The sequence below is a fragment of the Tiliqua scincoides genome, chromosome 5 (genome assembly GCF_035046505.1).
Source record: "Tiliqua scincoides isolate rTilSci1 chromosome 5, rTilSci1.hap2, whole genome shotgun sequence".
Classification (NCBI taxonomy): Eukaryota; Metazoa; Chordata; class Lepidosauria; order Squamata; family Scincidae; genus Tiliqua; species Tiliqua scincoides.
In genome coordinates this window covers 114,123,815-114,186,474 of record NC_089825.1, presented here as the reverse complement: position 1 = coordinate 114,186,474, position 62,660 = coordinate 114,123,815, and the positions used below count along the sequence as shown (strand labels likewise).

At 44.8% G+C, this 62,660-nt stretch overlaps 3 protein-coding genes across 3 annotated transcripts; all 3 read right to left on the bottom strand.

Moving 5' to 3' along the window:
• Positions 1–13,668: 13,668 nt before the first annotated feature.
• Positions 13,669–21,893, bottom strand: LOC136653254 (vomeronasal type-2 receptor 26-like). Its single transcript, XM_066630163.1, has 5 exons — positions 21,742–21,893; positions 18,934–19,225; positions 15,919–16,146; positions 15,144–15,270; positions 13,669–14,567 (listed from the first exon to the last, which is right to left on the bottom strand). Exons 1-5 carry the CDS (start codon positions 21,891–21,893, stop codon positions 13,669–13,671), a joined length of 1,698 nt encoding a protein of 565 aa, XP_066486260.1.
• Positions 21,894–24,307: 2,414 nt separating this feature from the next.
• On the bottom strand, positions 24,308–32,423 carry LOC136653253 (vomeronasal type-2 receptor 26-like). Its single transcript, XM_066630162.1, has 5 exons — positions 32,164–32,423; positions 29,831–30,122; positions 26,593–26,820; positions 25,812–25,938; positions 24,308–25,206 (listed from the first exon to the last, which is right to left on the bottom strand). Exons 1-5 carry the CDS (start codon positions 32,421–32,423, stop codon positions 24,308–24,310), a joined length of 1,806 nt encoding a protein of 601 aa, XP_066486259.1.
• Positions 32,424–48,059: 15,636 nt separating this feature from the next.
• LOC136653252 (vomeronasal type-2 receptor 26-like) lies at positions 48,060–56,576 on the bottom strand. The gene is made up of 5 exons (XM_066630161.1): positions 56,557–56,576; positions 55,282–55,573; positions 53,013–53,240; positions 49,468–49,594; positions 48,060–48,964 (listed from the first exon to the last, which is right to left on the bottom strand). Exons 1-5 carry the CDS (start codon positions 56,574–56,576, stop codon positions 48,060–48,062), a joined length of 1,572 nt encoding a protein of 523 aa, XP_066486258.1.
• Positions 56,577–62,660: the final 6,084 nt, after the last annotated feature.

The following is a 62,660-nucleotide window of genomic DNA, read 5'->3' as shown; positions in this document are numbered from 1 at the left end:
CTTTTTTCTGCATACTGAAGATATATGGAATGCAGCTTTTGAACACTTTATCTATTGACCAACATATGCCATTCACAATATTGTATCTATCCCCTCCTTTCTTTTCTTTCAAAAGAATCCCAATTCTATCCTAGACCATGCCAGCCCAGGCCAACTGAAGAAGATGCTTCAGGCCCGATCCAGACCCATGCATGCCAACTGATCGTCGGTATGCACTGTCTCAAATGTTCCATAAGGCATGTTTGCGAGTCCTTCCTATGGGCCCAGTGCCAGAGCTAGCCTGGACCAGCCCCTTACAAGGGCCCAGTGCCGGACCACCTGGTGGCGGAGAGCTGAGTGAGAGAGTGGGGGAGGCGGGGGAACGCAGATGGAGGGCGGGGAGTTGGTGTGGTGGGGGAGGGAGTGAGGTGGGACTGATGGAGCTCGACTCCACTGGATCCTGAGCCCTGTATGGAACCACATGGTCCAACATGGGACTCTCTGATTCTGTGCTGGCTCAAGAGCTGCTATAGAATTGAGTAGCCCCATTGTGGGGCTGCTTCCCTTACTCGGGGGAAGAGAACCAAAGTCCTCTTTCCCCAAGAAGCTGCCACAGGCTTCCCTGTTGTGTGCTGGATGCCGCTGCACCCATTTTGGCGCCGCAGCTGCCCCAAGCTCCGGGCAGATCAGAATTGGGCTGTCAGGTGGCCGATAGAGGGGGTGCCAGTCTCTCTCCACCAATTCGCTCCACTAATCTTTCTTCTCTCATTACTCCCTCTGTTGGAAAAGAAAGTGTGGCACAGAGAGGAGGAGGAAATATGGAGGGAAGAGGTGTGCTGGGCTATAGTTTTGGGGAGTGAGCTGGCACCTAATCAAGTAAGGGGATGGGTGAGCATTTGGCCTGCCTTCTCAGGCATTAGGTGGTTCTGGGACAGCCCTGACCCTAGGTTTTTTTTAATGTGTTTAAGGATTTCTGTTGAAAAGGACCAAATATTTAATTTTGGTTGATGGTTACTGCTGCAATTCTTCCACGAGAAGACTAATTTATATTCCTAGTTCCTGAAGTGGAGGTTCAGCCTTTAGAATAACAGCTCATATTTATGCCAATGGAACACTTAGTATTAGCAATTGAGGTTGCAATCCTAACCACACTTTCCTGAGAGTAAGCACCATTGAACAAAATGGTTCTTACTGCTGAGTAGACCTGGTTAGGCTTGTGCCCTGACTGCAACTATCACAGACAAATATTCATACCATTCTAGACAGGATTGCCAATGTACATGCTTGGGAATATAAAGAGGAAGGATTGGGGTTTTCTATCTGCTTCTTGGGAGCAATTTGCCTGATTTGTTTCCCAAATTGAGATAAGATTTGCTTACGTTGAAAAGGGAAAACAGGCATTGAGCAAAATGTTCCTCACGCTCCATAGATATGTGGCTTTTCTAAAATAATAAATATAATGCACAAATTTAAGATAGGAATATAACCCTGAAGAAGGCTACTAGCCTGCCAGTACTATAAATACTGCCAGTGCAATATAACTAGATTGGTTATAAGACTTCTCAGTATGTGTGTGTGTATGGCCAACATCACCATTTAGACAGAGTTGGTATTTCAAATGTATACACAGTGCCATAGATAGTATACGCTGTGTACTATACATAGTATACAATGAATATGTTTATTCAGAACAAAATTCCAATATTTTCATTGGCACTTTTCCTCAGAAATGGACCTTTAAGCCAGGATCACTTTCTCTTAATTAGTTGGTCCTTGCTGTTCAGCTCTGGCCTCAATATAAGTATGTAGCACTTGGGGAAAAAGATAAAAACTAGCAGTCCAGCACTAGAGGACAAAATGGAGAAGATCTCCACAGCCACTACATATTTTCCCTTTGTACTTAGGTAAGAGGGAACAAAAGACAACCAAACACTGCAAAAGACCAACATGCTGAAAGTGATGAACTTGGCTTCATTGAAACTGTCTGGCAGCTTCCTGGAGAGGAAAGCCACAGTGAAGCTGACAGCAGCAAGAAATCCCAGATAACCCAGAACACAATAGAACATGTTGAGCGACCCTTCATTGCATTCCACTATGATTGCTTCATCCAGAGAATGCATGTCCAAATCTGGGAATGGGGGAGCTGTAGCTAGCCACACAGCACACAGACCGGCTTGAATCATGGAGCAGGTAAGGACAATGGAGCTGGTCAGTCGTCTCCCCACCCACTTCCTCATCCTGGATCCTGGCTTGGTGGCCATGAAAGCCAGAACCACAGTGATGGTCTTGGCCAAGACACAAGAAACAGCCACCGCAAAGATGACACCAAAAGAAGTTTGTCTGAAATAACACACAGCTGTCTGAGGCTGGCCAATAAATAGCAAGGAGCAGAGGAAACAAAGCAATAGGGAAATGAGGAGAGAATATGTGAGGTCCCGATTGTTGGCTTTGACAATGGGAGTATTCTGACTCTTAATGAAAAGAGCCAGCACCAAAGCTGTGAGCAAAGAGAAAGAGAGAGCTAAGGAAGTCATAAACATTCCCAGGTTCTCTGAGAAGGAGAGGAAGGTGAACTGCTTGGGAAGGCATTGGTCTTTGTGCTTGTTTGGAAATTGATCATCTGCACATTTGAAACAGTCATCCATATCTGAAAAAGAAAGCACATGGTATGTTAGTGTCTTAGGGCACAGTCTTAACCAGGTCTACTCAGAAGTAAGTTATATTTTGTTCAATATGGCTTACTCTCAGGAAAGTGTGGTTAGGATTGCAGCCTTAGTTTTCCTTCATCTCTCATCTTGTACCCAAAGGAATCACAGTATCTATTTTAGCTCTTGGTGTTATCTCCGGAAAGTAGTTCTCATAGATGTGGCACTCTAATTTACTAAATCAAATCTAAGGTCCCAACCCTATTCAACTTTCCAGCACTGATATAGCTGCAATGCAGCCTGCAGATAAGGGAAAAGACATTCCTTTATCATGACTGCCTCTCCCCCATCACAGGATGCTGTGTGTATCCTATTGACATGGCTGCGTCAGTGCTGGAATGGTGGATAGGATTGGGCCCTAAGTCATTATATAGTAGGAATAAAATTTTCAGGTAGCTGAAAAATGATCTCGGGGGCGCCGGAACTGTTTTACATGACTTATGAGCCATGGTCTATTTATGACAGTGGATTTTGTGATCCACTGTCATAAATGCTATAGGGGCATCATAAAACCTGTGGCACTCTCATGCACTTTGGGGTTACCAGTACAGATTTCTGGAGGCCCCACACATGTGGCAGTGGCTGCAGGACATGATGCTGGAACAGGTAAGGTGGAAGAGGGGTTGATTCTTTAGAGGATTGAGATGGTACTATACCAGTGGGCAGGTTTAATGTGGGTTGGAGTGGATCTCAGCAACTATCACACACTCTGGATCATATCATGTTTTCCTGGTCTGGACCCTCCCCCTTCCTCTCCGCAAATGTACACCAGCAAAATAGCTGGTGTAGGTCCAAGGAGATCCCTTGGCAAACAATTCAACTTTTGCCTGGAGCAGTTGGAATATTGGGGTCAAGTGAAGTAATCTCTCTCTCTCTCTCTCTCTCTCTCTCTCTCTCTCTCTCTCTCTCTCTCTCTCTCTCTCTCTTTCTCTTTCTCTGGCCAACATTAAAGAAAACTTGTCCATGGCCATGAGAATCTGCAGCAGATTCAGTTGTCATGGACACAGTGTTTTGAGTTCTAGCTGCTAAGAGGATCTCTTGTTGGCCTGTCAGCATTAATCATGGTACCTCCTTTAAGAATGCCTCAAAAGGACTTGTGTCTCCTACCCTTCAGATCTGAAATCTTCCCATGTGCACATGGAACACAATCATAGCAACAGAATGGTTGCCCCTCCTTGGCTTTCCTGATGTAACCTGGATGGCAGTAGTCATTGCACACAGCAAGAGGCAAGACCTATTCACAGCAAGAAGAAAACAGACGGTTCAATTGTATATGGTTTGATTATAACCTACCAACAATTCTGTGATGGCTTAATAACAAAGTTCACACCACATTCCTTCTGATATACAAGATGGTAGGGTGATGGTTATAACTAGAGGTGTTTGTTTCTGGTAAGATAGGTTTACAGTCTAAGCTCCGAGGTAAAGGGAACAAACTGCAGGATGCAGCACATGCCCCATTGGCACAGCTATGTCAGTGCTGGAAAGTCGGTTAGGATTTGGGCCTAAGTCTTACTTAACACAATGGGCTTACTTCTGAGTAAAATAATTAACACAATTTTCAAACACCGGTAGTTATGACTGTATGGAGGGTCCAGTGGATATTCAGTACAGGACAGCAGAACCTAGCTTCTGAAAGTGTGAACAGGGATTCATGTAGAAATTTGAAATAGTAATTAACAAAATTCAAAATAAATACTCAGAACACATTTTAGCTTCAGTGAAACGCTCTACTCATCGGTGGACTCACTAGGAAGTGCGAAGTGTGTGGACTGTGCTAAGGGACACCATCAGGGGGGTGACAACACTAGATGTCAAAAATCTGGAAACTTTTTGGAAAATTTGTATTTATGAATTATAGCATCATATTATGTGCCATTGGAAAGGTAATTTCATGCAGAATGTAATGAAACAAACCATACTGAATTATCTGCATTCTGTCAAAAGGTATGGCTAATTAACCAGAAAAAAGAAACACAATTGCTTTATGTAACAAAAAGTGGATTTTCTTGACTCAAAACTGACCAGTGAGACTGATTGTTCCAAGATCCAATGAGGTGTTATTATGACACAGCAGGGAACCAATAAGGCGTTAGCAGCAGTGAGCTCTCATTCCCATGTCTCCAAGCTAATACTAGGACTCTTTTTCAGTTTTGTGTGTGTCAGCAAGTTGGCCTGTGGTTTTTTGTTGGTTAATGATTTGTTGACGGACCTGTTCTGTTATGTATTGGAATAAGTAAAGTTAATGGGGATGACAGCCACCCTAGTGATGCCGCTGCATTTAGGCAGTGTGTATGATATTGAATTTATTCTTTATGGTCTGGTATGGGAGGAGGTCCATAATGGGAGTGACACAATGATCTCTCGCACCAGGTGACACTAACCCAGTGATGCCTCTGTTGCGCATTGTGATTCCTGCATATCAAAGTGAGCAATGGTGGATCCATTCTGATATCACTGTCCTGAGGATAGATTTTCCTTTGCTTCCTGAAATGTAATGGCATTTAATGCAAAATGTTGGCTGGTAAATCACTCTGAAAGTCTATGTTCCTTTAAAGCGAACACCCTTAAATGTTCACAGCCCAATCCCAACTGAATACCCCCTGGAACAATGCAGTCCTGCCCCTGGAGTACATACTGCATCCCGAAGGGGGAGGTAATCACGGAGGTCTCCTTGAGATCAAGGAACATTTGTTCTCTTGCCACAGGGTAGGTCGCCACTGCCATGATGGGTCTACTCTGATCTACACTAGCAATTTTGCTGGTGCAAAACTGAATGGACCTGGGAAGGAACATGAAGGCTGGCAAGAGGGGTAGGATACAGCTCTGACACCAATACTGCTCCCTTCCCAGCCTTGATTCACCCCTCCTCACTCCAGTCTCCACACCGTTTGTCCCCTTTCCACCCTGTTTTAAGGATCACATTACTAGACCCCCCCCCCCAAAAAAAAAAAACCCACTAAGCTTTGGCAGTATCTCTAAAACAAATTCTGCATGCAGAGTGGCAGGGATGGTCAAGGGTCACTATTCAAGCACTTTCCTACTGAAGTTTGTATCTCACACTTCCAGTTGAATCCCACCTGATTGAACATGCTGTGCCATGTGATGGCCTCCTCATTGATGAACAACTCTTTGCCTGGAAGAGCCTGAGGATCCATCCATCCTATTTTCACTTTTACTAAGCTTTGGTTTGGGAAAGTCACCCAGTTGATGACATCAAACCCAGCAACCAATTCACCATTCTCATTAAAGAGGACAGTGTCCCCAGCGCTGTTGTTAAATGAGATGCTCCTCAGGAAAGGATGAAGCTAGATTGCAAGAAGCAAGGGCACATTTTAGAAAGCATTAAAGTCTGAGCTATGAAGCAGGGCAAGCCCAGTTAAAGACTTCCCTCTGCCGTGAATTCCATCAGGATCCAACCGTATCTAACTTTCCAGCACCAATGCAGCTGCAGTGCAGTCCCATGTCAAGAGAACAAAAGTTCCCTCATCTTGAGGAGGCCTCCTTGGCTGTTCCGACCAACACAGGATGCAGGGCATGACCAATAGGCATGGCTACATCAGTGCTGGAAAACCAGATTGGATTGGGACCTAAATGATACTAGGAAACCTGTACTCACCCCCCAGCTGCGAAATGGGGATAATAACACTGAATGTAGAAGATTCTTATATGGATTACCTCAGGATAATACATATAATTACTGAGGAATGAAGGTATCTCTGCAAGGAAGTTTATGAAGAGAAGGATTACTATGTGCACATCTAGTGCAATTCTAGTCTACTAGACACTTCCGGTTTTCAGGAGGAGCCCCACGCCCATTTTTCTATGCCTCTGGGAGCCCTGAGGAGGGCTGTACAGGGCTCCCCACACCTCCTGCAGCCTCCAGCATCCCCACTTAGTTACAAGTAAGTTGAAAGTGCTCCCTCTTGCCCCCTTTACTGACGCGATCCTGGGAATCACATTGTTGCCTCTCCCCTTCTCCCGTCCCTTAAAGGGACGAGGGAAGCATTACATCAACTGGTGGGTTACGACCCACCTGTTTGAGAATCACTGCGCTAATGCAATTCAGTCATCACGCCCAAGAAACAGTATCCATGAGAAGATCACTGTTCCAGGTGTGAAATTTTACCTGCCATGCTTGTACGTTCAATTGACCATGTCTTCCTCTACCAATCTTTGCAGTGAGTTTTGTCTTCGACGTGTACGTCTTATGCAAAGCATGTGCTATGGCATAGATAGCATTGTAGATGCTGTAGCTCTGACCCAACATGCACATTTCAAAAAGAGTTGGCGGGATACTTTCCAGCTTCTCTTGCCCAGTGCAGATATTCATGCCCTCTTTGTCTTCACTGGAATAAGGAAATAAGCAATTGAAAGCCTGTTTCCAGAAGATCCTGAGGAAGCCGTCTCCATCAGGAGAGTCAGGATGTAAAGCCTGGAGGAACTGTGCAAAACCCAGAACCTTGTTTGAGTGAATAGCAAAAGACAAGGCACCATCAAAGATCTGTATATCATAAGTCCTGTACAGTGTGTGCGCAGCAAAATTCCAGTGGGCTGTCATTATCCACACGATACCAACTGAAAACTGTGTAATATCCTCTAATAGAGAATACATATATATCAAACATGTCAAAAATATTATAGTCTGATGACTTGCATTCACAATATGCACTCTGACATTGGAACTCATTATTGAAGTAGCCTTGACCTTGAAGGACCCAAATGAACCAAATGCATCTATCGCTCGAGAGATAACTGGTATCCTTTCACTGAAGGCTGCACAGATGCCATTCTGGGCAAGCATGGACATCAGGGTCTGCACAAACTTTTCTCCATTCTCATCATCTGCTGTTATGAGCCCAACCCATGTCCATTGGAAATGCAGAAGTAAATGCACTATCCCTCTGTACTGATGTTCTTCACTGGGGACCATCCGGTAGAAGGAAGGGAACTGGGTTTTAACATTGAGTACTGGAGCTGTTACACAATAAGCAATCTAAGGAAAACAAAACCACAATTACAGCACAATCCCAAGCAGTCTATCAGCTGATGCAAGTTCCTTGCACTGGTGGAGGAGTGTCGCAAATGTGCTGGAAGGCACGTCTGCCATGAGCAGTTGGGAGGCCGTTGCAAGGCTGCACACTGACCTCCCTGCGCTCGGAGGGAGGTTGGACCTCTTTTTCTCCCTGGAGCAAGTCCCGAACCCAGTGAGTTCTTGCTGGCTGATTCAGGTCAGCATGGGGGTCTGTGGCAGGTTGGGGAGGACAAAACTGGGGTGTTCTGGGGCAGGGGATGGCAGGTGGTGGATGGTGGGCCTGTAAGTGGGCCGGGGCCGGGAGGGGGATGGTGCCAGGTTCCAGCACTTAGGCTAGATCCTAACCTCATTCCCTAGAGGCCCAACCTCGTGCCAGGCTGCTTGGATCTGTGCCACCTCTGCATTACCCAGAGTAAGGGAAATAGATTCCCCTTGCCCCAGATTGCATCACAGCCAGCCCCAACACCACACTGGATACAGGGCAGGCCAACTGGCCTGCCTGATCCAGCGCAGGTTAGGATTGGGTTGTCAGAAACATACTTAGGGCCCAATCCTATGTATGCCTACTCAGAAGTAAGCCCCATTATATTCAATAAGACTTGCTCCCAGATAACTGTGGATAAGATTGCAGCCTTAGCAGTAAGTTACAATGATTCCTTTCCAATATCTGCTGCTTTGAGGCACTAGAGAAAATCCTGAGGTTTCTTAAATATGAATTTGAAATAATGTTTCCTGCATAATCCTATACATGTTTATTCAGAAGTAAGGCCTGCTATACTTCCTCCTCCATATACAGTAAGAAAAATATTCTCCTCACTTAGCATATCATTCTTTTCACTGCTACTTGTACATAACTCTTTTTTGCTTATCCTCTTTTCAAGAAAAAAAAAAGATATTAAGGGCCCAATCCTAACCAATTTTCCAGTACCGGTGCAGCTGTGCCAATGGGGCACGCACTGCATCCTGTGATGGGGAGGCAGTAACAGAGGCTTCCTCAAGAGAAGGGAATGTTTGTTCCCTTACCTTGGGGCTGCATTGTGGCTGCACTGGTGCTGGAAAGTTGGATAGGATTGGGCCCTAAGACAGCAATGAAAGTAGTATAAAAGTTCAAATGGAAAAGCTTCACGGCTCACACAGTCATCCTACCTGTGGTATCTTGAAGTTCTCTAAGACAGTAGCCATGTGACGGGAGATTTCAGAGTCGTGCCCCCCAACGACAGCTATCAAATTCTTACGCTTGTCACATCTGAAGTTAGGAATGATCTTATTCCAGGTGGAAAGAAGTTTTAGGGTGTTCTGATAAGTCATTCTTTCACTTGCATAACTGTTGTAAATTTGGAACCCCAGGCTGACATTGGGTAAGATCTCGGGGTTGGCATTGATCTCTTTCACAGCAAATACCAGGGACACAACATGCTGGTAGAACTTTGGTATTCCACTGGAAAAAAAATTAAATTATTTTTCAGGCAGATATTGAGTCAGATATGAAAGAGCTATTTGTAAGCATGGCATTGTGTTTGCTGGATTGAAATGGATGTAATTTCAACAAGATAGAAAACAGAAAATTCATAATTATCATTGTAGTAGTTCAGTGTTCTAAATGTCTAAATACAAGAACATATTTAGTGAAATGTCTAATATAAGAACACGACTCAGGCTGCAATCCTATACACACTATCCTGGGAGTAGACCTCGCTGAGTATAAAGGAACTTACTTAAGATGAGACATACAAAGGATGCCCAGTCAGTCTAAACTACGTGTAAGTCATTACCCCATCCCCAGAAAAAAGGGAAGTAAGACCCAGGCTTGGATATTAGGGCCACTTTATTACAATATAACAATCAAACTGCAGCAGGGATTAAACTCAACCTGGGAAAGAGCTCTCAGTTATCCCAATGGAATGAAGGGCGTAGCCATCTAAGGTCAAGCCACGCTCAGGCTATGCCCGAGTGACTTGTCACCGTCAATCCCAATGGGTCAAAATGGCAGGATATCATCAATGCCCCTCAGGTAAACCCTAAGGGCAGGGTGACCAGATGTCCTCTTTCTCCAGGACATGTCCTCTCTTTTGGCCTTGTACGCTAGAAAAGAACTTAAATGTCTTCCATTTCCCTGTGAGCGGGCCACTGCCCTGCAGGCAGTGCATAGGCTTCTTATAATTAATAAATCAAATGTAATAAATTCTATGTAAAATAGTTTTAAATTTATCATCAAGTAATATAGTATTTAAACTAGCCACATGAAATCAATATACACATGTTTTTAGCTTTTATTTTGTCATGTCCTACATTTTTCTTGGATGTCCTACATTTTGGGGTTCCTTGTTCTCTTTTGTGGTGATGACATCTGGTCACCCTGCCCAAGTGAATAGAGCTGATTCAGTCCAAGGAACTTCTAGCCAGCCTCACCAACCTGCTGGGAATCATGTATGAGCGGTCCTGGCACTTCCCCTGACTTTGTTCATCTTAGCATGGACACCACTGAGATAAATCTACCTACACAGCATGCATGTTACCTGCCAAAGTGACCAAGAACAAGCATTGCAACTGGAATTAAATCAGGATCCCCACCCAACCCACAGCAAGTCTGGGGCAGGCAAAAAAGATGCTAACACAATGCCATCCTGCTAACAGTAAAAAAATTCCTGCCTGGCCCCTAAGAGAAATAGTTATTTTGTACAAATGCACAAACATATAAAAGAAACACAAGAGACATTATCTTCTATTTGAAACTGACATTTATACTCCATAGGTAGAAGCAGTCTAAAGCGATTTTATTTTGGGGGGACCATAGGATTTCTAAATCAGTATTTTCTCTATTGCTGATTGGGTAAAATGACAGGGAGTTGAACCTTGGTTGGAAACGTGTCCCCGTAGTATGGAGAAGAAGTGCATTGAAGGCTGCAGAAAGAGAAGAAAGTAGGATGGAAATGATAAAAACAAAACATGGACTTCTGTGATGTGATAGGGAAACAAATAGGAATACAGAATGGGCAAGAGAAGGTAAACCAAATGATGCAATTGCTCTACAATCATGCAATAGGTGATTCATATACAATATTTAACAAACTTGGATGATTTCTATTAAAACAAGACATCTGCACAAAGTTTTCTGAAAATGCCACTGCTTCTGGCCCAAATCCTAACCAATTTCCAGCACTGACACAGCTGTGCCAATGGGGCATGTGCTGCATCCTGCAGTTGGGTGGCAGTCATGGAGGCCACCTCAAGCTAAAGGGAATGTTGGTTCCCATACTTTGGAGCTGCATTGCCGTTATCTCAGTGCTGGAAAGCTGGTTAGGATTGTGCCCTCTGTCATATACCTATAGAATCACCTCCTTCTGTCCCTATTTGAGCATAGTGAATGTCAAGGAAGAAAGAATTCTATTTCCTTACATAAATTCATTCACAGTCACGTTGTCTGGGTTGGCAGTAAAAGGTACTTCATCAAATAAGCAGCCAAACAGAGTAATAATTGCTCCAATGATTAGGTCTCCTGCTTTGTAATACTCATCGTGCAGCTGGAAGGGATCGATCCTGGTGCACATATCACTGTGTGGCTTGCCTTCAGTTTGAGGTAGCCACAGAAAGAGCAACAGAAGCATCACTGACATTTTGGGGCTAATCTTGATTTAGATAACCCAAACATCAGCTGTGCCATCCATCTCTGGGAACGATGTGGATGAAGGGAACATGACTCATCAGAGTCATCTTATGCATGTCACTGGGTAAAGCTGGGCTCTTTTTTCTTTTGCCTCAGAAATGTTGTGTTGGGTTTGGCCAAACGAAGGACGAATCCTAACATTTAGAGGTGATTATGGGTATCAAGTCAAGTCCCTGGAGTACTGCGCTGTTCATGGCCACACTTGAAGCAGAATGGAAATGAAAACAAGTTCATCAGACCTCATCAAAACATACTGGAGAAGCAGATGTGACATGTCTAATCAAGACAACCCATAGAGAAAATGGCAAGAGTATAGTAAGATGATAGAACTGAGATAAGGAAGATAAGGAAATAACCTAAATATTTGGGTTAAAAGTGGCCCTTATGTCATTTCTCCCCTCCCCCCTTATTGTAGGCCAAAAGACCCAAGTAGTCCTCAATGGGGCAAAGCAACAATAACAATCAAACCAAGATTTATTATGGCATCATAAAATATAGCCTATATTTTGGAATGCAATGTTTGTGCCTTGAGTGTGCTTGGTCAGGTTTATAAAATATTATTCCTTGCTGGCGCACTCTCTCATGCGCACACATGCCAAAATATGTCTGTGGTATCTTCTTGGTCCTTAATAGAAATCCTGACTCCTAACTGCAACACAGTGGCATACCTAGGGAGACTGGGGAGCAAATGTCCCAGGGCACCACCTCGGGGCAGTGTCATGACCCCCCCACTGCCCCCCTTTTGAAAAAGCCAGGGCCTTCTGGAGGACCTAAAAATCAGTTCTGACTCCTGGTGGGGAGTGGGGCAGGATGGGGGCAGCATTTTGTGGTCATGGCCCCAGGCATCAGAGGGGCCAGGATTGCAACTGCAGAAAATATGAACATTATGAAATTCATATGGGCTTACAAAGATGGAGATATATTTCATGAGGAATGAGGGGGGATTCACATGAAACCAGGCCCTCTCCCTCTACCTCCCCCATTTCCTTTTTTTGCTTTAACAAAAGATAGAGTGCCATTAAAATTACTTCTTTATTCATTTGCTTTACTTCTTAAATTTACTTCTTTGTTAGTTTTGGGACGAATATTCACCCGTTTAGGAAGGAAGGAAGGAAGGAGCCATGAACTATTTGAAACTGGGGCTGTCACTTGTGTATGCAGTCTGTATGTGTGCAGGTCCCAGAATGTATGTCTGAGAACTAGACATCGGCATGAGCTGATCTCTGGTTGGTGCCAGGGTGCTAAAGCCCAATGAGAGGACAGTTGCTTCTGTCTCCCTCGGGGTAGGTCGACTAAAATGAGGAGGAGCTCCATAGTCAGGATCTGCTGCAAGATGTAAGTGAAATGAATGATAAAGTCAAGAAAGGGTGCAATCCTAAAAGCACTCTAGGCTGACACAAGTCCCTTGTGCCTGCCCAGGAAGGTTGCAAAAGTGCCATGAAGCACGAGAAGGGGGCAGTAGGGAGGCATTATGGGGTGGGGGAGGGTGGGCGGAGAGCGGTCCTGAGGCAGGAAAGTGGGGAGCGGGAGGCGGGGCTGGGACCCAGCTGTTATGCTGGAGCCAATCCCGTCCCTAGAGCAGTGCGGAACAGCTTGAAGCCATTCTGTTCTCCTCTGACTTGTGCCACGTCTAAAGTGGTGCAATTTTGAGGAGACCCATTGGGGCTATGGTGGTTTACCCATGGGTAAGGGGAAGAGTTTCTTCTTATCTCCAGCTGAGCCACTTCTGGCCCCAACCTTGCTTTGGATACAGCACAGGCATCCTAGTCTGCCAGTTCCAGCACAATTGCTGAAAGTGACCCAATTTATACCAGCAATATTGTCTCGTATGATATGTGGTGGGTGCGAGACCAATATAGATTTCTACTTGGATTATAATTAAATTAAGAATCAATTTAATGTTACTTTTCGAAAGAGTTCAGCAATTTATTTGTACATAAGAACATAAGAACATAAATGAAATGTACAGTAGACTACAGATAATATGACACCTTTGGGAACAAGATGATCAGATACCTGGGCTATCAGGAGTCCTATTCCACACTGAAGTGCCATTGCTCTAGCTCAGGCAGCTGTAGCTCAAAGCAATCATCCCTCACACTTCCCACAGCCCTCCCATGCCCAGCCTCTGTGGGCACCTCATCTGAGCTGGTGAACTATTGGTGTGTGTCTAGCATTCATGCAGCTCCATTACACATGACAGTGTGTGGCTTTCACACAGCACAATGGGGCCTATGGCAGTGGATCATCAGATGTGCTGTCATAGGTCCTTCATATATTATTTATCACTTTCTCCTAATCAGCTGCTCCTTGCTGTTCAGTTCTGGCCTCAAAATAATTATGTAGCATTTGGGAAGAAAGATAAAACCCAATAACCCCGCACTGGAGGCCAAGATGGAGAAGATCTCCACGACCACAACAGATTTGCCCTTGGTGCTTAGGTAAGAGGGAACAAAAGACAACCAAACACTGCAAAAGACCAACATGCTGAAAGTGATGAACTTGGCTTCATTGAAACTGTCTGGCAGCTTCCTGGCTAGGAAAGCCACTGTGAAGCTGATAGTAGCCAGAAATCCCAGGTAGCCCAGAACACAACAGAACATGGTGAGTGACCCTTCATTGCATTCCACAATGATTTCTTCAGCCAGAGAATGCATGTCCAAATCTGGGAATGGGGGAGCGGTAGCTAGCCACACAGCACACAGACCGGCTTGAATCAGGGCGCAGGTAAGAACTATGGAGCTGGTCAGTCGTCTCCCCACCCATTTCCTCATCCTGGACCCTGGCTTGGTGGCCATGAAAGCCAGAACCACAGTGATGGTTTTGGCCAAGACACAAGAAACAGCTACTGAGAAGATGATGCCAAAAGATGTTTGGCGAAAATAGCAGGTCATTGTCTGTGGTCGACCAACAAATAGCAAGGAGCAGAGGAAACAAAGCATTAAGGAGAGAAGGAGAAAGTAGGTGAGGTCCCGATTGTTGGCTTTGACAATCGGAGTATTCTTGTTCTTGATGAAGATAATCAGCACCAAAGATGTAACCAGAGAAAAAGAGAGAGCCAAGGAAACCAATATTATTCCCAACATTTCTGAGAAGGAGAGGAAGTTGATTCTCTTGGGCAGGCATTGATCTTTGTTCTTGTTTGGGAATTGATCTGCTGAGCATTTGACACAATCGTCCATGTCTGAAAAATACAACAGATTGTATGTTGATTTCAGTGTTCTTGCGTCTACCACCCTGTATTCCATGAAATTATAATACCCATGTCCAATCTTGGAAATATTTAAATACTCAAACCATTGTATTTTATAAAGGAAATACTAAAGATAAGTCAAAACAATTGAAATCTTCAACATTAAAACAGTGTTGTAGTCACCGATTAACCTATCAATGACCATCTTTTAATCTTGCTAATGATAGCCTCTCTCCACCAACCAAGTTCTCAGTCAGAGTAAGAGAAGAGACACCTGCTTAAAATGAGGAGCTCAGTTCTCCCTTCATAGCAATGGGAAAATCTGATTGGCCATTTCAATAGAACTGGATAGAGTAGTGTCTCTTTGACCTCACTGCCCTGTCCTGAGATCTCCTCATTGGCCAGAGTGAAACAGAACATACCCAGCTTGATGGGAGGCTGCAGTTCTCTCCTGTTGCCATTGGCTCATTGCATTAAATGCTGCCTCCATAGGAGGACAATTCGCCTTATGACCTGTCCCGCAGTCTCCCCCTCATAAAATACCTCAATAGGACTTATGTCTCCTACCCTTCTGGTGTGAAATCTTCCCATCTGCACATGGAACACAATCGTAGCAACAAAATGGCTGACCTTCCTTGGTTTTTTTGCAGAAGCCTGGGTGGCAGTTGTCATTGCACTTAGCAAGGGGCATCACCTAATTGAGAAGAGAGGAGAAATTATGTCCTTCATACCCCAAGAACAAAGTTCTTTGGAGAGTAAATACTAAATTTCCTTCTCATGGACAAGACGGTAGGGTGATTCATGTAAATGATGGAGAGATCAGAACTTGGATGGTTTTGGACTGTCAACACTGGGAAGGGGTGACTCTGTCTTCCCACAGACCACTATGTTGTTATGCAGTTCAGAAATGAAAGCAATACGGGAATATGGTGGTGGAGAGGTAAAAGTTTATGCTTCTACCTTAGTTATGGTGACAAAATAACTTGAGCATGTTCTGAGCGATAACACAGACCAAGATATATTGTGCTGTCTTAAGTTATACATATTCCTAGGAATTTTGGGGGTATATTTGGAGTACTGATTCAAAAATGGGCATCAGTTTTCCCCTGTCATGTTTAGTTTTGGAGATATGGCATAGCCTCACTAGTGAATGGTTCAAGCATCGTACTCATGAGGAAATCATGGCACCCAAAATCCATATAAAACCACAGTAAATTTTGGGGAAAAAATGTTTTTCTGACCCTCAAACTCACAGGCCTATGTAATGGTTCTCCATCAACAGGACAAGATCTCCAAATGAGAGTTTGGGCCCAATCCTGTCCATATCATAGTTGAAACCTACCTGGTTGAACATGTTGTGCCATTTGATGGCCTCAGCATTAATGCTGAACTCCTTGCCTTCTAGAGCCTGTGGGTCCATCCATCCTAATTTCACTTTTAAGAAGCTTTGGTTGGGGAAAGTAATCCAGTTGATGATATCGAACCCAGCAGCCAATTCACCCTTCTCATTAAAGTAGACCATGTCCCCAGCAGTATTGTTAAATATGATGCTTCTCAGGTAAGAGTGAAGCTAGATTGGAAAATGAAAGCACAATAAAAAGGAGATAGGGAGTTCAGCATCAATTAATTCTCAATTCTAATATTTACACTGTTGTTTTATCTGGTTTTCTGTCCCAAGAGAAAAAAAACAAAAAACAAATTCTGTCCTAAGAGGGGGAAAAAAAAACCAGGCAGAGGCAGACCTCCCCACGCCCAGGGCAAAGGTTTGCGATGGCACCCCTCCTGCGGGCTGTGGCCACCCCCCCATATACTAAACGTTCCTCCCCCCACTCACCTGAGGCTCATGGAGTCTTGCGCGACCTCTGCCCATGTCAGGGAACCTCAGAGAGGCTTCCTTGATGCTATAAACTCTGCTTCCGGGAAACCAGAAGCACAGTTTCCGCTCCCATCGGGAGCCTCAGAGAAGCTTCTGCAGGGTCCTAGTGGCTTGTGCCCCATTGGACCAAATGGCAGGTCCACAACTCAAAGCATAGTATGCAAGAGTTCATAAAATAGATGCCTGTCAAAAAGTTAATACTCCTAGAAGATCTCCATTCCTTAAGCAAGCCCATGGGGCTTTTCAAACAGCAGTGTGAGTTCTTTGACCAGTGATGGTTCAAAGATTGCACCACAGCTGGGGTAGTCTGAACTGTTGCCACAGGGCAGCAGCAGTTCCAATCTCATGTTGCCGTGGACCTTGGGCTCCAATGCTCACAGTACATTGGCAGTGGGGGTTGTGTGTGGCATGTGTGGGAATGGGGAAGGAAGGGAGAGTTCAGGGCAGAGAGGGGGGAGGCAGGGATGGATCTTGGAAGGGATCCTGGAACCTGGTGGTAGCAACTTGCACTTGGATCCTATTCTCTTTTTCATGCCCAGTCCCCAGTTTCTTACGAAGTATGCCACCAACTATGTAGCTGGCATATGTAGGCCCATATGTCATCAGTAGGCATATGGAGAGTTCCTCTCCCAGGCCTTCTGAACACCCTCTCACCACAGAATAAAGCAAACACCTCCTTGGCACGACTGTGTACCATAAAACAGCAGAGGATAGAACTGGGCTGTTATTTACATATCATACTTTGTCATGCCACTTAAATCACTGGTCTTTCATGTTCTCATTTATGTCTCAGCCAACAGAAACCAACATAACCTAGAATTAAAACCAACTTGCTCCAATTGTATTAGCTACCAACTGAACTCAATTTAAGGTTCTCAGGTTGAGCATTATCACGGACACAGGTCCAAATTGACCATTGTGGCTGCTGGAACTTACCCAGAGGCACGGAGAAAAATCTTTCCTTACCTTGTGGAGACTTCCAGCAGCCAAAACTCACCCGAATTATGTGGCATTGCTGCACAGGAGTTTAGTTAGGATTGGCCTGCCCATTAAGACTGAGCTGTGAATAGTTGGTATAATCCTCTCGTCAAATGCTAACATTCAATAGATGAGAAGATGATTGTTCTTGATGTGAAATAGTACCTGCCAAGGTTGCACATTCAGATGATCTGGTCTTCCTCTCTCAGTCCTGCCACTGAGTTTTAGCTTGGATGGGTGCATCTTGTGAACAGCATGAACTATGGCATAGATGGCATTGTAGATGCTGTAACTTTGCCCCATTATGCTTGCCTCAAAAAGAGTGGTGGGAAGGTTCTCTAGTCTCTCTTGCCCTGTACATAGATCAGTGGTGTCTTCAGGTTTGTCAGAATCAGAAAATATACAGTTGAATGCCTGTTCCCAGAAGACCTTGAGGAAGCCATCTCCTTTTGGAGACTGAGGATGTAAGCTCTGAAGGAACTGTGCAAACCCCAGAACCTCATTGGAGTGAACAGCAAAAGACAAGGCACCATCAAATATTTGTATATCATTATTCCTGTACAGAGAATCTGTTGCAAGAAACCACTGAGCAGTCATGATCCACACTTTACCAGTCAAAACCTTGGTATCTTCAAATAAGGAATGCAGATATATCAAATTCATCAGAAACACTGTGGTCTGATGACTTGCATTTACAATATTTACTTTGACATTGGAGCTCATGATTTTAATAGCCTGTGCACGGAGGGAGTCAATTGAACTCAATGTGTCTATAGCTTGGGATACAGTGGATGTTTTTTCACTGAAGGCTGAACAGATGCCATTCTGGGCAAGCATGGAAGTCAACGTCTGCAAGAAATTTTCCCCGTTATCGTCATCTGCTGTTATGAGGCCAACCCAGGTCCATAGGAAATAGAGAAGTAAATGCACAATCCCCCTGTATTGATGTTCTTCGTTGGGGACCATCCGGTAGAAGGAAGGGAACTGGGTTTTAACATCCATCACTGGAGCTAATATACAATATGCAATCTAAACAAACAAAATAATGTAATAATAAGACAGATCACATTAATGATGAATGAGACCATTCTCTTCCAAATATCTGCTGCTGTGAAATTCATGAGGTTTAAGGGAAATAAAAGAACTGGAGATAAGGTTCACAATGCTTTTTGTACATACGTAGAAAACCTTTTTGTAGAATTGTACCACTTATAACAAAATCTTACACTTTTTTTTGACCCAGTCAGATATTTTATTCAATCAAATCAGAGTGATTATGCTTCACATACCCACAAAGTAGAAGGAAATACAAAAATATTTTTCTTATTTGAACATATCTTTCACTTTAGTGTTCTTTGCATATTTCTCCTTTCTGCTTACACTCCTTACCAGAAAAAAACAGAAGTGATAAAAAAAAAGAAAGAAAGGGAGGCAGGAGGATATTCTGAAAGGATAAGCATTAGTTCAAGTGGGAAAGCTTCATAGTCCACACTGTCATACTACCTGTGGGAACTTGTAGATTCCTAAGACAGTAGCCATGTGACGGGAGATCTCAGAATCTAGTCCTCCAATGACAGCTACTATATTCTTCTGCTGGTCACATTTGAAGTTGGGGACTGTGTGTTTCCGGGTGGAAAGAAGATTCAGGGTGTTCTGATAAGTCATTCTTTCATTGAGGTAACTGTTATAAATTTGGAAACCCAGGCTGACATTGGGCAAGATCTCAGGGTTGTCATTGATCTCCTTGACAGCATATACCAAGGACAGGACATGCTGGTAGCTTTTTGGCTTTCCACTAAAAGAAGAATTGAACAATGTGTAAGACAAATATTGAATTCTGCATGGAGGAGTTGATTGAGAGCACGACATAGTGTTCTGAAGGCGTACCTATCTTCACACTTATAGAAAATGGTAAACACAGAATGACATACATAATTTATGGCTGTGCCATGTTTCCTCTCAGTTTTTTTAGACAGATCTACATAGTAAGGAACATGGAGTTTGAGTGTCCAGGCGATCAGAAAATTCATGGACACAAGTCAGTCCAAACTATTGGCCCAATACTATTCCTCTTTAACACCAGTGTACTGTGAGGTTCACCAGCACAATGAGAGCTTTGCTGGCATGTCGGACACACTATCTGTGTGCGCCATGCTGCTGTTGGTGCAGCAGTCAAAAGCAGTGCAGGAGCACAGACTGGGTTATGCTGGCAGAGGAGAAGATCAGGGTGGGTATCAGATTGGGCTGTGGTGGGTGTTGGGGCAAATTGGGGAGGGATGGAGTGGGTGGTAGAGCTGGTGGCCACCGTATCATGAATCCCCATCCCAGAGCTGACATAGATTTGAGGCGTTCTATGGGATTCCTTGCAGCTTATTTTAAGATAAGGTGGGTATTTCACCTCATCTCTTTATCAACTGGCCTGGCCCACAAAAATCCCATAGGATGCAGTAGCCAGTGTTCAGGCTGACGTGCATGCTCTGTGTCAGCTGGACTGGCTTGTAAGTGTAAGTCACTCCCATTAATATTCATAACAGCCCATTCATGTCCAACTTTCCAGTGCTGATGCAGCCATGCCAACAGGGCTGTGCTTCGTTCTCAGGGGAGGCAGACATGGAGGCCTCCTCAAGGTAAGGCAACATTTGTATCACCAGTTTGTGTTCCTTTTCTGGCCTAGTGAATGTCAAGTAGGAAAGAAAACAGTTTCCTTACATAAATTCATTCACAGTCATCATGTTTGGGTTTTGGGTGAAAGAGAGCTCATCGAATATGCAGCCAAACAGAGTCACAATCGCTCCAATGGATAAGTCTCCTGCCTTATAATACTCATGAGGCATTTGGAAGGGATCGATCCTGGCACACAGAGTGTTCTTGCCTTCAGTTTGAGGAAGCCACAGAAAGAGCAACAGGAGTGGGAACATCCCTGAAAACCTGTAGCTAATTTGGATTCAGATGACACAAACTCTCTCTCCTTCAGCATCAGTCGTTCCTTCAATCTCTGAATTATCTGGATGCAGGGAAAAGGACTTGGTTCAGACTGTTGCAGTTCCACCTGCCTGGAGTTCCTCAACTCATATCTGAATGTTGCAGGGACACCTTATATCATTTGTCAGGTTCCGCTATTCATCCTGACTGTTGCCTCAAACACTCCAAGTGTAGAAGGAAGGGAACTGAGTTTTAACATCCATCACTGGAGCTAAAACACAATATGCAATCTAAACAAGCAAAAAATAGTAGAAATGGATCACATTAATGCTGAATGAGCATGTTCCCTTACAAATATTGACAGTTGTGAAATTCTTGAGGTTAAAGAACAAAAGAATTTGAAAAAAAGTGTTCACAATGTTTTGATATTCAGAAAACTACTTTGTAGCTTTACACTATCAATTGATAAAAATTTTACCTACCCAGCATGCATGATACCTGCCAAAGTGACCAAGAACAAGCATTGCAACTGGAATTAAATCAGGATCCCCACCCAACCCACAGCAAGTCTGGGGCAGGCAAAAAAGATGCTAACACAATGCCATCCTGCTAACAGTAAAAAAATTCCTGCCTGGCCCCTAAGAGAAATAGTTATTTTGTACAAATGCACAAACATATAAAAGAAACACAAGAGACATTATCTTCTATTTGAAACTGACATTTATACTCCATAGGTAGAAGCAGTCTAAAGTGATTTTATTCTGGGGGGACCATAGGATTTCTAAATCAGTATTTTCTCTATTGCTGATTGGGTAAAATGACAGGGAGTTGAACCTTGGTTGGAAAGGTGTCCCCATAGTATGGAGAAGAAGTGCATGGAAGGCTACAGAAAGAGAAGAAAGTAGGATGGAAATGATAAAAACAAAACAAAAGAAAACGTGGACTTATGTGATGTGATAGGAAATTAAGTAGGAATACAGAATGGGCAAGAGAAGGTAAACCAAATGGTGCAATTGTTCTACAATCATGCAATAGGTGATTCATACACAATATTTAACAAACTTGGATGATTGCTATTAAAACAAGACATCTGCACAATGTTTTCTGAAAATGCCACTGCTTCCGGCCCAAATCCTAACCAACTTTCCAGCACTGACACAGCTGTGCCAATGGGGCATGTGCTGCATCCTGCAGTTGGGTGGCAGTCATGGAGGCCACCTCAAGCTAAAGGGAATGTTTGTTCCCCTACTCTGGAGCTGCATTGCCCTTATCTCAGTGCTGGAAAGCTGGTTAGGACTGTGCCCTCTGTCACATACCTATAGAATCACCTCCTTCTGTCTCTATTTGAGCATACTGAATGTCAGGAAAGAAAGAAAACTATTTCCTTACATAAATTCATTCACAGTCACGTTGTCTGGGTTGGCAGTGAAAGGTGCTTCATCAAATAAGCAGCCAAACAGAGTAATAATTGCTCCAATGATTAGGTCTCCTGCTTTGTAATACTCATCGTGCAGCTGGAAGGGATCGATCCTGGTGCACATATCACTGTATGGCTTGCCTTCAGTTTGAGGTAGCCACAGAGAGAGCAACAGAAGCATCACTGACATTTTGGGGCTAATCTTGATTTAGAGAACCCAAACATCAGCTGTGCCATCTATCTCTGGGAACGATGTGGATGAAGGGAAAATGACTCAACAGAGTCACCTTATGCATGTCACTGAGTAAAGCTGGGCTCTTTTTACTATCGCCTCAGAAATGTTGTGTTGGGTTTGGCCAAACGAAGGACAAATCCTAACATTTAGAGGTGATTATGGGTATCAAGTCAAGTCCCTGGAGTACTGCGCTGTTCAAGGCCACACTTGAAGCAGAATGGAAATGAAAACAAGTTCATCAGACCTCATCAAAACATACTGGAGAAGCAGATGAGACATGTCTAATCAAGACAACCCATAGAGAAAATGGCAAGAGTATAGTAAGATGATAGAATTGAGATAAGGAAGATAAGGAAATAACCTAAATATTTGGGTTAAAAGTGGCCCTTATGTCATTTCTCCCCTCCCCCCTTATTGTAGGCCAAAAGACCCAAGTAGTCCTCAATGGGGCAAAGCAACAATAACAATCAAACCAAGATTTATTATGACATCATAGCCTATATTTTGGAATGCAATGTTTGTGCCTTGAGTGTGCTTGGTCAGGTTTATAAAATATTATTCCTTGCTGGCGCACACTCTCATGTGCACACATGCTAAAATATGTTAGTGGTGTCTTCTTGGTCCTTAATAGAAATCCTGACTCCTAACTGCAACACAGTGGCATACCTAGGGAGACTGGGGAGCAAATGTCCCAGGGCACCACCTCAGGGCAGTGTCATGACCCCCCCACTGCCCCCCTTTTGAAAAAGCCAGGGCCTTCTGGAGGACCTAAAAATCACTTCTGACTCCTGGTGGGGGGTGGGGCAGGATGGGGGCAGCGTTTTGTGGTCACGGCCCCAGGCATCAGAGGGGCCAGGATTGCAACTGCAGAAAATATGAACATTATGAAATTCATATGGGCTTACATAGAAGGAGATATATTTCATAAGGAATGGGGGGGGGGATTCACATGAAACCAGGCCCTCTCCCTCTACCTCCCCCATTTCCTTTTTTTGCTTAACAAAAGATGGAGTGCCATTAAAATTACTTCTTAGTTAGTTAGTTAGTTAGTTAGTTAGTTAGTTAGTTAGTTAGTTAGTTAGTTAGTTAGTTAGGAAGGAAGGAAGGAAGGAAGGAAGGAAGGAAGGAAGGAAGGAGCCATGAACTAGTTGAAACTGGGGCTGTCACTTGTGTATGCACTCTGTATGAGTGCAGGTCCCAGAATGTATGTCTGAGAACTAGACATCGGCATGAGCTGATCTCTGATTGGTGCCAGGGTGCTAAAGCCCAATGAGAGGACAGTTGCTTCTGTCTCCCTCGGGGTAGGTCGACTAAAATGAGGAGGAGCTCCATAGTCAGGATCTGCTGCAAGATGTAAGTGAAACGAATGATAAAGTCAAGAAAGGGTGCAATCCTAAAAGCACTCTAGGCTGACACAAGTCCCTTGCGCCTGCCCAGGAAGGTTGCAAAAGTGCCATGAAGCACGAGAAGGGGGCAGTAGGGAGGCATTATGGGGTGGGGGAGGGTGGGCGGAGAGCGGTCCTGAGGCAGGAAAGTGGGGAGCGGGAGGCGGGGCTGGGACCCAGCTGTTATGCTGGAGCCAATCCCGTCCCTAGAGCAGTGCGGAACAGCTTGAAGCCATTCTGTTCTCCTCTGACTTGTGCCATGTCTAAAGTGGTGCAATTTTGAGGAGACCCATTGGGGCTATGGTGGTTTACCCATGGGTAAGGGGAAAAGTTTCTTCTTATCTCCAGCTGAGCCACTTCTGGCCCCAACCTTGCTTTGGATACAGCACAGGCATCCTAGTCTGCCAGTTCCAGCACAATTGCTGAAAGTGACCCAATTTATACCAGCAATATTGTCTCGTATGATATGTGGTGGGTGTGAGACCAATATAGATTTCTAGTTGGATTATAATTAAATTAAGAATCAATTTAATGTTACTTTTCGAAAGAGTTCAGCAATTTATTTGTACATAAGAACATAAGAACATAAATGAAATGTACAGTAGACTACAGATAATATGACACCTTTGGGAACAAGATGATCAGATACCTGGGCTATCAGGAGTCCTATTCCACACTGAAGTGCCATTGCTCTAGCTCAGGCAGCTGTAGCTCAAAGCAATCATCCCTCACACTTCCCACAGCCCTCCCATGCCCAGCCTCTGTGGGCACCTCATCTGAGCTGGTGAACTATTGGTGTGTGTCTAGCATTCATGCAGCTCCATTACACATGACAGTGTGTGGCTTTCACACAGCACAATGGGGCCTATGGCAGTGGATCATCAGATGTGCTGTCATAGGTCCTTCATATATTATTTATCACTTTCTCCTAATCAGCTGCTCCTTGCTGTTCAGTTCTGGCCTCAAAATAATTATGTAGCATTTGGGAAGAAAGATAAAACCCAATAACCCCGCACTGGAGGCCAAGATGGAGAAGATCTCCACGACCACAACAGATTTGCCCTTGGTGCTTAGGTAAGAGGGAACAAAAGACAACCAAACACTGCAAAAGACCAGCATGCTGAAAGTGATGAACTTGGCTTCATTGAAACTGTCTGGCAGCTTCCTGGCTAGGAAAGCCACTGTGAAGCTGATAGTAGCCAGAAATCCCAGGTAGCCCAGAACACAACAGAACATGGTGAGTGACCCTTCATTGCATTCCACAATGATTTCTTCAGCCAGAGAATGCATGTCCAAATCTGGGAATGGGGGAGCGGTAGCTAGCCACACAGCACACAGACCGGCTTGAATCAGGGCGCAGGTAAGAACTATGGAGCTGGTCAGTCGTCTCCCCACCCATTTCCGCATCCTGGACCCTGGCTTGGTGGCCATGAAAGCCAGAACCACAGTGATGGTTTTGGCCAAGACACAAGAAACAGCCACTGAGAAGATGATGCCAAAAGATGTTTGGCGAAAATAGCAGGTCATTGTCTGTGGTCGTCCAACAAATAGCAAGGAGCAGAGGAAACAAAGCATTAAAGAGAGAAGGAGAAAGTAGGTGAGGTCCCGATTGTTGGCTTTGACAATCGGAGTATTCTTGTTCTTGATGAAGATAATCAGCACCAAAGATGTAACCAGAGAAAAAGAGAGAGCCAAGGAAACCAATATTATTCCCAACATTTCTGAGAAGGAGAGGAAGTTGATTCTCTTGGGCAGGCATTGATCTTTGTTCTTGTTTGGGAATTGATCTGCTGAGCATTTGACACAATCGTCCATGTCTGAAAAATACAACAGATTGTATGTTGATTTCAGTGTTCTTGCGTCTACCACCCTGTATTCCATGAAATTATAATACCCATCTCCAATCCTCGATATTCTCCACAGAAACTACTAATCTTGGAAATATTTAAATACTCAAACCATTGTATTTTATAAAGGAAATACTAAAGATAAGTCAAAACAATTGAAATCTTCAACATTAAAACAGTGTTGTAGTCACCGATTAACCGATCAATGACCATCTTTTAATCTTTCTAATGATAGCCTCTCTCCACCAACCATGTTTTCATCAGAGTATGAGAAGAGACACCTGCTTAAAATGAGGAGCTCAGTTCTCCCTTCATAGCAATGGGAAAATCTGATTGGCCATTTCAATAGAACTGGATAGTGTAGTGTCTCTTTGATCTCACTGCCCTGTCCTGAGATCTCCTCATTGGCCGGAGTGAAACAGAACATACCCAGTTTGATGGGAGGCTGCAGTTCTCTCCTGTCGCCATTGCCTCATAGTATCAAATGCTGCCTCCATAGGAGGACAATTCACCTTATGACCTGTCCCGCAGTCGCCCCCCTCGTAAAATACCTCAATAGGACTTATGTCTCCTACCATTCTGGTGTGAAATCTTCCCATCCGCACATGGAACACAATCATAGCAACAAAATGGCTGACCTTCCTTGGTTTTTTTGCAGAAGCCTGGATGGCAGTTGTCATTGCACTTAGCAAGGGGTATCACCTAATTGAGAAGAGAGGAGAAATTATGTCCTTCAGACCCCAAGAACAAAGCTCTTTGGAGAGTAAATACTAAATTTCCTTCTCATGGACAAGACGGTAGGGTGATTCATGTAAATGATGGAGAGATCAGAACATGGATGGTTTTGGACTGTCAACTCTGGGAAGGGGTGACTCTGTCTTCCCACAGACCACTATGTTGTTATGCAGTTCAGAAATGAAAGCAATACGGGAATATGTTGGTGGAGAGGTAAAAGTTTACCCTTCTACCTTAGTTATGGTGACAAAATAACTTGAGCATGTTCTGAGTGATAACACAGGCCAAGATATATTTTGTTGTCTTAAGTTATACATATTCCTAGGTATATTTGGGGTATATTTGGAGTGCTGATTCCAAAAAGGGCATCAGTTTTACCCTGTCATGTTTAGTTTTGGAGATATGGCATAGCCTCACTAGTGAATGGTTCAAGTATTGTACTCATGAGGAAATCTTAGCAATGGCACCCAAAATCCATATAAAACCACAATAAATTTTGGGGAAAAAATGTTTTTCTGACCCTCAAACTCACAGGCCTATGTAATGGTTCTCCATCAACAGGAAAAGACCTCCAAATGAGAGTTTGGGCCCAATCCTATCCATATCGTAGTTGAATCCTACCTGGTTGAACATGTTGTGCCATTTGATGACCTCAGCATTAATGCTGAACTCCTTGCCTTGTAGAGCCTGTGAGTCCATCCATCCTAATTTCACTTTTACAAAGCTTTGGTTGGGGAAAGTAATCCAGTTGATGATATCAAACCCAGCAGCCAATTCACCCTTTTCATTAAAATAGACCGTGTCCCCAGCAGTATTGTTAAATATGATGCTTTTCAGGAAAGTGTGAAGCTAGATTGGAAGATGAAAGCACAATATAAAGGAGATAGGGAGTTCAGCATCAATTAATCCTCAGTTCTAATATTTACACTGTGGTTTTATCTGTTTTTCTATCCCAACAGGAAAAAAAAAGAACAAATTCTGTCCCAAGAGGGAAAAAAAAGCAAACAGAGGCAGACCTCCCCACACCCAGGGCAAAGGTTTGGGATGGCGCCCCTCCTGCGGGCTGTTGCCGCCCCCCCCCACAAAAAGCTGCCCCCCCACACTCACCTGAGGCTTATGGAGTCTTGCACGACCTCTGCCCATGTCAGGGAACCTCAGAGAGGCTTCCTTGAGGCTATAAAATGTGCTTCCGGGAAACCAGAAGCACAGTTTCCGCTCCTATCGGGAGCCTCAGAGAGGCTTCTGCGGGGTCCTAGCGGCTTGTGCCCAGGCCTTTTGCCCCATAGGACCAAATGGCAGGTCCACAACTAAAAGCATAGTATGCAAGAGTTCATACAATGGATGCCTGTCAAAAAGTTAATACTCCTAGAAGATCTCCATTCCTTAAGCAAGCCCGTGGGGCTTTTCAAACAGCAGTATGAGTTCTTTCACCAGTGATGGTTCAAAGACTGCACCACAGCTGGGGTAGTCTGAACTGTTGCCACAGGGCAGCAGCAGTTCCAAACTCATGTTGCCGTGGACCTTGGGCTCCAATGCTCACAGCAAGTTGGCAGTGGGGGGTGTGGCATGTGTGGGAATGAGGAAGGAAGGGAGAGTTCAGGGCAGAGAGGGGGAAGGCAGGGATGGATCTTGGAAGGGATCTTGGAAGAGATCCTGGAACTTGGTGGTAGCAACTTGCACCAGGATCCTATTCTCTTTTTCATGCCCAGTCCCCACTTTCTTACCAAGTATTAACACCAGCTATGCAGATGGCATATCTAGATCCCTACGTCATCAGTAGGCATATGGAGAGTTCCTCTCCCAGGCCTTCTGAACACCCTCTCGCCACAGAATAAAGCAAACACCTCCTTGGCACGACTATGTACCATAAAACAGCAGATGATAGAACTGGGCTGTTATTTACATATCATACTTTGTCATGCCACTTAAATCACTGGTCTTTCATTTTCTCCTTATTTATTTCTCAGCCAATAGAAACCAGCATAACCTAGAATTAAAACCAACTTGCTCCAATGATATTAGCTACCAATTGAACTCAATTTAAGGTTCTCAGATTGAGCATTATCACTGACACAGGTCCAAATTGACCATTGTGGCTGCTGGAGCTTACCCAGAGGCAAGGAGAAAAATCTTTCCTTACCTTGTGGAGACTTCCAGCAGCCAAAACTCACCTGAATTATGTAGCATTGCTGCACAGGAGTGTAGTTAGGATTGGCCTGCCCATTAATACTGAGCTATGAATCAATTGGTATAATCCAGGGCCACTTCCGACGGTGGGGAGAGATCATTGCATCTCATTGGGCAGCTACCGACTGCACTTGCTCCCAGTGAGGAAGGGATTTTTACTCCCAAAACGGCCTTTTCAGCCACACTAGAAGTTGTTCCAGAACCACCATTCAGAGCGCAATACCATAGTCTTTTGAGACTGAAGGTTGCCATAGTCTATAGTCTAATCCCCTCATCAAATGCTAACATTCAATAGAGGAGATAGGAGAAGATGATTGTTCTTGATGTGAAATAGTACCTGCCAAGGTTGCACATTCAGATGATCTGGTCTTCCTCTCTTAGCTCTTCCACTGAGTTTTAGCTTGGATGGGTGCATCTTGTGAACAGCATGAACTATGGCATAGATGGCATTGTAGATGCTGTAACTTTGCCCCATTATGCTTGCCTCAAAAAGAGTGGTGGGAAGGTTCTCTAGTTTATCTTGCCCTGTACATAGATCAGTGGTGTCTTCAGGTTTCTCAGAATTGGAAAATAAAGAGTTGAATGCCTGTTCCCAGAAGACCTTGAGGAAGCCATCTCCTTTTGGAGACTGAGGATGTAAGCTCTGGAGGAACTGTGCAATCCCCAGAAGCTCATTGGAGTGAACAGCAAAAGACAAGGCACCATCAAATATTTGTATATCATTATTCCTGTACAGCAAATCTGTTGCAAGAAACCACTGAGCAGTCATGATCCACACTTTACTAGTCAAAATCTTGGTAACATCTTCAAATAAGGAATGCAGATATATCAAATTCATCAGAAATATTGTGGTCTGATGACCTGCATTTGCAATATTTACTTTGACATTGGAGCTCATGATTGAAATAGCCTGTGCAGGGAGGGAGTCAATTGAACTCAATGTGTCTATAGATTGGGATACAGTGGATGTTTTTTTCACTGAAGGCTGAACAGATGCCATTCTGGGCAAGCATGGAAGTCAACGTCTGCAAGAAATTTTCCTCGTTATCGTCATCTGCTGTTATGAGGCCAGCCCAGGTCCATAGGAAATGGAGAAGTAAATGCACAATCCCCCTGTATTGATGTTCTTCGTTGGGGACCATCCGGTAGAAGGAAGGGAACTGGGTTTTAACATCCCTCACTGGAGCTAATATATAATATGCAATCTAAACAAACAAAATAATGTAAGAATAAAACAGATCACATTAATGATGAATGAGACCATTCTCTTCCAAATATCTGCTGCTGTGAAATTCATGAGGTTTAAGGGAAATAAAAGAACTGGAGATAAGGTTCACAATGCTTTTTGTGCATACGTAGAAAACCTTTTTGTAGAATTGTACCACTTATAACAAAATCTTACACCTTTTTTTTGACTCAGTCAGATATTTTATTCAATCAAATCAGAGTGATCATGCTTCATGTACCCACAAAGAAGAAGAATGCAAAAACATTTTTCTTGTTTGAAAATATCTTTCACTTTAGTGTTCTTTGTATATTTCTCCATTCTGGTTACTCTCCTTACTAGAAAAAACAGAAATGACAAAAAAAAGAAAGGGAGGCAGGAGGATATTCTGAATGGATAAGCATTAGTTCAAGTGGGAAAGCTTCATAGTCCACACCGTCATACTACCTGTGGGTACTTGTAGATTCCTAAGACAGTGGCCATGTGACGGGAGACCTCAGAATCAAGTCCTCCAATGACAGCTACCATATTCTTCTGCTTGTCACATTTGAAGTTGGGGACTGTGTGTTTCCAGGTGGAAAGAAGATTCAGGGTGTTCTGATAAGTCATTCTTTCATTGAGGTAACTGTTATAAATTTGGAAACCCAGGCTGACATTGGGCAAGATCTCAGGGTTGTCATTGATCTCCTTGACAGCATATACCAAGGACAGGACGTGTTGGTAGAATTTTGGCTTTCCACTAAAAGAAGAATTGAACAATGTGTAAGACAAATATTGAATTCTGCATGGAGGAGTTGATTGAGAGCACAACATAGTGTTCTGAAGGCGTACCTATCTTCACACTTATAGAAAATGGTAAACACAGAATGACATAAATAATTTGTGGCTGTGCCATGTTTCCTCTCAGTTTTTTTAGACAGATCTACATAGTAAGGAACATGGAGTTTGAGTGTCCAGGCGATCAGAAAATTCATGGACACAAGTCAGTCCAAACTATTGGCCCAATACTATTCCTCTTTAAGACCAGTGTACTGTGAGGTTCACCAGCACAATGAGAGCTTTGCTGGCATGTCGGACACACTATCAGCGTGTGTCATGCTGCTGTTGGTGCAGCAGTCAAAAGCAGTGCAGGAGCACAGACTGGGTTATGCTGGCAGAGGAGAAGATCAGGGTGGGTATCAGATTGGGCTGTGGTGGGTGTTGGGGCAAATTGGGGAGGGGTGGGGTGGGTGGTAGAGCTGATGGCCACCGTATCATGAATCCCCATCCCAGAGCTGACGTAGATTTGAGGAGTTCTATGGGATACCTTGCAGCTTACTTTAAGATAAGGTGGGTATTTCACCTCATCTCTTTATCAACTGGCCTGGCCCACAAAAGTCCCATAGGATGCAGCAGCCAGTCTTCAGGCAGACGTGCATGCTCTGTGTCAGCTGGACTGGCTTGTAAGTGTAAGTTACTCCCATTACTTTTAATAAGAGCCCATTCATGTCCAACTTTCCAGTGCTGATGCAGCCATGCCAACAGGGCTGTGCTTCGTTCCCAGGGGAGGCAGACATGGAGGCCTCCTCAAGGTAAGGCAACATTTGTATCACCAGTTTGTGTTCCTTTTCTGGCCTAGTGAATGTCATGTAGGAAAGAAAAGAGTTTCTTTACATAAATTCATTCACAGTCATCGTGTTTGGGTTTTGGGTGAAAGAGAGCTCATCGAATATGCAGCCAAACAGAGTCACAATCGCTCCAATGGACAAGTCTCCTGCCTTATAATACTCATGAGGCATTTGGAAGGGATCAATCCTGGCACACAGAGCGCTCTTGCCTTCAGTTTGAGGCAGCCACAGAAAGAGCAACAGGAGTGGAAACATTCCTGTAATCCTGTAGCTAATTTGGATTCAGATGACACAAACTTTCTCTCATCCAGCTACAGTCATTCCTTCAATCTCTGACTTATCTGGATGAAGGGAAAAGGACTTGGTTCAGACTGTTGCAGTTCCACCTGCCTCGAGTCCCTCAACTCATATCTGAATGTTGCAGGGACACCTTATATCTTTTGTCAGGTTCCGCTATTCATCCTGACTGTTGCCTCAAACTCTCCAAGTGTATTTGGCAAAGTGAAAGATGAATTCGAGGAACTGGAGTTAATTACATGTTCCCTGTAACACCTAATCATGTCCCTGGAGTATTGTGATGCTCGAGGCACCGCTTGAAGTGGAATGGAGATGAAAACATGTTTGTTCAGTCTCAACATGGTCCAGCAGCAGTGATATCTCTGGCAGAAGCCAGAACTGACTTCTGATCCATGAAGTTGAATTAGGCACAAGAAAGGGGAGAGGATTTTTCAGGTTCCATTGCTGGTGCTGATGAACCTGTCCCCTTGCCAGACCCAATCTGCCTTCTTCCCCATTCCATCTCCTCCCGTTTCTGCCCCTCCCCACCTTACTGCATCCTCTGCACTGTCTTAACTGTGGCAGTGGTCGTCCCTGCTCTGTTGTGACAGCTTCAGGCAGTGGTCATGCCACATCCGAGTCACTTTTGTTTACGCCTCAGAAACAGCTATTCCAGTCACATAAAGACCCTTTAGGATGGGTGCAATGTCCATGGCGGGTGGAGACCACGCCCCTCGGTGTGCGACCGAGCGCAGGGGGCTTACCCTGTCGATGAGAGTTGGTCGTTGGCGGAAAAACGGATGGGAGGCAGACACAGCTGTTTTGCACAGATGGTTTACTTGCGTCAACCGCTTGACATTCATGGGGCCTGTTACGGCACAGGCCCCTTTGCTTTACACAGACTTGTGCCTTCGGCACACAATAAGCTTGTTCCCTGTTCCTCCCTGATGCCTTGAGGATTCGGGCAGAGCTCTCCGGCTGCTGCCTGTTGGCCAGGGATATTGGTTCTCGATGTCCACCGTGCTGTTGTTCAGGGTCAGCTTAGCTGTCCTCAGGAGGACCCCAGGTACCTCCGGGCTTGCCCCCCGATCAGCTGGCCTCCAGTGGAGGTAGTTGGCTCCAAGTCCTCGGGTCTGTACCTTCGCTTCTCCTGACATCACACCCGGGGCCCGGGCGAGTCTAGGATCAGGGAGCTCCCATCCCCCAGCCCCTCTCTCCAGGGCTGAGGTAAGCGAAGTTCCCTTCGGGGCCTGGATCGTCCGAATAAGGCTGGGAATGCTTCCCCCTCTGGCCTTCCCATGGACCCTGCTCCCACCTGGAGAGGAGTGACCTCTCCCTAGGCTGCCCAGCCTCCTTATGAGGCCAGTCTCTGGCTGGGCCAGCCCCACCCCTTCTGGCCACATGGCTGCTTGCTGCTCCCAGGAGACACTAGGCCCTACTTGCAGGGAGGCGTCCTGCCTGGGACCCCAGTCCTGACAGTGCTTAGGTCTTACTCCCGAGGAGGCCCCTACTCCTGAGGAGTTCCTGGCCACCTGGGCTGAGCCCGGGTGACAATGAGCCAAAAGTTATCAACAGCATATTGAGGGTTAAGCCTAAAGCAGGAGATAGGTCTTTCACAAAGTCCACCTTATGTTATGAACATTTATCAGAAAGCAGCAGAACAGGGAACAGAAGCAGGACTCCCTCTGAGCTTGAGAACTGCTACAGCAGACTAAAGATGAGACTTTCGCCTCCCCCATGCCCCCACCTACTTCTCTGCTGACTGGCAGTCTGCATGACCACTGAGCAGCAGAACTCCGGTGTCCAATGCTGGCCAGCGATGGGTTAGCACCAGTGCTCCACCAGCCCTGGGGCCCGCAAACTTGCTTTATGGCATGTTTGCAACAGTGCTCGCCGGCAGTGAAGTGTATTGGATTGGGCCTGGCATCATTGATCATTGTATTAGAAAGTCATCAATAAAATAGTGGAGGAAGAAAACCCTAAACTGGGAAACATGGGTGTGTTTTTGGATACAATTTCAAAACTTTGATTCTAGGTCAGAATCCCAATGTGAAAAGGTTAGAGTAGGAGTCAACTGAAGCTGCAAAATTCTGTACATTGATTAATAATAAATCATTTTTTCCTTAGATAAAAAAGAACTCTAACAACCCAATCATATAAACACTACACTATAGCATGCAGCCATATCAAGGGAGTGTGCACTGCATGCTGTGGTGGGTGACATGACCAGAAGGCCAATGAGAAGCAAGTAAACACCTACTGGATTCTGGTCATTGTGGGCCTCCTCAGACACAACAACTGTATAGCTAGCACAGGTCTCCTGAGAGGAAGGGGTTGGGGCAGCTTAGAAAATGGGGGATAGAATCTGGCAGGCATTTTCCCTGCCAAAATCAATGTCCTTCTGTTTGCCCCCTGCCATCCCTCATACTTCCCACAGCCTACTCATGCCCTGACAATGTGGGCACCTGATCTGGGCTGGTGAACTATCAGGGCATGTCTCGTACTCACACGGCACCATTGCACATGACAGTGGTATGACTTTCATGCTGCCGCATGAAGGCAGTGGGTTGCAAGATCCAATGCTATAGGTCCTCCTTATATTTTTTTATCACTTTCTCCTAATCAGCTGCTCCTTGATGTTCAGCTCAGGCCTCAGAATAATTATATAGCATTTGGGGGAAAAGATAAAAAACAGTAACCCAGCACTAGAGACCAAGATGGAGAAGATCTCCACAGCCGCCACAGATTTGCCCTTGGTGCTCAGGTACGATGGAACAAAAGACAGCCACACAATAGAAAAGACCAACATGCTGAAAGTGATGAACTTGGCTTCATTGAAACTGTCTGGCAACTTCCTGGCTTGGAAAGCCACAGTGAAGCTGACAATGGCCAGAAATCCCAGGTAGCCCAGAACACAATAAAACATGGCGTGTGACCCTTCATTGCATTCCGCTATGATTTCTTCAGTCAGAGAATGCACATCGGAATCAGGGAATGGAGGAGCAGTGCAGAGCCACACTGCACAAATGTTTGCTTGAATCAGGGAGCAGGAAAAAATAATGGAGTTGGCCAAACTTTTCCCCACCCATTTCCGCATCCTGGATCCTGGCTTGGTGGCCATGAAAGCCAGAACCACAGTGATGGTTTTGGCCAATATGCAAGAAACAGCCACTGAGAAGATGATTGCAAAAGATGTTTGGCGTAAATAACATGTCACTGTCTGAGGCCGACCAATGAATAGCAAGGAGCAGAGGAAGCAAAGCAATAGGGAAAAGAGGAGAGAGTAGGTGAGGTCTCGATTGTTGGCTTTGACAATGGGAGTGTTCTGATTTTTAATGAAAATTCCCAGCACCAAAGCTGTGAGCAGAGATAAAGAGAGAGCGAAGCATGACAAAATCATTCCCAAAGTTTCTGAGTAGGAGAGGAAGTTGATTCTCTTGGGAAGGCACTGGTCTTTGTTCTTGTTTGGAAAGCGATCTTCTGAGCATGTGAAACAATCATCCATGTCTGAAAAATAAAACAGATGATTAAAAAAAAAAGATCTAAAACAATTGAAATCTTCAACACTGAAACAGTGCTGCAAGCATTCATTAGCACATTTGTGGGGGGGGAAGGAGGCGGTGACACAGTTGCCATGATCTCACACCACTACCAGGAAGGAAAGGGTTTTTTTTTAACTTACCTGGGTGTCGCTAGTGCTTTCCTGAGGGTCTGGGGAACATGTGATCCACTCGCCAGGCCTTCTCACCCGTGCAAACTACTGTAAAATGCTGTATAAGCTACTTCTGTATACTGTATAAGCTACTTCTGCTTATATAAGATTCCCCCAATAACTTTATCCTTAATATTTCTTTGTGGATTATCTTGTATTCAGTGGTGTTTCCTGGGGAAACTACAAACTATGTTGTTTGGAAACTACTTTTCTCTGGCATATACTTCTAATAATTCACAGAACGGCCATACTGAGTCACTGACGTACTTGTGAAAGTGAAGGATCCCTACAGAGTACATCTTGAGTGAGTAAATTTTTCCATTGTATTTCCCATCTCTCTTTTACCCAAATCTCTGTCAAGAGTAAGTGGATACTGACAGTAGCATCCCTTTGACCCCATTGCACTGTGTTGAGAACTCCCTGGAGATAATGAAACATATCCAGGTTGATGCAGTAGTCTCTTGTTGCCATTGGCACATTGCATCAAATCTGCCCCCATAAGAGGACAACAGCTCAATCCTAAATCGCCTGGTGCCCACAACTCAAAAGGTCCCAAAATGGCGACCACCATATCCACTGTGCATCAGGCTATCGACGGGAGTCTCTTTAGGTAAGGAAACAGTTTCCTCTTTACCCTGGGTAATACAGCCATGGCACCAATGGATCTCCTTGTATCTATACCCGCTTTTGTGCCGGGCTGCCCGGGTTGGGAGAGAGGTTAGGATGCAGTGCAGGTCCTGCTGTCATCTCTACCCAGTGGAGTCGCTAGGGGGTGCAGGGGGTGCGGGCCGCAGCGGGTGATGCACCAGGGGAGGTGACGTGCCCTGGGGGGAGGACTGCTAACATCGCAGCAGTAGGAGCTACCCTGTCATGCCATACACTGTTGGATGTGGAATTCCCAGTGGTGTGCAATGCAAAAAACAGAATTGAAATAACTCCTTTCCATCAAATGTTATGGTCAAAAAACCAGAAAGAAAAAAATGAATGGATCCCTATGGAAAGTGAAAGTGAGCTGTATCGTGCAATTATTCGTGAGTAGGCATACTTACCATAGAGGAATCCAACGACATCAGAATAGTCCCAATCCAATGAATTCAGCCACCACAGACACCCAAGAAGAAGGTCCCTGCCTCCCAGTTGCCCTATTGAGCTCTATGGAAAGCAAGGCAGCCTCACGGTCACGTTTACTCATGAGTAGGAGACGGACCTTGGCTGGTGGTCAGGCCAGGCAAAGGGGAATGTGAGGACACCAGAATGGTCCCGATCTGATGGAGCTGCTCCAGAAGACAGCCTCCCCCCCCAAAAAAAAAAATAAAGGACCAAAAAGAGGCTTCAACTGGTAAGGGGAAGTTTTCTATTTTGCACTTGAAAAGCCAGGTGGGTCTTCGTATTGATATGCCTGAAATAGAAGAACTATAAACTGGGTACTGCAGAGGGCTGGAAATCTCACTAATTCTTTTTGGGGGGTTGTTTTTGCAGGCAAACTATAGAGTAAGCTCCATTGACCACAATGGGACTTACTTCAGAGTAGACATGCATAGGATTGGGCTCACAGGCTGCAATCCTACCCACACTTTCCTGAGAGTAAGCCCCATTGACCACTATGGGACTTACTTCAGAGTAGACATGCATAGGATTGGGCTCACAGGCTGCAATCCTACCCACACTTTCCTGAGAGTAAGCCCCATTGACCACAATAGGACTTACTTCAGAGTAGATTCACTTGGTGGAACAGGACTGGCTCCCCCTTATTTAATTATTTCTTTTATTTTAAAGTAATTATTTATAATTATTTATTTTAATTTGCTTGATAATGTCACTTCTGGCCATGACATCACTTCCAATGGTTCTTGGACAGATTGTCATTCTAAAAAGTGGGTCTCAGTGCTAAAAGTTTGAGAACTGCTGCAATCAGGTGTTAATAAGATTGACATGGGATTGTTTGTCTGCATGTGACTCTACAAGATTTCAAAATCACTAAAATCAGACTTTGGAGGAATAATCCCATCATGTTATATATCAATCAATGCAGAATTTCATGCAGAATGCAATGAAACAAACCACATTGAAATATCAGTGTTCTAACAAAAGGTATAGTCCAAAAACCAATGGGGGCGGGACAATGGTACATCACCACACCCACCACCTGGGACGTTGCCCCGCCCACTGCATGGGGTGATGCGCAGGCCTCCCGCACCGGGTGACGCAAATCCTAGTGACGCCACTGTCTCTACCCGCCTCCTGGGACTGCTCCTCACCTCCCCCACCCTCCATACGCCCTTCTCCGCCCACTCCTTGCTTTCCCCCACCCTGAAAATACTACAGCTGACTGGTACTGCACAAGCGCCATCTATCCACACAGCACTGAGGCTCAGCGCTGACTGACACTGGCCTCCTCTTGAGTGCCAAAAACATGCTTTCCCCCTTTGATAATGCCTCAGGAGGACTTGTGTCTCCTACCTTTCTGGTCTGAAATCTTCCCATCTGCACATGGAACACAATCGTAGCAACAAAACTGCTGTCCCTCCTTTGTTTTTTTGCGGAAGCCTGGATGGCAGTTGTCATTACACACAGCAAGAGGCATCACCTATTCAGAAGAAAGGAGAAATTATGCCCCCTGTACTCTAACAATGTACTTCAGACAGCAAATACAAAATTTCTTTCTCATGGACAATGTGCATTTAAATTCACAAGAAGATTAGAACATGGATGGTTTAGGTCTTTCAACACAGGGCATTTTTTTTAAGTGGTGCTCCTCTTATATTAAGCATGGGAAGAGTAAGAGCCACTATTCACCCCGGCACAGTGACTTTTCTAGAGGCTGCTGGTGTTCTTCTCCATCTTTTTCAGGATGTGAGCTCTTTTGTGACAGGGGGCCATTTATTTGTTAGATTTTCTCTCCAATCCGCACTGTGAAATTATTTATTGAAAAGTAAATATATATAACAATTATTTACAGAATAAAATTATTCCAGTTGTTGTTGGCACTCTAATCCAGGCCAAATTTAGCCATCAACAAGGTTGTGCATATTTTTTCATTGAAGAAAAAAAAATCCCCCCAAAAGTGGAAGATCTTCTTTCTTTCCAAGCTCCATTTCTTTCATCTTGATATCAACTGCCTGCATCCCAATGTTCCTGTCCAACTTCTGTGCATGTTCAGAAAGATGGGTTATTGCCAGGATGATAGAATTTGAGGCATGGCACTTAACTGAAAATCAATATTAAGTCAAAAGCATCTGGCAGCATGCCGGATGCCAGAGTGTGGAGTACAATGAAGCAAAATGGGAAAGGAGTGGCAGAAAAGGAGGATAGGAAGACTAGGCATTTTATGTCCCAGATTAAAATCTGTTTGGGAGAAAAATTACGCTCGTTGTGTGCAGTGGCCCACTTCAAAAAGTGCTTCTTTTGACATGAGACCAGTATTTATTGCATTCTGTGATCATTTTAAAGAGTCATTCGGCATTTTAGCAATATCACTAAAACAAATTATCCTAGGTGGATCAGATCTTTTATCATAGGTCATTATCGAAGCACATTTCTATTGAGCATGGCAAATTATACTCCTAGATGAATCCACCTGGTTAAACATGTTGTGCCATTTGATGGCCTTGTCATTAATGCTGAACTCCTTGCTTCCGGGAGCCCAGGGATCCATCCACCCTAGTTTCACTTTTGTGAAGCTTTGGTTGGGGAAAGTAATCCAGTTGATGATATTGAACCCAGCAGCCAATTCACCCTTTTCATTAAAGTAGACTGTGTCCCCAGCAGTATTGTTAAATATGATGCTTCTCAGGTAAGAGTGAAGCTAGATTGGAAGAAGCAAACATACTCGTAGAAAAGCAATAGTAATTTCAGCATCAATTGATGTTTGATTCTACGAGGGTCACCCAGAAAGTAATGCACCACATTTTTTTTCTCAGCCTACAGTAATGGTACGAATGCGAAACTTTAGATATACATTATTTGAATTTTCAGGAGTGCGCACGCAAATTTTTGGTTTCTTCAGACAGATAGCGTAGCTGCAGCAGTGTTTCGAAATGGCGTCTGTAAGTGATGTACGTTACAAGCAGCGTGTCGTCATTGAATTTCTCACTGCGGAGAAAGAAACTGTTGGGAACATTCACAAACGTTTGTGTACAGTTTATGGAGAATCTGCAGTCGACAGAAGTACGATTAGTCGCTGGGCACAGAGGGTGAGGCCATTAGAAGGCGGTTCGGCAGATCTCCAAGATTTGCAGTGTTCGGGGCGGCCATCCACGGCTGTCACACCTGACAAGACGCAGCTTGCTGATGTGCTCATTTGCGAGGACTGACACATAACGACTAGGCAGTTGGCGCTGAAGCTGTCAATCAGCAAAGGAAGTGTGGATGCAATCATCCGTGCTCTTGATTACTCAAAAGTGTGTGCACGATGGGTTCCGCGCTGTCTTACGGTGGACCACAAATCTCTCAGAAAAAACATTTCTTCTGAGTTGCTGAAACGTTTTGAAGATGAGGGGGAAGCGTTCTTGTCCAGAATTATGACAGGTGATGAAACCTGGGTTCACCATTTTGAGCCTGAAACAAAATGACAGTCGATGGAATGGCGTCATCCTCAATCTCCACAGAAGAAAAAATTCAAAGCAACTGCTTCCGCCGGTAAGGTCATGATCACTGTGTTTTGGGACTGTGAGGGCGTCATACTCATTGATGTGATGCCAAGAGACAGCACCATTAATTCTGAAGCTTATGTGAAGACATTAACCAAACTCAAGAAGCGCTTCCAGCGACTTCGGCGCCATAACAACCCAGGTGAATGTTTGATTCAACATGATAACGCTCGGCCTCACACAAGTTTGAGGACTTCGGAACACATCACTAGACAGGGTTGGACTGTGTTACCCCATCCACCCTACAGCCCTGACCTAGCTCCCTCAGACTTCCACTTGTTTGGGCCATTAAATGATGCCATTCGTGGAAGACATTTTGAGGATGACGAAGAGGTGATTCGCACAGTGCAGAAATGGCTTCGTGACCAGAAAAAGGAGTGGTACCAACATGCCCTTGTGTCTCACGGGAGGAAGGCCATAGAACTGGATGGAGATTACGTGGAAAAATAGGGAGTGTAGAAGAAACATCATTCTTTCTTGAGTGTAAGTTTCATTGTGTTCAATAAATAATTGTTGAAGAAAAAAAATGAGGTGCATTACTTTCTGGGCGACCCTCGTATTATTTATATGTTGTTTAGTTTTGTCTCTCATGAGAAAAAAAGGAAAGAATAAAGGAGAGAAAGAGAAAACATTTTCAAGAGAAAAAATCACACTAAAAACATGGTATACAAGAGGTCATACAATAGGTGCTTGACAAAAAAAAAATACTCTTCGAGAACCGCTCCTTTTCTTTCTCAAACACATGGGCCTTTTTGTGAAGAAAAGACTAGACAGGCATTCCCTGATGTCCACAGTGGACATTTTGCCACCCCCCCCCATGGTTCCCTGAAACTGGGAATACTGGGGACTCACCCACACTCTGGAGGTGAGATATGTTCCCCTTGCCTCCAGAAGGTCTTCTGTGCCTAGAAGAGGCCATGAGCGTCTGCCCGTGGCTTCTGCAGGTCTAAGAATGACTGCTTCAATTAGAAAAATGTTTTTCAGCAAAACTGGAAGTGATTTTTTTACTCCTTTAAAAGGAATTATGAGGGATGGCGAAGCCACAGAGGGCTTCCAGAGAGCGCATAGAAGGAGTGCGGAGAGTCCAGATACATGAAACTGTGAATATAGGATATGCCAATACAGAGCCCTCCCTGTACTATTCCCTGTGGGGCGATGAAGCTGCACAGTTACAGTTTCTGCTGTGCGCTGTGAGATATTTTTAGCTGCTGAAGGTCTCGTCAGGGAAAGGGGACACATTCCCTCTTGCCCCAGATAAACCTGAGGAGCTGCTACAGGGAAACTCAAACCTGTGCCTGCTCAATTCCTGCTCAAGTTCACATTGCTCCATGAAGGTGGATCTGGCCCAGCAAGGGTCTTGGGATTTGACAAGTTCTTCCATTGCTGAACTAACTCATTGCAGGGCCTGATCCATCCAACCCCCACCCCATCATCTCACTGTTCCACCATTCCCTGCCCCATTCCACCCTCTGCGCTGGGGTTACCTGCTCCTGCGGGCCTTCCAATGTTCAACAGCATATGCGGGAAGGTAGGAACCTTCCCTCCAGGAACCTGCTGGAGTGCTGGAGCCTTTCCTCCAGCAGTCCAGCAGCTTGTACCTCTGCAAAACACTTCACAGCTCCTTTTCAGCAGCCTGCAGCAGGGGAACTGACATTCCTCTGGTGCTACCCTGAGATAGAATTGGGCCATGAATCTGTCAGTATAATCCCCTTAAAAATACTAACAGCCAGTAGAGTAGCCATGAGAATGACATTGTTCAGGATGTAAATAGTACCTGCCAAGGTTGCGCATTCAGATGATCCCCTCTTCCCCTCTCAATTCTTCCAATGACTTTTGGCTTGAATGTGTGCATCTTATGGACAGCATGTGCAATGGCATAGATGGCATTGTAGATGCTGTAACTTTGCCCCATTATGCTTGCCTCAAAAAGAGTGGTGGGAAGGTTCTCCAGTTTCTCTTGCCCGGTACATAGATCAGTGGTGTCTTCAGGTTTGTCAGAATTGGAAAATAAACAGTTGAATGCCTGTTCCCAGAAGACCTTGAGAAAGCCATCCCCTTTTGGAGACTGAGGCTGTAAACTCTGGAGGAACTGTGCAAAACCCAGAAGCTCATTGGAGTGAACAGCAAAAGACAAGGCACCATCAAAGGTTTGTATGTCATTATCCCTGTACAACGTATCTGCTGCGAGAAACTACTGAGCAGTCATGATCCACACTTTACCAGTCAAAACCTTTGTAACACCTTCAAATAAGAAATGCAGATATATCAACGTCATCAGAAATACTGTGGTCTGATGACTTGCATTTACAATATGTACTTTGACATTGGAGCTCATGATTGAATTAGCCTGTGTACGGAGAGATTCAAATGAAGTCAACGTGTCTATAGCTTGGGATTTAGAGGGTGTTTTTTCACTGAAGGCTGAACAGATGCCATTCTGGGCAAGCATGGAAGTCAATGCCTGCAGAAATGTTTCCCCATTCTCATCATCTGCTGTTATGAGGCCAACCCAGATCCATTGGAAATGCAGAAGTAAATGCACAATTCCCTTGTATTGATGTTCTTCATTAGGAACCATTCGGTAGAAGGAAGGGAACTGAGTTTTAACATCCCTCACTGGAGCCAATACACAATATGCAATCTAAACAAACAAAAAATAGCAAAAATGATCACATTAATGCTGAATGAGCATGTTTCCTTCCAAATATCAACAGTTGTGAAATTCATGAGGTTAAAGAACAAAAGAATTTGACAAAAAAGTTCACAATGTTTTGATAGTCAGAAAACCACTTTGTAGCATTACACTATAAATTGATTAAAAAATTTACACTTTATTGCACCTATCAGATATTGTATTTAATCAAATCACAGACTGATTCTGCTTCACGTAAACAAAGTGGAAGGAAATGCAAATTCTTATTCCAAACTATCTTTCAGTTTAGTAGTCTTTGCACGTCTCTTTTTTGTTTACACTCCTATCCAAGTAAATTGATATGAATTAACAAAGACAGGCGTGAAGATTTTCTGAAAGGATAAACATTAGTTCAAGTGGGGAAGCTTCATAGTCCACACTGTCATTCTACCTGTGGGAACTTGTAGATTCCTAAGACAATAGCCATGTGACGGGAGATCTCAGAATCAATTCCTCCAATGATAGCTACCATATTCTTCTGCTTGTCACATTTGAAGTTGGGGACTGAGCGTTTCTGGGTGGAAAGAAGATTCACGGTGTTCTGATAAGTCATTCTTTCATCGCGGTAACTGTTGTAAATTTGGAAACCAAGGCTGACATTGGGTAAGATCTCAGGTTTTTCATTGATCTCCTTGACAGCATATACCAAGGACAGGATATGTTGGTAGATTTTTGGCTTTCCACTAAAAGAAGAATTGAACAATGTGTAAGACAAATATTGAATTCTGCATGGAGGAGTTGATTGAGAGCATGACATAGTGTTCTGAAGGTGTACCTGTCTTCACACTTATAGAAAATGGTAAACACAGAATAACATAAATAATCCCTTTGGTTTCCCACTAAAAGGAGGAATTAAATAACGTGTAAGACAAATATTGGACTCTGCATGGAGGAGTTTTTTGAGAGCATGACATTGTGTTCAGAAGATTCGCATATTTGCACACTTAGAGAAAACAGTAAAAGCAGAATGACATAAATATTTTAAATAGTGTACTTTCAAAAAAAAAATTCCACATGGCTATTTTTAATGACTCTGTCATATGTCTTCCCAGTTTTCTTTTGTTAAATCCACAGAATAAGAAACATACTCCACTCAGGTGATTGGAAATAAAATTCATGGACACAAGTCAGTCTAATGCAGGGGTGTCCAAACTTTTTGGCAGGAGGGACACACCATCTCTTTGACACTGTGTCCAGGGGCCGAATTAATTTACATTTCAAATTTGAATAAATTTACATAAATGAATATACTAGAGATGGAACTTATATGAATGAATGAAGGTCTTACAGTAGCTCAAGGCCTATAAAAGGCCTTGCACAAAGCAAGGCCAGCCTTTCCTTCACTGCCACTGCTGCGTCACAGATGTGAAACAGCAAGTAGTGGAGGGAGCCCTTGTCCCACAGCTCAGGTGAGAAGTCAAACAGTCGTCCTCTTGCTGACAGCAGTTGCGTTGGGCCAGCACAGGATCCAAAAAGTCTCTGGAGGGCCAGAGACTCATTGGAGACTGGGGGCAGTGGCCCCCGGGCCAGGGTTTGGGCACCCCTGGTCTAAAGTAACGGCCCAATTCTATTCTTTTTTAAAACCGGTGTACTGCGGGGTTCACTAGCACAGTGATACACTGTGGTGGATACACTATCAGTCTGTGCCATGCTGCTGTTGGTGTAGCAGCTACAAGCAGTGCAGCTGCAGAGACCAAGTTATTCCGGGAAAGGGCAGGATCAGGATGGGGACCAGGGTATACTGTGTTAGGGATTGGGGCAGATGGGGAGAGATGGAGAAGGGTTGTAGCAGAACCTGTGGCCACTGTGTCAGCAATCCCCATACCAGCACTGGCATAGATTTACGGTGTCGAAGACCTGCATGCTTTGTGTCAGCTGTAATAAACTGTGTAAGAGTAAGTAGCTCCAATTAACTTTAATAAAAGCCTAATCCTATCCAACTTGCATATTGGCAAGGCAGGATGGAGGGGGGAAGAACGGAGAACATGAAGACCTAGTTATAAACTAGCATATGCTGATGCAGCCAAGCCAAAAGGGCTGTGCTTCATTCTGTAGGCAGAATGAAGGCATACACGGAGGCCTCCACAAGGTAAGGGAACATTTGCATCACCAGTTTGTGTTCCTGTTCTGTCCTAGTGAATGTCACGTAGGAAAGAAAAGAGTTTCCTTACATAAATTCATTCGCAGTCATCGTGTTTGGGTTTTGGGTGAAAGATATCTCATCAAATATGCAGCCAAACAGAGTCACAATCGCTCCAATGGATAATTCTCCTGCCTTATAATACTCATGGGGCATTTGGAAGGGATCAATCCTGGCACACAGAGCGCTCTTGCCTTCAGTTTGAGGCAGCCACAGAAAGAGCAACAGGAGTGGAAACATCCCTACAATCCTGAAGCTAATCTGAATTCAGATCACTCAAACTGTTTCTCATTCAGCATCAGTTGTTCCTTCAATCTCTGTGAATTTTCTGGATGAAGGGGAAAGGACTTTGTTCAGACTGGTGCAGTACCGCCTGCCTGGCATCCCTCAACTCATATCTGAATGTCTTAGGGATACTTTATATCATTTGTCAGGCTCTGCTATTCATCCTGTCAGTTGCCTCAAACATCCAAGTGGGTTTTGGCAAAGTGAAGGATGAATTCGAAAAACTGGTGTTAATTACATGGTTCTAAGTTGTGTCCCTGGAGTATTGTGATGCTCGAGGCACCACTTGAAACAAAATGGAGATGAAAACATGTTTGATTGATCTCAGTAGAATTTGCTGGGAAAACAAGGATATGATCCAGATGAATGAGAGAGAAATGGGGAAGCATGTTGATGGGATGGAGAAACACACACACACACACACGCACACACACACACACACACACACACACACACACACACACACACAGAGAGAGAGAGAGAGAGAGAGAGAGAGAGAGAGAGAGAGAGAGAGAGAGATCACATATTTGAGAATGAAATTGCCCTGCATTACTTACTTGTCTCTTTTTCCTTGCATTACTACCAGTGCTTCTCAAACTGTGACCCACTTGGTGGGTTGTGGCCCAATGCTGGTGGTTTACAATTTCAGGAATCTCATGTCATTCACCCATCTGACACTAATCATAACTGGGGGTTCCTTTAATGTTTATTATTTTTGGTGCCTCCCTTCCTCTTAATTGGGTTTTCAGTTAGCTGATGTAGTGATGTGAGCATCAGCTGACTCTGACCTGAATTTGAGTGAGTTGACCAGATCCATTTTGTTACCTGCACGCAATCTGTTTTCTTCATTTATTCATGTATGCCAAACTCACTATCTAATTATTATCTTATTTCAAGTTAAAAGTCTTGTGTGAAGCAGTACCATTGGAAATGATGATTAAGATTTCTTTGGTGAATGTTACCAGCATACCTAGGATATGTGTACTATGTTGTGTTCATATACAGAGATGTGTATTTATGGGGTCTTTAACCTTCCCAGAGTCAGCTGGGGAGCCCAATCCTACCTCCCCGGGCAGGGATGTTGTGGTACCAACGTAGGGGAGTTTTGGCCTTAGGAATCCTCCTCAGGGTAAGGGAACATTTCCCTTTCCCTTGGGTAAGTCCCCTCTGCCACCATGGGACAACTTGGACCTGCAGCAGTGATATCACTGGCACAAACTAGCATTGACCCGTAACCCATGAAGGTGGATCAGGCATAGGAAGGGAATAGGATTCGTGAGGTGCCAGTGCCGATGAATCTGACCCCTTACCAGATCAATCTGCCCTCTTTCCCATCCCATTTTTCCCCTTTCTGCCCACCCTCCCACTCCTCCCACCATAATACACCAGTGCATTGTGTTAATACACTGAGGGCACAATCCAAACCCACTTTCCAGCACCGACAGAAGGCTGATGCAGCTCCGAGGTAAGGGAACAAACCTTTCCTTTCGTTGAGGAGACCTCCGTGAGTGCCACCAAACTGCAGGATGCAGCACATGTCCCATTGACACTACTATGCTGGAAAGTTGGTTAGGATTTAGGCCTAAATGTGTTAGTGGCATCATCAATCTGTTGTCACAGCTTGAGGCAGCAGTCAGGCCACATCTGAGTCGCTTTTGTATATGCCACTAGAACACTGATTCCAGGGCTTAGAGGCCTTCTAGGACTGGGCTATAAGTTATCACCAGGATATTTTAGGTTATGCTTAAAGCAGGTCTTTCAATCAATCAACCTTATATTAAGAAAATTCATCCTAAAGAAGCAGAAGGGAACAGAAGCAGAATTCCCTGTGAATTTGGGAATCGCTACAGCAGACTTAAGATCATCTGTCACCTATGGGACCTGGGTGGTGCTAGATGATCAGACACCTGGGCTGTCTGGAGTCCTGTGCCAGACTGAGGTGCCATTGCTCAAGCTTAGGTTACTGCAGTTCAGAGTAGTCACCATGTGCTGGCTAATTGGATGTGAGCTCAATTCGCTTTGCCCTGCACCTGGAGGTGCATTAAGAGCACAGTCTACTGTCTTAGAGCCCAGTCCTGAGCTTCCCAGCACCCAGGGCTGCAGCTGCACCAAAATGGCTACCGCTGCATTCCATGGGGTTGGGAAGTGGCATTGTGTCTACTTGGGTTAAGGGAGTGTAAGCTCCTTTACCCGTGTAATCTCCAGGAGGCAACTGCTAATGAGAGGGCACAGATTCAAGGAGACCCTATCCCGGATGGGTAGGGTGATAGGACATGGCAGCAGGGCCTGCCACCCTCCTCCCACCCTGCTCCCTCCCCTGTCACACTTTCCCCATGCCCTAGAACACCTTCCCCCACACTGACTGAGCCAGCTCCAGCGTCTGCCTGGCACAGGCTGTCGCAGATGATCCTTATGGCACGTTTCCGACAATGCGTGCCAGAGCTGGGTTAGCGCACAGGCCAATGGATCAGGCCCTTACTCAGAGTTTACCATGATGCCTGCTCTGCAGTCCTGGACACCAGTGGGGGACCTCAGCACCTTTGCTAGATTCTCACCCTACGCAAAACCAGCAAGGCTACCCCCAACCCCAAGCTAATTGAGTCCCTCTGCCTTACGATGACAAGAAAACATTTTCATGCTGCTCTCGTGGAGTAGGTTAAATAAGAAGACTCCAGGTGATAGTAGTGAAGCATCAGTAAAATTGTGGAGGAAAGAAATCATAAACTGGGAAACATGGAAGCATCTTTGGATACAATTTCATAACTTTAATATGACTAAAAGGGAACTAAAATTTACAACCTGCAATCCTATGCATATTTATTCATAATAAATCCCATTTCCCTTAGATAAGAATGATCAGAGTCCAGTCGTATCAACAGTACGCTATAGCATGCATCCATAACAATGGAGTGTGTGGGCAGCATGACAAGAAAGCCAACAAGAGGTTAAAAAAACAAAACACTGAATTCTGGTCACTGGGGGCTTCCTCAGACACACAACAGCTGTATAGCTGGCAAAGATCTGCAGAGAAGAAGGGGGTGGGGCAGGATGGAAAATGGGGGATAGGATCCGGTGTGCACTTTTTCTGACAAAATCCACCTCTTTCAGACTGCTCCATGCCTCCTGCCATACCTCATACTTCTAACAGCCCACCCTTGCCCTATACCTCTAGGCAACTTACCTGGACTGGTGAACTATCAGGGTGTGTCTAGCATTCACACACCTTCATGGTACATGACAGTGGTGTGACTTCCATGCTGCTGCAGGAAGGCTGGGCCTATGGCAGTGGATTCTGAGATCCCCTGCCGTAGGCCTTTAAGGATTTTTTCTCCTAATCAGCTGCTCCTTGCTGTTCAGCTCAGGCCTCATAATAATTATATAGCATTTGGGGGAAAAGATAAAAACCAATAACCCAACAGCAGATGCCAAGATGGTGAAGATCTCCACAGCTACAACATATTTGCCCTCGGTGCTCAGGTAAGATGGGACAAAAGACAACCAAACACTGCAAAAGACCAACATGCTGAAAGTGATGAACTTGGCTTCATTGAAACTGTCTGGCAGCTTCCTGGCTAGGAAAGCCACAGTGAAGCTGACAACAGCCAGAAATGCCAAGTAGCCCAGAACACAATAGAACATGGTCAGTGACCCTTCATTGCATTCCAATATGTTTTCTTCAGCCAGAGATCGCATGTTAGTATCAGGGAATGGAGGAGCAGTAACTAACCACACAGCACAAATACTGGCTTGAATCAGGGAGCAGGAAACAACAATGAAGTTGGCCAGTCTTTTTCCCACCCATTTCCTCATTCTGGATCCTGGCTTTGTGGCCATGAAAGCCAGAACCACAGTTATGGTTTTGGCCAAGACACAGGAAACAGCTGCTGAAAAAATGATGCCAAAAGCGGTTTGTCGTAAATAACATGTCACTGTCTGTGGTCGACCAACAAATAGTAAGGAGCAGAGGAAGCAAAGCAATAGGGAGAGGAGGAGAGAGTAGGTGAGGTCTCGATTGTTGGCTTTGACAATGGGAGTGTTCTGATTCTTGATGAAAATTCCCAGCACCAAAGCTGTGAGCAGAGAGCAAGAGAGAGCTAAAGAAACCAAAACCATTCCCAATGTTTCTGAGTAGGAGAGGAAATGGCTTCTCTTGGGAAGGCACTGGTCTTTGTTCTTGTTTGGAAAGTGATCTTCTGAGCATTTCACACAATCATCCAAGTCTGAAAAATCAAACATATTTTTTTAAAAAAGATAAAACAATTGAAATTTTCAACACTGAAACAGTGATGCAATCATTGTTCAGCCCAGCAGTTCCCAAACGCAGCCACAGGCTGCTTGGCCCAGGTGGTCGGTTAGAATTCAGTGGCAGAATCTGCTGTCATCTCTGCCCTCTTCCTGGGACTGCTCCTCCCGTCCCCAACTCTCCCTAAGCTCTTTTCCACCCACTCCTTGCTTCCCCCCACCCTGAAAATACTCACTGCACACTGGTGCTGCTGGACCACCATCCGTCCAAGCAGAGCTGAGGCTCAGTGCTGATTGACACGGGGCTCTCCTTGGGTGCCACAAATGTGCTTTATGGCACATTTGCAATACCTAGCGCCGGCGCAGAGCAGCAGCACCAACACCCCAAGCCTTCAGGACTGGGCTTCAAGCCTCCTCAAGGCCTGTCAGCGCCACTCACTCCCCCCGCACCAAATGCCTCAAGAGAACATGTGTCTCCTACCTTTCTGGTCTGAAATCTTCCCATCTGCACATGGAACACAATCGTAGCAACAAAACTGCTGTCCCTCCTTTGTTTTTTTGTGGAAGCCTGGATGGCAGTTGTCATTACACACAGCAAGAGGCATCACCTTTTCAGAAGAGAGGAGTAGTTATGCCCCTCCTATTCTAACATACTTCAGATAGCAAATACAAAGTTTCTTTCTCATGGACAATGCAGTAGGGTAATGCATATAAAGTAACAAGAAGATCAGAACATGGATGATTTTGGACTTTCAACTCTGGGCAGGGGTGACTTTGTCTTATTTATTTATTTATTTATTTATTTATTTATTTATTTATTAGATTTGTATTCCGCCTTTCTCCCCGAAGGGCACCCAAGGCGGCTAACAATCAAATTAAAATGCAAGGCAACAGATAAACATTAAAAATACAAAACACTTAAAAACAATTAAAACAAGATAAAATACATAACAGCAGACTGAAAGCATGCAGTAAACGTCATAATTTGTAAATTTATAGAAACAGCCCTTATAGTGCCTCGAAGGCTTTCCTGAATAAAAAAGTCTTCAAGCCCCGCTGGAATGTTAATAATGAGGAAGCTGCTCTCAATTCAAAGGGGAGGGAATTCCATAGTGCAGGTGCCACCACCGAAAAGGCCCTGTTTCTGGCCACCATTCCCTTCACCACTCTCAGTGATGGCACAACCAACAGGGCCCCTTCTGATGACTTTAGAAAATGGACTGGATTATACAGAAGAAGGCAGTCTCTCAATACGCTGGTCCCAAGCCGTTTAGGTCTTTCAAGTCATAACCAGCACCTTGAATTCAGCCCGGAAACGAATGGGCAGCCAGTGCAGCCGCCGGAGTAGCAGCGTAACAGAGTCAAACCGCCGACCTCCAGCAACTATCCGAGCCGCCGCATTCTGCACTAGTTGTAGCTTCCGGACCGTCTTCAGGGGCAGCCCCACGTAGAGCGCATTACATTAATCTAATCTTGATGTCACTATGGCATGGACCACGGTGGCCAGATCCGCCCGAGACAAGTACGGCCGCAGCTGGCGCACCAGCCGGAACTGAGCAAAGGCACCCCTGGCCACAGTCGACACCTAGACATCCAGGAGGAGCTGCGAGTCCAGGAGAACCGCCAAGCTGCGGACCTGCTCTTTCAGGGGGAAGGCAGCCCCATTCAGAGCAGGGCGATAGTACAGCATCCAGCACCATGGATTTCTGCAGCAGGAGGACCTCTGTCTTGTCCGGATTTAATCTCAGCTTGTTCGCCCTCATCCAGATGCCAACTGCCTCCAGGCAACGCTCCAGGACAGAGACAGCCACCCTGGAGTCAGGTGGAAAGGAGAGACAGAGCTGAGTGTCATCAGCATACTGATGGCACCCAACTCCAAATCCCCGGATGACCTCTCCCAGCGGTTTCATGTAGATGTTAAACAACATGAGGGACAATATAGAACCCTGTGGCACCCCACACCTCAAGGGCCAGGGTGCCAAACAGGAGTCCCCCAATACCACCATCTGGGACCTGTCCACCAAAGACTGGAACTACTGCAAAACAGTGCCCCCGATCCCCACCTCGGCCAACTGTCCCAGCAGGACACCATGGTCAATAGTGTTGAAAGTTGCTGAGAGGTCCAAAAGGACAATCAAGGATGTACTCCCTCCGTCCAGCCCTCGGCGTAGGTCATCCACCAAGGTGACCAAGGCTGTCTCCGTCCCGAAGCCAGGCCTGAAGTCAGATTGAAAGGGATCCAGATAATCCTCTGGAGCTGAGACGCCACCACCCACTCGATCACTTTGCCCAGAAATGGGAGGTTTGAGACTGGCTGATAATTATCCAACATAGAGGGGTCCAGAGAGAGCTTTTTCAGGAGGGGGCGAACCACTGCTTGCTTTAATGCCAGAGGCATCACCCCCTCCCTCAAAGATGAATTTAGAGTAAAACTGTTTAGAGCATAGAGTAAAACCGTTAAAGGGTAGTTTAAAGGACCTTGCTTAACACAGGTTGGCAGAGAGCCCCACAGTGTTTTACTGAGAAGGAATGCAGGAGAGATAAGACAGATGGCTCAAGGAAGGCCATCCTAATCAGGAAGGCAGATGTATGCCAAGAAATAGGTCTGAAGTTCTGCCAAGAAGGTCAGTTCTGAATAAAATAAGGTTATAGCACACTCTACTGGTTTCGCCTGGGGGCTGGGGATAAGAATAGGCCCTCAGTTTGGCTGTACTTGTTGTAAAAGGCAACTAAACAGCCACCAGGTAGATGGGACTTGTCAGCCTGGGAAGGCAGCTCATCTGAGAGAAGGAAAACTCTGATCCCAAACCTCCACTGCCTTGTGGCTACATCCAGTTATGGAAAAGGCTTCAGGAGTCAACCTCAAGGCAAAACCCAGAGCTGGAGACCCTGAGGCAGTTCATGGCTGAACACAGTCACGTTCTGGCAACTCCTGTGGCACCACTAGAACCAACTGTACTGGCTTCTGCCTTTCCATTGGACCATTTCAGCAACATGAAGAGGGGGAATTTGCTGTATGGGTAACAGTCTATCCTCCATATCTACTTTACCCAGGCTTTGCACACTGGAGAAGACACTGTTCCAGAACCACTTTTCAGAGTGCGATACCATGGTCTTCCGAAACTGAAGGATGCCAATGTATGATGGTTCTTGAAAAATTTGTATTCAATAAGTTTAATTGTATAATTTTACCTTATTTGGAAACCTCTAACCTGAAGCTCATCTATCAAGTGTCTCTAAGGCTATCTACAGCCTATTAAGAGTTAGCTGCATCTATGATGTCAAATGTCAGCCAATGGGAAGTTCAAATCTTCAAACAAAGGACCCAAAATGTTATAAAGGGTCTGGTTAAGATTGATACTTGCTCTCAATGCTTTGGACAGGAGTCCCATGAGATGCCCGTTGCTAGCAACAAAGTAAAGGCTTGTAGACGATCACCCTTGACTACTGAGTCTTGCTTTTCAACCTTGCAACACCAGTACTAAAGGAGTGAGAACCACTGCTCTATAACCCTTATCCTAACTCTTTAAAACAGGGCCTTATGTTTAAGGCCTGGGGGCCGGATGTGGCTCCCGGAAGCTTTTTATGTGGCCCCCAGTCTCTCAGCTGCTGAGCAGTGATGAGGTGTTACCACTGAAACAGTGGCCCACATGAAGATTGGGCTTTCCCATATTTTGAAATATGATCAAGATCTGTGTATTTTCTCTTTTGTCATTTGCAGTTAATGAACTTCTATATGAGAGCAAGGTTCTGATTTCTGGTCATCAGCTGCTTAATGATGTTACTTTCTGCTTAATGACATCACTTCCGGCCCTCAATAGGCACCCTGAATGCTAACTTTGGCCCTCTTCAACCTGACAGCAATATTTTTAGCATTCAGGAACCATTTTTAAGAATCAAAAAAATCTGCGTTTTGGTGATATCACTGAAAGAAATTACCCTAGGAGGATGGGAAGTTTATCATAGGTCAATATCAAAGCACATTTCTCTGTAGCGTGGCATATTATACTCATAGTTGAATCTCACCTGGTTAAACATGTTGTGCCATTTGATGGCCTCCTCATTAATGCTGAACTCCTTGCCTCCGGGAGCCCAGGGATCCATCCACCCTAGTTTCACTTTTGCGAAGCTTTGGTTGGGGAAAGTAATCCAGTTGATGATATCAAACCCAGCAGCCAATTCACCCTCTTCGTTAAAGCAGACAGTGTCCCCTGCAGTATTGTTAAATATGATGCTTCTCAGGAAAGAGTGAAGCTTGGTTGAAAGAAAGAAAGAGAATAGAAAAGTACTAGTGAGTTCAGTATTAATTAATCTTCAATTGTATGGTTTATAAGTTGTTTTATTTAGTTTAAATTTCTCTCTGTACAGAAAAATGAGAAAAACTTCCAAGAGAAAAAACTCAATCTATGCATTTCATGAGGGGTTTTCAGCTACTAGAGGTCTCCTCGGGGTAAGGGAACACCTGTCCCAGATTAGCCCCAGCAACCGCTCATTCACTGGTGCAGGTCCACGTTGCTGTGTGCAGGCGGATTAGGCCCAGCATGGGACTTGGAAACTGATCCGTGCCAACACTGCTGAACCCACCTCCTTCCACAGCCTGATACACCCAGTCTCCATCCCAGCTCCTCCCTATTCTGCCCTGCCCCATTCCACCCCCTTCGCTGGGTTTACCTGCTCCTGCAGACATTCCAACAGTCACCAGCCCATGAGGGAAGGCTCCTGCCTTTCCTGTGGTGTGCCAGCTGCTTGCACTGCTGCAAAACATTTCACACTTGCTTTTTACCAGCCTGCACTAGTGGAACACAAATTCCTCTGGTGCTACCCTTAGTTAGGATTGGGACAATGCCCTTATCAAATGCTAACATCCAATAGACTAGCCAAGAGAAGGTCATTGTTCTTGATGTGAAATAGTACCTGCCAAGGTTGCACATTCAGATGATCCCATCTCCCACTCTCAATCTTTCCAGTGGGTTTTGCCTTGAATACGTGCATCTTATGGACAGCATGTGCAATGGCATGGATAGCATTGTAGATGCTGTAACCTTGGCCCATGATGCTTGCCTCAAAAAGAGTGGTAGGAAGGGTCTCTAGTTTCTCTTGCCCTGTACATAGATCAGTGGTGTCTTCACGTTCATCAGAATCAGAAAATAAACAGTTGAATGCCTGTTCCCAGAAGATCTTGAGAAAGCCATCTCCTTTTGGAGATTGAGGATGTAAGCTCTGGAGGAACTGCACAAACCCCAGAACCTTATTGGAGTGAATAGCAAAAGACAAGGCACCATCAAATATTTGTATATCATTATTCCTGGACACAGTATCTGCTGCAAGGTACCACTGAGCAGTCATGATCCACACTTTACCAGTCAAAACCTTTGTAACACCTTCAAATAAGGAATGCAGATATATGAACGCCATCAGAAATATTGTGGTCTGATGACCTGCATTTACAATATGTACTTTGACATTGGAGCTCATGATTGAACTGGCCTGTGCACGGAGGTTTTCAATTGAAGTCAATGTGACTATCGCTTGGGATACAGGGGATGTTTTTTCACTGAAGGCTGAACAGATGCCATTCTGAGCAAGCATGGAAGTCAATGTCTGCAGAAACTTTTCCCCATTATCATCATCTGCTGTTATGAGGCCAACCCAGATCCACTGGAAATGTAGAAGTAAATGCACAATCCCCCTGTATTGATGTTCTTCATTGGGGACCATCCGGTAGAAGGAAGGAAACTGGGTTTTAACATCCATCACTGGAGCTAAAACACAATATGCAATCTAAACAAACAAAAATATCACATTAATGGTGAATGAGAATGTTCCATTCCAAAGATCTGCTGCTGTGAAAATCATGAGGTTTGAAAAAAAGAAGCAAAGAAAGGGAGAATGGTTTCACAATGCTTTTTCTGATACATGTATGCAGAAAACCATTTAATAAATAATAATAATAAAACTTTATTTTTATCCCGCCCTTCTCTCCTTCTACAATTTTGTAGAATTGTACCATTGAGGTCAAAATATTACACTTTATCTCCTCAATCATTTTATTTTATTCAATCAAATCACACAGTGACACTGCTCCACATACACAAAATGAAGATATACTTTTCTTCTTCCCACCTATCTTTCCATTTCGTATTCTTTGCTCATGTGTCTTTTCTGCTACTCTCCCCTCCAGGGGAGAAAAATGATAAAAATAGAAAGGCTGGCATGAAGATATTCTGAACGTTCAAGTGGAAGTTCAAGCACTAGTTGAAGTGGGAAAGCTTCAAACCCCAGACAGTCATTCTACCTGTGGAAACTTGTAGATGCCCAATATAGTCGCTATTTGCCGGGAGACTTCGGAATCAAGTCCTCCGATGACAGCTACCATATTCTTCTGCTTCTCACATTTGAAGTTGGGGTCTGTGCGACTCCGGGTGGAAAAAAGATTCAGGGTGCTCTGATAAGTCATTCTTTCATCAAGGTAACTGTTGTAAATTTGGAAACCGAGGCTGACATTGGGTAAGATCTCAGGGTTTTCATTGATCTCCTTGACAGCAAACACCAAGGACAGGACTTGCAGGTAGCCCTTTGGTTTTCCACTTAAAGCAGGAATTGAAGAATGTGTGAGACAAATTAAGGACTGTGCATGGAGAAATTGTTTGAGAGCATAGCATTATGTTCAGAAGGTATGCATACCTTCACACTTACACAAGACAGTAAAGGCAGAATGACATAAATAATTTAAACAATGTACTCCCTCCCCCCAACTGCAGAGTAAGGAACATAGAGATTGAGTATTTTGTGATCAGAAATAAAATTCATAGGCACAAGTCCTATCCTATCCCTCATTATCAACAGTATGCTGTGAGGTTCTCCAGCACAATGAGACCCTTGCTGGCATTTCAGCCAAACACAGGGGTGGATCAGGGTTGGGGTCAAGTTGGATTGTGGTGGGGATTGGGGCAGATCAAGGAGGGTTGGGGTTGGTTGTAGCAGAGCTGGTGGCCACTGGATCCCAAATCCCCATCCTAGGGTTGGCAAGGATTGAAGTAGTTCCATGGGGTACCATGCAGCTTCCTTTAAGATAAGGTAAATATTTGACCTCTCCTTTCTCCCAACTGGCCTGGTATACCAGAAAATGCATAGGATCAGCGACTGGTGCTTGGGCAGAACTTCATGCTTTGTGCTGGCCAAAGATATGATTGGGCTGTAAGTGTAAGTAGCTTGAATTAATTTTAATCAAAACCCAAAACTAGTCAACTTTCCTACATTGATGCAGCCATGCCAACAGGCCATGGTGATGCATTCTGTAGGGAAGCAGTCACAGAGGCTTCCTCAAGGTAAGGGAACATTTGTACCACCAGTTTGCGTTTCTGTTCTGGCCTAGTAGTAGTAGTAGTAGTAGTAGTAGTAGTAGTAGTAGTAGTAGTAGTAGTAACTTTATTGTCATTGTGCTACAGCACAACAAAATTTATGCACCTTTGAGATACAAGCATAAATATATACTACAATTCCAACAATCACAATACAATACAAAAAAGAAATAGAGAATGTCATGTAGGGAAGAAAAGAGTTTCCTTACATAAATTCATTCACAGTCATCGTGTTTGGGTTTTGGGTGAAAGAGAGCTCATCAAATATGCAGCCAAACAGAGTCACAATTGCTCCAATGGTAAGGTCTCCTGCTTTATAATACTCATAGGGCATCTGGAAGGGATTGATCCTGGCACACATAGTCGTCTTGCCTTCAGGAAGAGGCAGCCAGCTAAAGAGCAACAGCAACAGAAGCATCCCTGCTATCTGGAAGCTAATCTGGATTGAAATTATGCAATTTGTCTCCTCCAACATCCATCATTTCTTCAATCTCTGTGCATTATCTGGCTGAAGGGAGAAGTACTTCGTTCAGACTGTTGCAGTTCCACCTGCCTGGAGTCCCTCAATTCATATCTGAAGGTTGCAGGGATCCCTAATAGCATTTGTCAGGCTCTGCTATTCATCCTGTCTGTCGCCTCAGACATTCCAAGTGGGCTTTGGCAATGTGAAGGATGAATTTGAGGAACTGGAGTTAATTACATGGTACTAAATCATGTCCCTGGAGTATTGTGATGCTCAAGGCAGCACTTGACACAGAATGGAGATGAAAACATGTTTGTTCGGTCTCACCAGAATTTGCTGGGAAAATACATATGCTCCAGATGACTGAGAGGGAGGTGCAGTGGGGGGGGGGGGGGATAATGTATTCTAAGATGATGGAGAAAGAGAGTTCACCTATTTGAGAATGAAATGGGCTTGCATTACTGCCAGTGCTTCTCAAACTGTGGGTCATGACCCACTTGGCTCACCCTGTGGTTAGTTGGCTACCTGTTCTTTCATAGCAACAGCCTCAAGGAGGGGGTGCCTCTTTGAATACCTTGTGAACATAAGAACATAAGAACATAAGAACAGCCCCACTGGATCAGGCCATAGGCCCATCTAGTCCAGCTTCCTGTATCTCACAGCGGCCCACCAAATGCCCCAGGGAGCACACCAGATAACAAGAGACCTCATCCTGGTGCCCTCCCCTGCATCTGGCATTCTGACATAACCCATTTCTAAAATCAGGAGGTTGTGCATACACATCATGGCTTGTACCCCGTAATGGATTTTTCCTCCAGAAACTTGTCCAATTCCCTTTTAAAGGCGTCTAGGGTAGAAGCCAGCACCACATCTTGTGGCAAGGAGTTCCACAGACTGACCACATGCTGAGTAAAGAAATATTTTCTTTTGTCTATCCTAACCCGCCCAACACTCAAGATTGTACTGACAGTTTAGCAATGTTGAGAATGAAGGCGCCTGAAACTTTTAATAGCTATATTTTTTTTCCCATCTGAATGACAGTAAAGGTGGGAATCTTCTCCTGACTGACTCAAGCAGATGCCTTAAACTTCAGCTATGTGTGGATTATGTTCCACAGAGAGAGATATGAATAAAACCCAACAGAATCCCCCCCCCCCATGTGATGAAATTACAAAGAGTGGTTGTAAAGTGAGAAATATTCAAAGTAGGCCTCTGGTTCCTACATTAAATGTATTAGCGCATCAGTGTGTTACACAGCTGATTACAAGTATTTACCTGTAACTGAGGGGCTGCAAACCAAGTGGATTCCAAAGTCTAGTTCCTCACCATTAACACTAAGCCAAAGTTTCCTTTTTTTTTTATCACTGTGGGGGGAAGGATACCCTGCAAACAATTCCAGTGCTTAAGTTTCCCTAAAATAGTGATCTTTGACCTCTGGAGGCATAAAATGGGGTGACCCGAACACTCTAAATTGTGCAGAACAATCCTTTCACCTCTCCACTTTCAACAGAAAAACACTTTTTTCAGAAAAATTGGTGGGACAGTTTTTTGTTTTTTGTATCCCACCGTTTACCAGTGTTGCACTAATGTATCTACTGTTGCATACAGATTAAGGTCATATTCACTTTATGGTGGTGGTTTGGAACCTCACCTCACCCATATTAGTGAGGCATGCCTATATTCCAAATGACTACTCTTCTGGTCTGTTTAAATAATGATAGCCTAGAAAGAGACATTTGAAAGCAAATTCACCTACACATTTCCCCTAGTTTATTTTTTTTACCTTTCTTTGTTAATTTATTCATATATGCATAACACTATAACTAACAATTGATTGTCTTCCTTCTGGTTAAAAGTTAGGTGTGAAGCAGTCCTTCGTGTCCCATTGGAAATTATGTTAAATATTTCTTTGGAAGATGTTACTGATGTACCCAAGATATGTTGGATAGGGTATGTCCATATATAGAGATGTGTGTTTAAGGGGTTTTAACCCTCACAGTGACACATGAGGAGCCCAACCCTAATTCCCCGAGTAGCAATGCTGTGGCACCAGTGAGGCCCCTCCATTCCTCAGAATGCCCTTTTTGGGCAAAAAAAGTTATTTCAAGTTTCTTGGGGGAAACCAAAAGTGATGTTTTTATGCCCTTATAAGGCCGCTGTGAGACACAGGAAGCTGGACTAGATGGGCCTATGGCCTGATCCAGTGGGGCTGTTCTTATGTTCTTTGACAAGGACCATAGGACAAGGTCATAGGCCTTGGAGACCAGGTTACTAGTGCTGGAGAAGTGAAAGGAGGTCGTACAGAAGCACAGTGGCAAGACTTTGGAGCAAGCGAAGTTGATGGAAAAGGGGGTAACATAAGCCTGCAAAGGGTTAAAATGACTGTGGGTCCTCGATATCCATCATGATATGTTCCAGTCCCCCCACACTGAAACAGAAATCCACAGATATTCAGAACAATGGAAGCCCTCAGTGAACAACCAGACATGACCAGAAGTGTCTTCCAGTCATATCTGGAGGTGTGCTGAGGTGCAGGGAAGCAAACCAGAAATGCATCTCAGAAGCTTGTAGGAGACATTCTGAGACATATGAATGCCACAGGTTGGCACCCATGGTGATTCAAATCTGCCGGTGCTAAGCCCAAGGATACGTAGGGCCATTTGTATACTTTCCTTCTCCAGAAGGGGTGAATTTTGGCAATAGTTGCTCTGTTACCCTGCACAAGCCCGATCTTGTCACGGGTGGAACCCCGGCCTGACTGGTAATTTACTGGCTGCACAGTATCAGGCCTGAAGCCTTGGCCAAACCAGGAGTGCACAGCATCCTGGGAGCTTCATGCTGATGCAATATCTGGTGATATTGCATCAGGTGATTTCATGTGTGTGTGTGTGTGTGTGTGTGTGTGTGTGTGTGTGTGTGTAGCAGCAGCTGCACAGTCAGTATGACTGTGCAGTAATTCCCAATGCTGTGATTGGCTGCAAGAAATATAAATGTCCAGCAGAGGCAAGCAAGTGTGTGGGAGAAGCAGCGCATTGTGAGCCGGAGGCTACGTTGGTTGGAAGAGTGGATCGTGTACCGTTGTACTACTTGGACATTGTAAATATCTGTACATACAGTAAAGGAGGAGTGTGGTGGATGTCTTCTGCCTCTGAGTCTTCCTTGTCGCCGGGGGTGATTGTGGTTCGGCCGTGAGGCACAGAAACATCAAACAGCTGTGCATAGCAGCTCGTAACAGGTTATGGGCCCAGCACGCGACAGCTTCTAAGCTGAGAGCACGGAACTTTAATTTACGTTTGCTGTGCCAAGTTTTGCCCTAACCAAAACACCCTGGTGAGTCTGCTGAGCGTCGTTTATCTCAGGGACCTTCGTACGGAACTGCATGATGGCAGCGGTCCAAGGATATCCACTGACGAGGCTGAATGAGCACAATTACAGGGGCTGGGCTGTGAAAATGAAAGCCCTGCTTGTGAAACAGTCGCTGTGGGCAGTGGTGGACACTGCGGAGCTTGATGAGGACAGCGAAGAAATGACCAACACAAATGAGCAAGCCCTGGCCACAATCATATTGGGTCTGGAAGACTCTCAGCTTCTCCACATCCGCGGCTTGGAGTCAGCGCACCAGTGCTGGAATGCACTCCGTGCGGTGTCTGACTCAGCCATGTCGAAGGTAAGCCTAACAAGAAGGCTGTACCGTAAGCGCCTGGAACCTGGCATGAGCATGACTGACCATTTACGTGCCATGAGGCAGCTATGCGCCGACCTAGAGGAACGAGGCCTTCAAATTTCAGAACTGCAACAAGTTTTCATAATTTTATCTTCCCTCGACGAATCGTATGACACGATGGCAACGACCTTGGAAGCCCTCCCAGAGCGGCAGCTTTATCCTACCTAACCGGCAGGTTGATGGAGGAGGAAATGAAGAGGGCTGATAACCGCCGGGAGCGTGGGCTAACTGCCAAGGCATCTACAGCGAGGGAGGATGTTCCACTTAAAGCAGCTGTCCAGGGAAATAGAGAGAGCCCTGGAGTGTTCGTTGTGCAGCATTGCTATGCCTGCGGATCCACACGGCATCTACGACATGAGTGTCCCTCCCTGAAAGATTGCTTTGCAGGGAGGAAAGATACCAGGCGGAGGAGGGGCGGCAAGAGCTCCGACGTGTCCGTTGTTCAGCTGGTGGAGCAGGAGAGTGATCATGAGTGGCTGCTAGACAGCGGAGCCAGCCAGCATGTGGCCTGCCAGAAAGACCTGTTTACATTCCTGCAACCAACTTCAAAAGCTACTGTACATTTAGCTAACGGACTCGACTCCCCAGTGCAGGGGGAGGGCACAGTGACGGTGCCAGGATTTGATGGGTCTGTATGCAATGTATTGTACGTACCTGAGCTCAGACATAATTTACTGAGTGTTGCTGTGTTAAACAGAAAGGGGTATTGTGTAACATTTGACCAAGGGAAATGTAAAATTTTGCGTGGTGATAAGGTCTGTGCGCAAGGCACAGAAAGAGGTGGCCTTTACGTACTTGACAGTACACTATTTGAAGGTGCCACAAACCTCTGCAGAAATGAGGCAGAGCATCACAGTTGCTGTCACGTTTGGCACAGGAGACTGGGACATCCGTCCTATGCTGTGCTAGAAAGGACGGTGCAGAACGCCAGTGGCATAAAATTAGAGAAATGCCAAAGGTACCTTGATTGGGGAATTGCAGACCGACCGAGGCACAGAATTCACATGTGCAGAATTGGAAAATTGGCTAAAAGCACAGGGCATACGTCACAGGCTAACAAACAGGGGGGTGCCTGCAGAAAACGGGATGGTAGAAAGATGCAATGGGTTATTGCAAACAAAAATGAATGCATTGTTGTCAGACGCGAATCTGGGCAGACGTTATTGGGCTGAGGCCATGCAGACCGCAAACTATCTAATAAATCGTCTGTGGACATCTGGAATTGGCAAGACACCGTATGAGGCTTTATACGGTAAACCCCCATCTCTAAGACACCTCCACATTTTCGGTGTATCTGCCTGGGTCCACATCCCCCAGAAATTTAGACACAAATCCGACGCGAAAGCTGTAAAACTAACGTTTCTGGGTTACGAAACAGGCTCAAAAGTGTACCGTTTCTGTGACAGGAATTGTAAATTAACAATCTCCTGGTCAGCGGTATTTAATGAATCGGAGTGGTGGAGCAGACTTTCAGCCACAGAACCAGAGCAAAGCAAAGTAATTTTGCCTGGAGCTCCAGCCGGCGATCTGCCAAAGTTGACAGATAAGAGCAGGCTGGAGGGGCCGAGTGCTGAGCAGAGGCAAAGGGAAGATTTAACCCTGAAACTGCCGAAATCAGAGCCAGACTCAGAGAAAGAAACCAAACCCAAAATACCTAGGCGTTCAGAAAGAGTAATTAAGGGGGTTCCTCCCGAACGCTATGGGTTGGGTGTGATGACGGAATGTGTCACAATTTGTAACGTGACTGTACCTAATTCCTACGAGGAAGTGTTGACCTTACCAGAGAAAGAAAGAGTAAAATGGCAGAATGCCATGAGTACAGAATATGCTGCCCTTGAGGACAAAGGGGTGTTCCACAGAACACAGCTGCCTGAGGGACAGCAGGTTATTGATTCTCGCTGGATTTACAAAATAAAGCTGTCTCCCAATGGTGACATCTACTGTGCCCGTTTGGTTGCAAAGGGGTTTACACAGTGGTTCCACGCTGATTATGATGAAACATTTGCCCCTACGCTCAGGAGCCAGTGCATACGCCTATGCCTGGCCCTGGGAGTAAACAAAGGAAAGTTTACTAAACATTTGGACTTTGATACGGCATTTTTAAACGCGCCTCTGCAACAAACAAT

Excerpts from the sequence above, each read along its gene's own strand:
- LOC136653253 (XM_066630162.1), bottom strand. The coding sequence starts at position 32,423 with ATGTCAGGAGAAGCGAAGGTACAGACCCGAGGACTTGGAGCCAACTAC. Across the intron at positions 30,123-32,163 it reads TGCCGAAGGCACAAGTCTGT|TGGAAAGCCAAAATTCTACC; the intron begins GTAAAGCAAAGG and ends TTCTTCTTTTAG. Across the intron at positions 26,821-29,830 it reads GAATCTACAAGTACCCACAG|CTTCACACTTTCCTGAAAAG; the intron begins GTAGTATGACGG and ends CTTCCAATCTAG.
- LOC136653254 (XM_066630163.1), bottom strand. The coding sequence starts at position 21,893 with ATGTGCACCAGGATCGATCCCTTCCAGCTGCACGATGAGTATTACAAA. Across the intron at positions 19,226-21,741 it reads GTGACTGTGAATGAATTTAT|TGGAAAGCCAAAAAGCTACC; the intron begins GTAAGGAAATAG and ends TTCTTCTTTTAG. Across the intron at positions 14,568-15,143 it reads GAAGATTTCACACCAGAAGG|ACATGGACGATTGTGTCAAA; the intron begins GTAGGAGACATA and ends TGTATTTTTCAG.
- LOC136653252 (XM_066630161.1), bottom strand. The coding sequence starts at position 56,576 with ATGACTGTGAATGAATTTAT. Across the intron at positions 55,574-56,556 it reads ATGACTGTGAATGAATTTAT|TGGAAAACCAAAGGGCTACC; the intron begins GTAAGGAAACTC and ends TCCTGCTTTAAG. Across the intron at positions 49,595-53,012 it reads GGCACAACATGTTTAACCAG|GTGATGCCTCTTGCTGTGTG; the intron begins GTGAGATTCAAC and ends TCTTCTGAAAAG.